At 33.0% G+C, this 71,388-nt stretch overlaps 6 protein-coding genes and 3 pseudogenes across 8 annotated transcripts; 3 read left to right on the top strand and 6 right to left on the bottom strand.

Moving 5' to 3' along the window:
• The first annotated feature begins 3,031 nt into the window (after window positions 1–3,031).
• On the top strand, window positions 3,032–15,869 carry LOC146950724 (V-type proton ATPase subunit a1-like). Its single transcript, XM_085746693.1, has 18 exons — window positions 3,032–3,333; window positions 4,690–4,734; window positions 7,153–7,275; window positions 7,477–7,584; window positions 7,912–8,025; window positions 8,149–8,322; window positions 8,487–8,624; window positions 9,094–9,201; window positions 9,354–9,461; window positions 9,549–9,697; window positions 10,967–11,120; window positions 11,507–11,667; window positions 13,057–13,263; window positions 13,352–13,535; window positions 13,631–13,714; window positions 14,086–14,279; window positions 14,368–14,427; window positions 15,075–15,869. Exons 1-18 carry the CDS (start codon window positions 3,190–3,192, stop codon window positions 15,277–15,279), a joined length of 2,460 nt encoding a protein of 819 aa, XP_085602819.1. The 5' UTR covers window positions 3,032–3,189; the 3' UTR covers window positions 15,280–15,869.
• Window positions 15,870–17,217: 1,348 nt separating this feature from the next.
• LOC146950723 (Transducin/WD40 repeat-like superfamily protein) lies at window positions 17,218–20,993 on the top strand. 2 transcript variants are annotated; one of them, XM_085746691.1, is made up of 5 exons: window positions 17,218–17,460; window positions 18,474–18,725; window positions 19,422–19,565; window positions 19,655–20,344; window positions 20,426–20,993. In XM_085746691.1, exons 1-5 carry the CDS (start codon window positions 17,356–17,358, stop codon window positions 20,669–20,671), a joined length of 1,437 nt encoding a protein of 478 aa, XP_085602817.1. In that variant the 5' UTR covers window positions 17,218–17,355; the 3' UTR covers window positions 20,672–20,993. The 2 variants fall into 2 exon arrangements, with proteins under 2 accessions (XP_085602817.1, XP_085602818.1); XM_085746692.1 differs by having other exon boundaries at window positions 17,298–17,460; window positions 18,574–18,725.
• Window positions 20,994–22,577: 1,584 nt separating this feature from the next.
• LOC146950722 (uncharacterized) lies at window positions 22,578–24,390 on the bottom strand. The gene is made up of 3 exons (XM_085748664.1): window positions 23,665–24,390; window positions 22,927–23,365; window positions 22,578–22,828 (listed from the first exon to the last, which is right to left on the bottom strand). Exons 1-3 carry the CDS (start codon window positions 24,388–24,390, stop codon window positions 22,578–22,580), a joined length of 1,416 nt encoding a protein of 471 aa, XP_085604790.1.
• Window positions 24,391–24,652: 262 nt separating this feature from the next.
• On the bottom strand, window positions 24,653–25,444 carry LOC146950721 (uncharacterized; annotated as a pseudogene).
• A 3,168-nt stretch (window positions 25,445–28,612) lies between these two features.
• On the top strand, window positions 28,613–30,519 carry LOC146950720 (uncharacterized). Its single transcript, XM_085748663.1, has 3 exons — window positions 28,613–29,003; window positions 29,769–30,201; window positions 30,304–30,519. The coding sequence occupies exons 2-3, from the start codon at window positions 29,893–29,895 to the stop codon at window positions 30,517–30,519; spliced, it is 525 nt and encodes a 174-aa protein (XP_085604789.1). The 5' UTR covers window positions 28,613–29,003; window positions 29,769–29,892.
• A 1,492-nt stretch (window positions 30,520–32,011) lies between these two features.
• On the bottom strand, window positions 32,012–32,695 carry LOC146950719 (agamous-like MADS-box protein AGL62 pseudogene; annotated as a pseudogene).
• A 1,371-nt stretch (window positions 32,696–34,066) lies between these two features.
• Window positions 34,067–41,332, bottom strand: LOC146950718 (protein NRT1/ PTR FAMILY 2.5-like; annotated as a pseudogene). The gene is made up of 4 exons (XR_015027680.1): window positions 41,218–41,332; window positions 40,526–40,743; window positions 35,770–36,319; window positions 34,067–34,925 (listed from the first exon to the last, which is right to left on the bottom strand). The product of XR_015027680.1 is annotated as a protein NRT1/ PTR FAMILY 2.5-like (transcript).
• Window positions 41,333–43,691: 2,359 nt separating this feature from the next.
• On the bottom strand, window positions 43,692–44,684 carry LOC146950717 (uncharacterized). The gene is made up of 2 exons (XM_085748662.1): window positions 44,281–44,684; window positions 43,692–44,181 (listed from the first exon to the last, which is right to left on the bottom strand). The coding sequence occupies exons 1-2, from the start codon at window positions 44,682–44,684 to the stop codon at window positions 43,692–43,694; spliced, it is 894 nt and encodes a 297-aa protein (XP_085604788.1).
• Window positions 44,685–53,061: 8,377 nt separating this feature from the next.
• LOC146950716 (protein NRT1/ PTR FAMILY 2.6-like) lies at window positions 53,062–60,361 on the bottom strand. The gene is made up of 4 exons (XM_085746690.1): window positions 60,242–60,361; window positions 59,710–59,927; window positions 57,265–57,815; window positions 53,062–53,923 (listed from the first exon to the last, which is right to left on the bottom strand). The coding sequence occupies exons 1-4, from the start codon at window positions 60,336–60,338 to the stop codon at window positions 53,143–53,145; spliced, it is 1,647 nt and encodes a 548-aa protein (XP_085602816.1). The 5' UTR covers window positions 60,339–60,361; the 3' UTR covers window positions 53,062–53,142.
• Between the last annotated feature and the right edge of the window lie 11,027 nt (window positions 60,362–71,388).

Genomic DNA, 71,388 nt, shown 5'->3' with positions numbered 1-71,388 from the left:
ACTAGATAAATACTAGTGGTACTACTCCCTCATGACTCTATTCTAAGTACAAAAAAGGTAGACGTCATATCTATTGGCATTATCGATTGAAAATATCTATATTTTTGTAGACAAATTCTAAACTTGACTTCTAGTTTGACTCGAATCATGCTAATGTAGCAACTCTATAGAGATAGATTTTAAAATGAGTATCCTTTCTTTGAAATCACATGTGAAGGTTGGCCTTTTAATCTTTTGACAAGTACCTACTATTTTTTACATTTGTTTTTTGAGTTGTGCTTAGATTAAGTTTTTGTTCTTTTTAGGTTGATTTATGTCACATAACACTTTTTATATGTATAAATATTGGTTCTTTCTAATGATTTTTTTTATTTGTTGAGAATGGTTGTTTACTGGAAATCCAAAAGGGCCAAAGATTGAAAATGAATCCTCCATACTCTACTACATGTAGCAATAATAGAGACATGTAAACCACAAGTTGGATCTAAAGAGTAAAAGTGAGAAGAAGAAAAATTGTATGCCCTAGTTGTAAAAAAAAAAACCTAGTTGTAAAAAAATGATAAAAATCTTCAATTCAACATCAACTCCATTGTCCCGGGCTCTCATCGGCGATTTTCTTTTAATATCGTAGTTGTAAAAAAATGATAAAACTATCCTACTTTAAACAACGTTGATGGAAATACCCTAGTTTTAGGTCAATGGCCGTTACATTATAGAGAATCAACACTTAAGTCTAACGAAATTAGCATCCTCACATTATAGATTTTGGATAGGTTTGTTAAGCCTTGCTTTGCTCGAGACTCAATAGGTTTACCTAATTTTCGTTATTCTTGTAATTAGTTGGGTTTAGACTTGGTCCTCCAATTGTTTTTACTATTCTTTTTTTTTTCAATCAATAAAATTCTGACTTTTATAAAAAAAATAACAAGGTCTGAAAAAAGGAAACAATTATCCACAAATACTTAGTGAAAGATGGCATGAAGCTTCATTGTACTCCCTGCTTGGTGAACCTCCATTGTACTCCTTGCTTGGTGAACCAATGTTATAGTAAGTCCCCTACAAAAATGATCAAGGGATACTCCCTCTAACCAAGACCGTTGATAATTTTTTTTTGTTTAGTGACTAAGATTTTCACCTTTATGTTGAATTTATAAATAGGGAATTCAGAGTTCGAAACCTAAATCTTTAGGGATGGCAATGGGTATCCTATGGGTAGGGTACTACAATGTCATTTCCCATACCCGCGTTTGTAAAAAATACTTGTACCCGATCCCGTACCCTCGTGGGCAACAACTTTAGTGTCATTCCCCATACCCTATGGACACCTTAGTGCCCATACCCGCACCCATTACCCGCACTTTAACTATGAAAATACCAAAAAAAAAATCACAATTGAAATAAAGTAGTTTTTAGGTTTAGGTTTAGGATTAAATAGTTAAATAAATTAATTAATTATACACAAAAAATAAATAAATAAATTATTTATCATATTATATAAATATGTATATGCGGGTTGTGGGGTTGGGCAGTATAGTACCCTTACCCGTACCCATACCCATTTAAATTTGAGAGAAATAGCCGGGCCCAAACCCAGATCCATGAAAGCGGGGTTTTACCCTACCCATTATGGATATTTTTTGTGGATATCCATCAGACTTGGGTCCAATTGTCATCCCTATAAATCTTTTATATATATATATATATATATATATATATATAATGTAATCTCTTTACAAAACTGATATTGAATTTTGACATCAATTTAAGTAATTAAATGTGGTTAATCTTATTCAATATATAATTCATGAATATTTAAGTACCACAACTTTAAATGTCATTAATCCCACTTTTAATGTGTTCAAAGAGTAAAAGATCAATCACCTATAACGTTGATTATAAAATACCATCCTATAAATTTCAATAGGGGAATTAGTCACTTTAGTCCTTGAATGGGAAATGAGTAGTCAATTTAGTCCCTGAATGCAAATAAATTGCAAAACAGTCCCTGAATGTAGACTCTGTTGGTCAATTTTAGGGATTAAAGTGACTAAATGAGTCTACATTCAGGGACTAAATTGACTAATAGAGTCTGCATTCAGGGACTAAATTGACTAACAGAGTCTCCATTCAGGGGTTGCAATTTATCTGTATTCAGGGACTAAAGTGACGACTCATTTTCTATTCAGGAACTAAAGTGACTAATCTCCCACTTTCAATATATAGACTCTTCTCAATTATAAATTTATGAAATTTACAAATTTATGTGCAAGTACCTCCCTCAAATTTAAAACTAAGTCAAACCTCCCTCAAATTTAAGAATTCCATTTCATTTAAAGTCTAATGTTTTACTTTGCCATTCTTGTGGAAAAGATACTCGGCTGAGTTCATATCATAAAGAAGACCAACACGAATGTTAAATTTGATGGAGGCATTTGCACATGGGTTTTAATGTTGAGAGAGATATTTGCACGCAAGTTTTAATTTTGGGGAGTTTTTTGAAGTTTCACAAAATTCATTAAGGTTTTTGACAAAAAATTACAATTTCGAAGTTGATTGATCATTTAGTGTGTGTTCAAACTTCACATATACATATATTTATTACTCATCTACATTGTGTTTAAATGTACATGATTTTCATCTAGTTGATAATATTCATTTTCTTTTATTTATAAAAGAAAAGTTTAAATGAGTTGAATTTTTGGATTCACAAGGTTCAAAATATGTCTCTAAGACTAAAAAGACACTTACACAGCGATTTACCAATCACCCCACTAAAAATGTTCTTACATTATACGCGGAATTGAACAACTATTTTACTTGATCAAATACTTACCAACTTGGCCAACATTTGATAATAAGTATTCATTAGTGCATCGAGGAGTTGACCCCAATAATAAAATTATAAAATTACGGTTGATTAGATTAGATTATGAAAGGAAAATATGACCGCACCGTCACCATAAGCATCATGTGTTGAAGAATTTTCACTCAAAAGCAAACAAGTAGAGCGTTAATTCTAAAATACCATCCTACACCTTTTTTCCTTCTCGATATAGACTTTTCTCAGCACCGAATATTATTATTTCCTATTCCATTTGAATACATTCAGAGTCTTGTTCATTTTCAACTTGTTTGGGACACGCTTTCAGATCTAAAAACAGATCCATTTTCTCGACGTTTCCCGGGAAAATGGAAAAGTTCATCGACAACTTACCGCCGATGGATCTGATGCGATCCGAGAAGATGACCTTCGTTCAACTCATCATCCCTGCCGAATCCGCTCATCGTGCAGTTTCCTATTTAGGTGAACTCGGTCTTCTTCAATTCCGTGATGTAAGTTCCATTTCAGATCCCAACTTTCTTAGCGTTTTCGATGTGTTCTTCGAGCTCATTCATTATGCACTTTTCGATGTTGCTGCTGTTGTGCATTGATAATAACTCTATAATTTGTTTTAGTTCTCTGTAGCACCGGCACTTCTGATCAAACATTCAATTAATTCATTTTTTTTTTCAAATTTTTTACCAGTCCTGTAAATTTTTGGCAGTGTCTGTGTCGTGTTCGGTGTCTGCGTTAGTGATTCATTTGTATTAAGTGCGGGAATTAATAAAAGAAGATTTGTATTAAGTGTGGTACTTAAGAAATGAAGGAAATGTAGTAGTGATTGATTCAATGCTGAATGCTAATTTGTAGGATTTTAGTGATGGTGTGTAGCTTTGTTGAGAATTTAATTGATTTGGATATTGGATCCTTTGTGCTGAATAGTTTATATTAACTGATCCAAAGTGTGAGCATAGTTTTGTGATAATTTTGTTGAATCTGGTTATGGTCTGAAATTTGTGAGGTATGGATTTTGTTGCATAATTGCATTATGAGTTCTGGAGCGCTATCGAAATCGAATGTTGAGTCATTAGTTTCATTATAGTTGAATGTGAACGTGGTTAACTTACAGCTTTTAGATCAATGTTTTTTGTTGAAAGTTATTGGTTTCCTTTTGAAGTTATACTGTATTACTGTGTATATTAAATAACAGTGATTTTCACTGCTAATTTAGGACATGATGGTTTTGCTTATGTTGACTATCTTCATCAGGCATGTGGTATCATGTTAGAGGACTATTTTGTGATTGATTAGGATTGTTATTTATTATTATTATTATTATTATATCTTGGTCGAAAAAAATACTCACGCTGGTCCTAAATATAAGAAACAGTTGGGTCAGCAAAAGTTGGTAACAGTTGCTTAAAAACTGGTAGAGATCCATCTACACTTCTACACGTGAGAAATGCTATAAGTCGTCGGAGTGGTAGTTGAGTCCAGGATCTAGGTTGTCCTTATCCGGACATGTTTGATTTACAAATAGGAAATATGTTAATTTTCTGATATTATGGGCTACTCTATCACACAATTGCATGTAAAGAGACTTTAACACGTTAATGCCTTTTAACTTTCATTGTTGTATCTTTGTAAACTGCACCTATTTGTGGAAGGTAATTTAGGTGGCAGTTTTGCTGGTGCATTATGAAATATTTAAATTTTGTTCAGACTATTCTGAGTATTTTCTTTCCCCCTATATGAAGGAGAAGTACTTTTTGGCCTTCTAAATTTTATAGATTGGATGTTGCTGGTATAGTAGTTTTCTATGATATTTAATCATTGCAATTCTTATGAGCACTGTTTTCTTGCTGCAGTTAAATGCTGACAAAAGTCCTTTCCAGAGAACATTTGTTAATCAGGTATTTATTCGTTGCACTAATGAGAAATCCTATTACATTCTGAATTCCCAACTGTAATGTTTGGATGAGTGGATTTTGGGAAGAAATAAATAGGGAAAACAGAGATTGGTGAGAAATATTTTATCTCTTTTGTCTGGGTACTGTACGGAAAATGGTGGAAGTTTTTATGTGTGGGGCATAGTAGTTAATAGCGGATAGCGGCGCGTAGCGGCCGACCCCAAAAATGCTATAGCGGGATAGCGCCTAGCGCTATGACCGCTATTTCATCACTTTTGTGGACAAATTATATAAATAATACTATAAATTATAAACAAACATATATCTAATATAAAATTAAATATAACATTCAAATCTCATGACACATTCATAAATCACAGTAAATCTTTTTCTTATCATTCAAATCCTTCCAGTGATTAAATTGCCAAGCAATGTCGAGATTATCACTGGTCCGCTTATGTCTTTGAGCACATGAGTCAACAGACATAGAGTTTGATTGAACACCAGAACCTGATGCTGCCATGACTGTGTTGTCCACAAAAACAACAAAAATAAGGAAACAGAGAGCAGAATAGAGGATGAACAAAACAGTAGAGGAAAACAACAGAGAAAGATTGAACTAAATGTGTCCTGCGTCTGAGAGTAGAGTTTATCATAGAGATCTCACAGATAACCGAAGTCATTTGTGTTTTTTTCAATCATTCATGAGAAAACAGAGAGGAAGAACAAAACAGAGGATATGTTTATGAACAGATTGTGATACGTTTATGAACAAAACAGAGGAAGAACAAAACAGAGAGGAAGAACAAAACATATTGTGATATGTTTATGAACAAAACAGAAAGGAAGATTTATAGAAGAGAGCAATCCTGAGGAACGGCGGCTGTAAGGAGAAGATGAACAGATCTGCCGTTTGATGCGGTTTTGAGAAGATGAACAGTGAGAAGATGAGATGCGTTTTTGAGATGAGAAGATGCGGCTGTAAAGAATGAAAGAATGAAGAGAGAAATTGAAGTTATTAGGGTTTGACGAAAATGACAAAAATACCCTTGTTTTTTTTTAAAAACCAAGGACAAACTTGTATTTTCAGGTAAAATGAAATAGCGGTACTAGACTGCAAAACCGCTATGCAGTGTTGCGGCCGCTATTGCGCCGCTATCTCATAACGCTACGCTATGGCTTATTGCATAGCGGTCCGGGACCGCACCGCACCGTGCGGCCGCTATTCGCCGCTATAGCGCCGCTATTGACTACTATGGTGTGGGGCCCAGCAAAAAGATCTCTACTCCAGTGGAAAGACTTTTGTACGGAGCGAAGGAAGAGTGCGTGTTTTCCACATATTATCCCGTATTAATCAATTACGATAATATTTTAGTCAATCGCCATAATATTTGTGTCGATAATAAAAATGTTTCTAATCGATTTGTAATGTCAACTTACTTTGTACCAACAAAGTAATGTCATCTTACCAAACTTGTGAAACGGTGAAAACATGTTTATGTTCAATCTCTCTATTGCTTCCTACTCACTATTCTACTCATCCTAATAATTGGAGAGAAATTTCCCCATTTCTACCAAACAAACAACACATATTTTTCACTTAACTTCTCTTCATTTTCCCTTCTCTCCAATTTTTTTGGCTAGCCATACCATGCGTAAATCTTGACACCTTTTTAAAGGAATCTCATTTGTATAACTTGTGAATTTTTGTCTACGTTTGAGATTTGAGACCTCTCTATACGGCCAGTGCTCATGGCTCTGTTTCCTTGTATGCTATCATTTACAACTTCATTTATTTGTGTAAAGAAACTTAAAAACAACTTCATTTACTTGTGTAAAGAAACTTAAAAAGGAATGAAGTAAGTTGGAATTAGACTATTGTTATCCTACTCCTCAAAATTTGATTTCAAAATGCTGAAGAAGAAGGTTCAACTTTGGCAAGAGTCTTATTTTCTGGCAGTCTCAAATATAAGTAAAAAAGTATTCATGTTTGGCAGTCCATCATATAAGCAGATATAAACTAAGTACACCATTTTTAATGATATCATCTGTATAATACCCTTCAGTTAATTTGCATTTTATTTTCAAAAACTGCCAATGGAATGAGTTCCCATGAGGGGAAGTTTGGAGGATGCAATTACTTTTATGATTATATAAATATAAATTATATTAATAAAATTAAAGAGATCAATTAATATTCTTAGTTAGCAACTTAGCATGAGTTTGAACTTATTTTTATATTTGAGACCAGAGGGAGTATATTTTCTAGAATTTGTTTCCATTGAGTTTGTTGTCTTTTTAGTTTATTTTTAGACTGAAAACAGTGTTATCATGGTTTATCCTCAGAAGTCATGATTGTGATAATGGTTTCTTTCTTTTTATTTCTTGTTACTGATATTAACTGCGTTTTGTTTTGGGCAGGTAAAGCGATGTGCGGAAATGTCAAGAAAGCTACGATTTTTCAAGGATCAAGTCAATAAAGCGGGTCTAATGTCCTCTTCTCGTACCCTATTGCAACCGGACATTGACTTAGAGGATTTAGAGGTCTCTTTCTGTTTTTTTTCTCCGTTATACATGATTGTTGCCTAAGGGTTAATATTCAAGTGACATGTTGTCTTGCTGTTAACAACTAGGTGATGCCATACCTTAAGTTGGCACTCATTACTCAGAAGTTTGTTAGTTTGTTTGGGCATTTTCAGTTTTGGATCTGACATTACATGTTCTGTTGGGTTTCTCTTATATCAGGTACATCTTGCTGAGCATGAACATGAGCTAATTGAAATGAACTCCAATAGTGACAAACTTCGGCAATCATATAATGAACTTCTGGAATTCAAGATTGTATTACAAAAGGTATTTTTTCCTTGGAAATCTATATGTTCCCTTTGATTTTGGTAGTTAGTACATTTTTTTCTTTCTTTCTGTTGTAAGTTCGTTTAACAATTAATGGTCCTTCTGATGACAATTTGGCATTAGTTATTGATTGTTTTATATTCTTTATATTTTTATTTTTTAACTTCATTACGTCACTCAAATATCAACATGGTATTCTTTTTGAGGGGACCAATATGGTATTTATCTGAACATGTAAATGCAATCCTGTTATTTTATTTAAGGAATAAAATGTTTCCTCTATGCTTTCTGCTGCTCATGTGGTATAATATTGTGGGTAAATTTCAGGCATGTGGTTTTCTTATTTCAAGTCATGGCCGTGCTGTTTCAGGCGAGATAGAACTACAGGATAATGTATACTCTAATGATGATTATATCGAGACAGCATCTTTACTTGAACAGGTTGATTGTAGCATCCCATCCTTGATATATTTTTCTTTAGTGTCAAAAGTCGGAATACTGTTATTGGTATTTTAAATTTATTTTATCTATTAAGTGGAATATACTAAATTGTTTATTTTACAGGAAATGAGACCCCAACCATCAAATACATCTGGTTTAAGATTTATCAGTGGGATAATTTGTAAATCCAAGGCTCTTAGGTTTGAAAGGATGTTATTTCGTGCTACAAGAGGCAATATGTTTTTCAATCAGGCACCAGCTGGAGAGCAAATCATGGATCCTGTTACAACCGAGATGGTTTTCTTCTTTCTTACAACTTTATGAAGATTGATAATTTGTCTCTTTTTCCATCCTGTCAATCTGTATTTATCATTTTGTCCTATTGCATTCACAGCTGGTGTATATTCCCATGCTGTACCCTGTCTACACAGTGATTCAGACTCCTGTAATTTTCTTTTCAGATTGAGAAAACAGTATTCGTCGTGTTTTTCTCTGGGGAACAGGCAAGAACAAAGATTCTGAAAATTTGTGAGGCATTTGGTGCAAATTGTTATCCTGTTCCTGAAGATATAAGTAAGCATGGGCAAATAACTAGGGAGGTAAGTGAGCTCAGCTTTGGAAGATTTTACTTTTCAACCTCTTCAATTGTATTATTATAACATAGGGGCAAAGTGAGCTCTAGATAAAGTTTGGATATTTGTTGCTAAAGTTTGAGTGCAATTTTTTTTTTTTTTTTAGTCTTTTAACCTAAATACTAGGGAACTTTACATACCTTACCAAGGTATTCAGGTTTTGCAATCCAATAGGTTGGTCAGATGCTCTTTAGTTTAGTAGGTATTGTCATGGTTTTTGTGGGGTCTTTCATAGAAATACCATTGACATTAATCAAGTAGTATGCATGGGGAAATTAGTTTCTCATTGAATTGAACTCAACTAGACAACTATAACTGATGCCTTTTCTTTTATGCCCTTGATGTTGATTTATATAGTTTATCTTTGGTGATTACAATTTTGCAAAGTTCCGTGGTTTATGTTAAATTTTGATGATTACTTCATATTTGGGTACAGGTTACGTCACGTCTTACTGACCTAGAGGCAACTTTGGATGCTGGGATCAGGCACCGGAACAAGGCGCTTTCTTCCATTGCAGACCATCTAACAAAATGGATGGACCTGGTAAGAGTTTGCTTCTGTATGTCTTGTTGTCTGAGATAATTTTGTTCTTTATATTTTAAATGCAAATTAATCCTAATATCTGATAAATGTTTGCAATAAATGAGTACCTACATCCTGAACCAATAGATTTCATCCTTGTCGCCTTGTCCTAGGTAAGAAGAGAGAAGGCTGTGTATGATACGTTGAACATGTTAAATTTTGATGTCACAAAAAAATGTCTCGTTGGAGAGGGATGGTGTCCTATGATTGCAAAAACACAGGTATTTTTATTTCCTAAATTTGAATAACTGAAAACATCATTGGTATATATTTTCTAAAAAAATAACTTGCATTCAATGATTTTCCAGATGCAGGAGGCACTGCAACGGGCAACTTTTGATAGCAATTCTCAAGTTGGCATAATCTTCCATCAAATGGATGCAGTGGAATCCCCACCTACATATTTTAAGACCAACACTTTCACAAATCCATATCAGGAAATTGTTGATGCATATGGGTGAGCTTAATTCCATTGACTATATTTAGTAGCCGCAACATGAATATTTTTTTTTGAACAAGAGCAACATGAATATTTTAATGCCATGAAGTTAGTTTTTGGAGTGTTATAAAGTGCATTTGTTTCACGAAGTTGGAACATTGGGTGGCAATATGCAATGCCTCTGCCAAAAGGCTGATGAACGTCTGACTAGTGTATGTAGAATTGGATAAATTGAATTTATGTTGGTACTTGCAAGTTGCACACACAACTTTCTGATTGTGTATATTCTACACCTTTAATGTGTAGACCTTATGTTTTTGAATAGATAAATTCTCAATGAAGTGAAACTGAATTTTTTAAGTTCTTGAAGAAATATTTTTGAATGAATGATGGAGGATAACAAACTCTGTATACTGGAGGTGAAGTGATAAGTTTTAAAAGTGGTTAGTACTTCACAAGTTCATCTATTCTATGAGCCTTTGCAAACAGAAAAAGTGGGAGAGTTGTCTCTGTTAGGACCCAAGGAATTGAATTAAAAGGAAGGAACTATTTATTGAAATCCTTAAAAAAAACTATTTTTTTGAAAGATTAAGAAATAATGAGAGAGAGAGAGAGAGAGAGAGAGAGAGAGTAATATCTCCTCCAAGGGTTTCCCCTTCACAATAGAGTCATTACTATATTCACAAATGATTGCAATATTCAATGATGATCAACCGTACATTGATTCTCCTATTCATACAAATAGCCCTATCTATAACAACCTCAAATAACTAACTTCTATAAAACTATAACAACTCTTAAACCATTTTAACTACTCTAATGTCTATTATTCTATATCCTAACAGTCTCGTTCCCACCGCTTTTCTATTTCTAAACTTGTTTGTTGATCTGAATGTATGTCCAAGAGGTTGTAAAACTTCCTTAGCAGTTAAACCACATGATAAAAGGGCAACCCGGTGCACTAGAGCTCCCGCATATGCAGGGTCCGGGAAGGGGTCCCACCATTTGGTGTATTGTACGCAGCCTTACCCTGTTTTACACAAGAGGCTGTTTCCAGGACATGAACCCGTGACCTTTCAGTCACATGACAACAACTTTACCAGTTGCGCCAAGGTTACCCCTCAGCAGTTAAACCACATGATATTTTACTAAAATATGACATGTTTGAGATTTGTCTTTTTGGATCGTGTTGAGGGATGTATTGTTGCAGATACAAATTGTCTGGCTTACTAGTTATTATGTTCCAGGTTTATATTGCACACTCTAATTATCCCTTTTTCTTGGCAGTGTTGCAAGATACCAAGAAGCAAATCCTGCAGTTTACACTACTGTTGTATTCCCCTTCCTATTTGCTATGATGTTTGGGGACTGGGGTCATGGAATTTGCCTGTTGCTGGGAGCATTAATTCTTATAGCACATGAAAACAAGCTCGGTACACAGGTAAAAAATCATCATAAAGTGACAATAGAAGGATCTGCCAAAATATGTATGGGTCATGTGACATATGTTATGCTCCATCCTGGATTAATTAAAACATCATTCGAGATTTGTCAAACTTGGAACATTCTTCCTTTTATTTTTAACTTTAAGTAGGGTCAACATGGTTGATGTTCAAAGATTCGTCAACTAAGCTCTTTATCGTTAGCTACCGAGCATTCAGTATTTAGCATGATTCAATGTTTATCTTTTTTGAGGCCTAAGTATCTTCAAAATTGGAATGTTAGTGAAATATATCTATTTATATTACGTCGAAGTGGTTCAGAGACTTAAAATACCCTTTACTTTTTTTCTGCTAATACCTAATAGTTCTTTTTGGTTTCTTCCAGAAGCTGGGAAGCTTCATGGAGATGCTATTTGGTGGGCGCTATGTGATTCTTTTGATGTCACTATTTTCAATCTATTGTGGGTTAATCTACAATGAGTTCTTTTCTGTTCCTTTTCACATATTTGGTCCATCGGCATTTCGATGTCGTGATACTTCATGCAGGTATGTTCTATTTCTCTCTTGGAGCCTCTAACTATGGTGCCAATAGTTTTGTTTTGTTATCTAGATGTATGATGCCTTTTTATTGGAGAATCCCACGATTCTCTCTCTTTTTTTATTAAGGAAGATTTTCTGTTTTTTATTTCATAAATATGTTGTTTCTATTTCCTAAGATTTCTCTTTGATTCAAGGATGAATATTTGTATTCTCTCTATATGAACCAGCCCTGGACTGAGGAATCTAAACCATCTCAACATTATTTAATGGCAACTCCAAAGTTAACTACTTTTTTGTCAGACCATTTCTAGACAAAATTAACCTTAGCAACCAACTTCTTTTTCAGATTTACATTTAAATCTAAATTTATGCCTGAATTATAGGAAATTTAAAAACTAACTATCTTTTAGCTAAACATTTTTTTTTGCCACAAATTTTCTCACAGCAATCTAATATATTTTTCAAATTTAAATTTAAAATAACAAAATATAATCAGAATGAATTACTACATGAAAATGTGGGTATACGTGCCCGTCTTTCCGCTAGTAAACATAATAGCATTCACCCTATTTCTTTCAACACCTTTCGGGGCAAAGTGTATGTTTCCCTTTTGTATTTTTTTTAACTAGTTTCCCTGTACAGTTAATTATTCAAAGTTTTACACATATTGGTCCACAATTTTCTTTTTTAAAAAGGTTAGATTTGACTGCTCTTGTGCCTTTGTGGGAACATAACCTTTGTATCTCCCCTTACAGCCTTGCATTTCAACCAACAGCAGGGTTAGGGCAACAAATTAATTTATTTGCTAAAAGGCCATCTAGGCTATAAATCTTGTGGTTGAAGTAGGTGGGTTTTGGGAGTAGAGATCATAGGTTCATGTTGTAAGAATCCTTATTGACCAAAGAAGCTAGTTTCCAAAAGACTGATATTAGTTCAAATAATTGTGCTTCTCTTACAGTAAGCTATGAACTACCATAATGAGATGAATGCATACTTGGAAACCATCAATTGAACTTGGTGATAGTTCTGGGAATGTTTTCTTAATTTCTTTGTTGTATGATGGCTTTATAGATAGTGAATTCCCCATACGTATATGTTACTGACTGACTTGTGTTTTCCTTAGTCCCTTTCCTAGGACTAATGAGTAATGATTCACATTCGACTTGGATTTATTTAACTTCATATTTATGTCATCTGGAATTGTTTAGCCATAATCTCTTTCACGGTTACACTATTTGTTTTACTTTATGCATTTATATTTCTTGTTTTATTTGAATTGTTCTGATTTTGGCTGTTTGTATTGGCCAAGAATGCAATCAAGTTCCTTTTTGTTTCTAAAGCAGCAAGCTTTAACTTTGGTGCTTTTGATTTTTCATAACTCTCACCTTTTATCAGGGATGCACATACTATTGGCCTAGTCAAATACCGTGATCCATACCCATTTGGTGTGGATCCTAGCTGGCGTGGAAGTCGTTCAGAATTGGCTTTTCTGAACTCTATGAAGATGAAGATGTCCATTCTGTTTGGTGTGGCACATATGAACTTGGGAATTATATTAAGTTATTTCAATGCTCGTTTCTTTGGAAGCTCACTGGATATAAGGTGTGTCTCTCTTCTGCCTGGCATGTGCAATTACTTCTGTGTTATCCTTTCGATAGAATGTTTTAACTTACTCTAATGTTGCTCCCAGGTACCAATTTGTGCCACAGATGATCTTCCTTAACAGTCTGTTTGGATATCTTTCCCTTCTCATTATTGTTAAGTGGTGTACTGGCTCTCAAGCAGACCTTTATCATGTGATGATATATATGTTTTTAAGCCCTACAGACGAACTTGGTGAGAATCAGTTGTTCTGGGGCCAAAGACCACTTCAAGTATGAGTCTGGTTCTTTTCTTCACTTTTGGTTGAAAAAATTCTGTTATGTTTGCTGGCTTTTCATCTGTCTAAATTACTGCTTTTGATGTGCAGATTGTGTTATTGCTTTTGGCTATTATTGCAGTTCCATGGATGCTCTTTCCAAAGCCTTTTATACTAAAGAAGCTTCATACTGAGGTGCCACTTTCACTAGCCTTTTGTATGATTTTCTTGCTAGGAAGTTTAGAATTTTATTTGACCAAGCCTTTATTTTACATTTACATATATGTGTACATATGCTTGTGGTTTGAGTTTCCTCTTTTTGACTGTGGGTTTCTGCAAGAGTTGATGAATGTCAATTCTCCTTTAGAACCATTACAAGATCAACTTTCTTTCCAATGAATATGCTTAAGTGTTAAACTACTTATAGTTCCTGTTGGCAAAAACAAACAGATTTTCAGGCTGTAGTTGCTTTGTTCAATACTATTGTTGCATCTTGTAATTACAAAGATGATACAAAGGGTCCTGGCAAGATTATTAATTTTTTTTATCCTTCTGACATTGCACAGCGATTTCAAGGTCGTAGTTATGGTATTTTGAATACTTCTGAAATGGATCTTGAGGTCGAGCCAGATTCTGCCAGGGAACATCATGAAGACTTCAATTTTAGCGAGATCTTTGTTCACCAAATGATTCACTCCATCGAGTTTGTTTTAGGTTCAGTTTCAAATACGGCATCATATCTTCGACTTTGGGCATTAAGGTTTGCTCAGCCATGATCCTCTTCCATCTTCACGAGTCTTTAGTTTATACATTCTTGCTCATTGGTTAATTTTTCTGAACATTTGCAGTTTGGCTCACTCAGAACTTTCTACTGTTTTCTATGAGAAAGTGCTGCTTCTTGCTTGGGGGTGAGTTTGATTTATAACCTGACTTTTATGCTTCAAACCATTGAATCATTCGATGTGCTTCCCTTGGTAGACGAAATGAAATTGCTATTCATATTTAAACTTGGATTTAAAGGGATTGCATCCAAGATGACGATGATGATGACGATAATAATAATAATAGTAGTAGTAGGAATAATAATAATAATAATAATAATATGTGTTGCATGAAATCACACAATGCTAAAGAATTGTTTTCATATTCCATAAACAAAAGGCTAGATTGGGTTGGAGAATGATATAGGTTTCTGGATCTAGTTAATTACAAGAAGGGGACTGATAAAGCCCAGCCAACCATCCACTATTTTGGGCTTATTCTCCATTTGTTGATTACCATCATCCATCCCAGATCACAGAAGGATGTTTTTGTCCTCTGAATATAACTTATAATGTAATATCTAGTCCGCACAAACATAGGATGGGATCTCCTAAAATAAAAAACATAGGATGGGATAAAATCATAGTGTATGGTGAATCGCCTGGTGTGCATCTCTAGATAGGATAAGATTATAACGGGCTCATCGTATTCTGTATTCCTTTGTTGCATTTTTATACATTTTCTTTTCTAACTCTTCAATTATTAATGTTATTTCTGGTTGCAATTAAAACAGGTATGACAATCTCATCATTCGGTTGGTGGGGCTAACTGTTTTTGCCTTTGCAACTGCCTTTATATTACTTATGATGGAGAGTCTCAGTGCTTTTCTTCATGCCCTACGGCTTCACTGGGTAGAATTTCAAAATAAATTCTACCACGGCGATGGCTACAAGTTCAAGCCTTTTTCATTTGCTTCTTTAACAGAGGACGACGATTGATCCATCGTATCTAACTTGCTTTTTCGGCAACTAATACGGAAATTATATTTGCACAAGTGAAAGAAGCACAAGATGAGAATTTGTAGAAATCTAATTTAATGGCTACAGTTGTTAGGTTTGCCTAATGATATGATGCTTGATATGGACCTAGCAACAACAAAAAATCTTGCATATTTTTCTGTGGCTTCAACTGTATAACAGATCACACACTGGCAATGGTCGTGGAAGACATCTGCATCTGTAACAGAATATCTACTTTGTAGTTATTTTTTTTCAAAATTTAGAATAGGAAACAGGAAGAGATAAGGAAGGGAATTTTCTGACTAATTTTTTGTAATTAGGAGCTGAGATTCATCATAGAATGTAGCTATTGGATTTTTGGGGTTGCATACATACATGATGTAGCACAGGTTTTGCTGAGAAACAACCAATTTCTCTGAAATTTTCTTGTATTGATAAATAATAAGTTAGAGCCCCATTGCTTTTGTACGGATTTGTTATCATAGTAAAATATAGAAATCTGAAGCTGAATAATGCCATATATTCTGGAACTTGTTACTTGTGTAATGATATTTGTTTGGGCGTGTGAACTTTTTATTTGTTTCAAGTATTATTAAACTGTCAAAAAAAGTATTATTAAACTTATTTTGTTTGTAAGTTCTTAAGGGAATGAAACACGACAATCCTGAGCGGTCGGGTGGTAAGTAGAGTTTCGCTGAAGATTGTTTCAGTCAAAATTTAAATAATTTATCCTAAATGATTTGTCCTTAATTGAAACCACTGGAATCCAACCATTTGGTTTGAATCAAACATTGAATTTGATTAATTTACTCGTTGAATTGATTTATATATTTTATTCAAAAGACTTGACTTTGTTAATAATTGAAATAAGGGTCATGTGCACAAGTTAAGAATCTAAAAAAGGAATTAAAACATAAATTTTGTATTGAAAAAATAAGTTTTTAAACTTTTAAGACATTGAATGCACGATTTCCAAAATTAAATTTCTACATTTGTCTTCTAAACTTGTGCCTTGAGGGCACAAGTTAACATTTCCCTTGAAATAAGGGTTAAATATGTTTTTGGTCCCTATAAATGTCAACTTTTCGTTTTAGTCCCTCTAAAATTTCCCTTCAACTTTTAGCCCCTATAAAATTTTCAATCACTACTTTTGGTCCCTATTTTTAATTTAATTTTTGTATTTTTTAATGAAATTGTTCAGAAATGTGTAAAATATTCTTAAAAAAACTTCTATAATATTTTTTTGTTAACCGTAAAAAATATAAAAATTCATATTAAATTCATGTTTTGTTAAAAAATTCTAAATTTTTTTGAGAGTGATTCTTATAATATTTTGAATTTTTCTGGAAAATTTTATTAAAAAATATGAATTCTACATATGAATTTACTTTAAAAGAGGGACCAAAAATGAAGATTGAAAATTTTATAGGGACTAAAAGTTGAAGGAAAAATTTAGAGGGACTAAAACGAAAAGTTGATATATTTATAGGGACCAAAAACATATTTAACCCTTGAAATAAAGCAAGCATATAATAAATTTCTGTAAAATTTACAAACATATTTTTTACTCTGGAGAATTATCAAATTTCATTTCCCATCGTAAATTTTTTTTGCACTTTTTAGTCTTTACAAAATTAATCAGCTTGCAAGCTCCTAGTCTTTCTTCTAAAATATTATAAACAATTTTTCAAAATATATGAAAATATATTACAAACAATATCACAGAAGCGACAAACAAAGACCGCTTCAAGTTTATGTAGGGACATTTATGACATTCAATTCAATGAATACATATCGTTCTTTCCTCTCACTTTCTCCTTTCTTTCTCTCCTACCAAACAATCAAAAAATCATTTTATTTTCTACTCACTTTCATTCTTTCAAACAAAGCAGAAGTGAGAGTGGGGGTGGTGCAGATAGCAAACGACAGACTCTTTTACGCAACCCCACATGTCGTTAGAACAAAACATAAACATCAAATGTAGCGTAGAATCTTTCAGTTTTCAGTTCTAACTTTTAACTTGAAGTAGACACAGACTCTGAAAATTCATCAAAAATGGAAAATAATTTCCGTAAACATTGTTTTTCAGATATTATTATGAACAGAGAGTTGGGTTTCTCTCATCCCACTTCTTTTACTCATCACTTTTATGCTTCTCAGGTTTTCCCAATTCTCTCTCTAAAATTTTGCATTCATTGAATGTCTATCATAATGTTATTACCTATGGTTTGTGTGATTTCTTGTTCTTAATGTCTAAAACGGCATTGTTTGAATTTATCTAAATTTAGTTCTAGGCTCTGTTGAGTAAACAATAACACATAACCGATAAACTAACTTATAGCTTATATGAATTGATAGCGAATGATTGATAGTGGACATGTAACTAGCCGATGAATATGAAATAACATAAAAAAGATATGTTTTAACTATTTTATTTTTTTTCAATTAAGATAACATGGTAAATGGAGAAAGAAAAAACGATAAGCTATAAGCTACTTGAAGGAGCCTTTATCAAAAAAATGCTATAAGCTAGTAAACAAAATTACAAAAGTCATAAGCTCGTGAAGAAAATGGTTACCAAACACATCTATTTTGGTCATACGAGCTTATAAGCTATAAGCTAACTTATAATTATTTTTATCTAAATTTAGTCTTAACTGTTTGGTAAAAAATAGCGGGTAACTGACAAACTAGCTTATGATTGTATTTATACCATTTGATAAAATTAGTTGTTGAACTAGCTGATAAATATGAAATGACTTAAAAAAGATATGTTTGATCAATAGTTTTTTTTTTAATTAAGATAACAACGGTAAAATGGAGAAAAAATTATAAGCTATAAGCTACTTGAAGTAGCTTATTAAAAAAAGTCATAAGCTAGTAAACAAAAGTCATAAGCTTGTGAGAAAAAATGGTTACCAAACAGATCTATTTTGGTCATACGAGCTATTAAGCTATCTGCTATAAGCTCAAAATTGTCTTCTCAAACAGACACTTAATATCCAATGTTGTATGTTTTTAGATTTCAATTTTGAAAAGAACTGTGTTGTTAAGTATAAGTTTTTAAGTTAAAAAGATCTGGCCAAAATTGGCAGTTACTTTTGGAATTTACTACTTTATATTGTTGTATGAATGTAGAACTGAATAGGCTTATTTATATTTTATACATGCAGGCCCTTGTAAAGAACTTGAGTTTGTATGCAAAATTAGAGGGTCATGAAGGATGTGTAAATGCAGTGGAATTTAACTCAACGGGTGACATTCTTGTCTCAGGTTCTGATGACAGACAAGTTATGTTTTGGAATTGGGAATCAAAAACTAAACTATTTGAGTATCCTTCTGGCCACGAAGACAACATTTTCCAGACGAAAATCATGCCGTTTACTGATGACAGTCGAATAGTAACTTCTGCTGGTGATGGCCAGGTGAATCAAAAGTATAATGATTCGATCGTTAAACATGTTTGACATTAATTAGAATTATTTTAAAATTCACATATATGATTGATTGTGATTTCTTGACAATAAAAAAGTTTTACAATGACAATGTATCAATATTAAACTCTTGAAAATAAGCCATTTGCTCTGTTTGATTTTATTCGTCTGCTATGATGCTTTTTGACTTAACGTATTTCCAGTCTTTAGAACTAGAAAGTAAAATGGAAGAATGGTTTCTTTCGTTTTGAATTAAATTTATCTGGTAGAAGAAGAATCTGTTATCAATCTCCACCTTGTAGCCAAAAATGCTTCAAGTTACAAAATGCTGTCAAATTATGCGTGGATAGAAAGAAAGTTGTTGTTGTAATTAAGCATAACAAGTCAAAATTGTTTGTATGAATTATGTTTTTCTGTTGATTAATTTTATCAATACATGGTGCATCTGACCTTGTGTTGGATCCAAATATGGTTTATGATTGAACACTATGGCGTAATTTGATCCATGGAGCCGACCCCACTTTGTGGGATAAGGCTTGGTTGTTGTTGTTGTTGTTGTTGTACGGTGCATCTGGCCTATCATCCAAGAAATGACATGCTGGATGGCCCAATCTAAGGTCCAAAGAATAATTTATTTAAGGTGTCTGCTTGAGTACCCTCCATTAGAAACTAACATTTCTCTTGCAGGTAAGGCTTGGCCTAGTCCAGGAGGATGGTAGAGTTAACACTGCAATGTTGGGGAAGCACCATGGTTCTGTATACAAGCTTGCTGTGGAGCCAGGAAGTCCCCACATATTTTATAGCTGTGGTGAAGATGGATTTATTCAACATGTTAGTCCAGTATTCTAGTACGTTGCGTGTTGAAGCTCCCGATTTATGCTACTACACCCCAACAGTTATAAGTTTTGTTTCTTTTGCAGTTTGATTTGCGAAGTAATTCTGCTACAAAACTTTTCTGTTGCTCCTCAACAAAAGGGAACAAAAAACAGCCTCCAGGAAAAATAGGGTTGAACTCCATTGTGATTGACTCTAGAATTCCATATTACTTTGCAGTAGGTGGATCCGACGAATATGCACGCGTTTATGACATAAGAAAATGTCACTGGCCTGCTTCAAAAGATTCAGACCAACCTGTTAATACATTTTGCCCTAATCACCTAATTGGGTCAAAAAATGTCCATATCACAGGATTGGCCTACTCAAAGTCAAGTGAACTCCTTGTCTCTTATAATGATGATCTCATCTATCTGTTTGAGAAGAATTCAAGCTTCGATTCTTTGCCTTCATCTGCTGCATGTGAAGATCCGAAGAATCTTAAAGAGACACGAGTTTACTCGGGCCATAGAAATGCAAAGACGGTTAAAGGGGTGAATTTTTTCGGCCCTAATGATGAATATGTGTTGAGTGGCTCAGATTGTGGCCATATATTCATCTGGAGTAAGAAAGAGGCTAAGCTGGTGAGATTAATGGCAGGTGATCGACATGTTGTAAATCAACTCGAGGCACATCCTCACATACCCTTTTTAGCTACTTGTGGCATAGAAAAAAATGTGAAAATATGGTCCCCTTTAGGGAGTGACACTCCTCCACTTCCTTCAAATGTGAAAGAGGTACTATATGCTATATATATATTTGTAAAACCTGGCTTACATTATTTACTGCAACATTCTGTTGTTAATTCACGTGAACAGATAATTGAGGCAAACAGACAGGGAAGGGAAGATCGATCACGGGTCACACTTGCTCCTGATGTTATAATGCATGTCCTTCGGCTGCAGAGGCGGCAGACATTGGCGTACACTGAAAGAAGACATAATAGTGCGGATATTGTGAATGATGACGAAGATGCAGAGGATTATTTTTTAGGATTGTTAGACGGTGATGTCTCTTCTGAAGAAGATTCTTCGGGCAATTCCAGGGATTGCAACATTAGCTAAAGCTTAAAGAAACATATTTCGTTGCTTTTGGCTGACTAATTCCTTAGAAAATGCCTATAATCTCCTTGTTTTTCACTGAGGATTTCGACATGCGTTCATCTTTAAATCATGTTCTAACAAACGTCATTAGGTAATAAATTGGTATGCAATATTAAGTCTAGATTGTTCCAGATGAAGTTTGAAGTTCTGGTCAATTGTAGGCAAATTCTGATACTATGTATACATGTATAAAAGATAAATAAAACAAATGTATATTTGGTATGAAAAATAGTCTCAATGTTGAGTAGTGATTAGTTATGGAATGATAATTGCCTTTTAAAAAGTGTATTATCCTAGTGCTTCAATGTTGAATATTTGAGAAGGTCAATAGGAATGCACGTTTTTTTATAAGACGATAATTGCCTTTTAAAAAGTGTATTATCCTAGTGCTTCAATGTTGAATATTTGAGAAGGTCAATAGGAATGCACGTTTTTTTATAAGACAAAATTGTCGAGCCAGTGAAATATTTGTTAAACATTTGGCCAGTGAATACTTGTAAAAAGCTACTCAACATTTGGCCAGTTTGGTATTTTACTTTGGGAGTGAGCAAACCTGTTTGGGTAAAGAGCAGGATTCTATAGCAAATGAGTATTTATTTTTCAATTATGGAGGCCCAAATGTTTAATGGCGGCTTTCTGATGATTTTTATCTCAACAAGAAGGTTTTTCCTTCTTATAAGCTTGGACGCAACAGTCCTCGTGAGCTTAGCTCAGTTGGTAGGGACAATACATAATATATACAAGGTCCGGAGTTCGAACCCTGAACACCACTAGAAAAGCTTGGACGCAACAATTTACGTGATATGGCAAAATTTACGTGATGTAGAGGTGTTTGATTTAATAAATATAATAATAGATAATGATAATATGATCTTCTCTCCTACATTTTACTATGAAAAATCTTATTCATGACATATATTGCATCTGCAGAAGCACTAGGATTAGTCATATTTGTGGAATAATTTCGGGTGACAATAGCTTTTTACAAGTATTCACTGGCTCGATGTTGAGTAGTGATTAGTTATGGAATGATAATTGCCTTTTGAAAAATAGTCTCAATGTTGAGTAGTGATTAGTTATGGAAGTGATAATTGCCCATTAAACATTTGGGCCTCCATAATTGAAAAATAAATACTCATTTGCTATAGAATCCTGCTCTTTACCCAAACAGGTTTGCTCACTCCCAAAGTAAAATACCAAACTGCCCCTACGCATGTTAAGTTACGCTAGTACAATTATTAACGTATGTTAAGTTACGTTACGTATGTTAACATGCGTTAGTGTTATTTGTTGAAAGACATTGCGCATGTTAACATGCGTTTGAGTTATTTGTAAAAAAAAAAACATGCATGTTAACATGCGTTAGTGTAATGTAGTGCGTGAGTTAACTCACGTTGCCATTTGCACTGGCGTGAGTTAACTCACGTTCATAGCAGAAACAGAAACTGCATTAAATGCATGCAGTAACAGAACAGACTTGTGATAAGTCTAGAAAGATCCGTAATCACGCCACATTCATAACTTAACCAAATTATGCTAGTTTAAGAAGTTTATTGGATAATACGACATAATTAATCAAAATTACTTAAAAACATCGTTTTTATCACAATCACGTAATCACATATAAACGATCCAAACGGTCCAAATTTCATAAATTCGCCGGTAATGACCCGTAATAATTTAAACACACTTAATGACACGTAAACGATCCAAAATAATTCATTTCATATATTTATATAATATTAGTTACATATTGGCCATAAATATCAAAATTACACAATAGGCCACCAAAAAATATGTCGGGGTGTAATACCACCAAAAAATAGGACGAACACCCACCGACCCAAAAGTGTCATAACCTATCTTACTAGACTAGTGATAGTGCATAATCTCCATCTTCATCCATGACTTCGTTCTCTTGCTTTGGCTTTTCCGGGGTGTCCAAAGTAATAGGATTGTGCTCATTTGTTGGTTTCTTTGGCGGCTTTGGCTCCTTAGACATGAGCTCATCGAAGGCGGCGTTTCTATCCAAAAACTGAAAAAGCCATTGCTCCGCATCACCAATCTTGTGAGTCATCCACTCCTTAGGAGGAGGTGGTAGCGGACAATTTCTTTCAACTTCACATGAAGAAAGTGGTAGGGAATCAAGCAAATGCACATTATGTTGGAATGTGCATTAAGTGGTGGAGCACTCCGGATTGGAAAATATGTCTCACATGAACCACCCAATTCGGGCAAAGTCAATAGAACAACCGCTCTATTGTAGCAACTAGCAACAATGTGACCCATATCCGGAGTGGTCAACCACTTCTCTGGAGGTGCAATACCACTTTTACTTGTTGGAGGGTGTAAACCATCCAAGATAAGTTTGTAACGGCTCTCGGTAGCATATATTGGCAAGTAGTCACTATTGTGAGTTTTCAACTCATTAATAAGTGCATGACGAACCAAAACATGATCATCCTCATGAAATCCCATGTGCCTAGCTACAACCCGGAAACCACAATTACCATCCCCTCTAACATTCACAATGTCTTCAACGTATGGTCTCATGAGATTTGGAATTTGTGACATGTATGGTATTTGTAAATAAGGTTGTTTTTTTTGAAGTTGAAGTTGAAGTTTGTGAGCGGGAGCAAGTGCCAAGACGAGAACCTTTAGTCTTATGAGACTTACTCTTGCCATGTGTGCATTGACTATCGGGATTTTGAGCATCAATAGTCTCCCACCTAGAGGGGATTCGACCGGTGGACCTCGTTTTCGGTGTAGACTTCACCCTTTTAGGTGCCCCCTTGGTGGCCAATTTTTGCTTTCTCTTCTCGGCAAGAATACAAGCACAAGGCAACCCGAACGTTGCCATTTGCACACAACCACAATCTTTTTTAGCAAAGCCGAATCTCCTAGAGCGTTCATATTCTTCATCGATGAAACCCAAAGCGGCCTTAGAGACATACCCCTCCAACTCGGAGAATAACTTGTTTTTTTTTGTATTTGTGCACCATGACGGTTTTGCTCCTCCCAAAACTCCCATGTATCTCACCGAATTGGTTTTTCAACATTTTGTCTATTTCATCCCAACATGTTGCCAAATCTCCCACACTACTCCTCAAGTATCTTTTCAATTGTGCATGAGCCGATTCAACAATGTTGGTGTTCCTACACCCTAGATGCAAGTATGTATTCGTCCATGCCCTCACAAAATGCTTCTTAAAAGGCAAAACAGTTTCCTCAACATATTTAACATACAATGGAAACGGTCCGCATACCTCATCTTTGAATGTCAACCATGCAATTGTAAATGAATCCTCCGTAGGAGAGTTAACCACATCTCTCCAAGCACTCACTATTTTCTTAACAAGCTCACATTGCTTGGCATCATCCGCTTCCTTTGCTTCTTTGGCAACAACTTTTCCTTTTCCTTTCGAAGGGTTGGCATTGACTTTACAATCCGTGATGCACCTAGATCTTACATTCTTCTCAATATGAAAATAGCAAAGTACATGGTCCGTTTTAGGGAGAACTTTGGCAACGGCTTTGATCAAAGCGGGGTCCCTATCGGTTACAATCACCTTAGGCATGTTGTGTTTTGAGGTCAAAAGACCAACCAACATCTCAAATGTCCATATGAAGTTATTCTCTCTTTCAAAGGAAAGAAAGGCAAACGCAACCGAATAGGTCATTTTGGTAGAGGTGACACCAATAATCTCAAATAATGGCATTCAGTATGTATTGGTTTTGTAGGTGGAGTCCATGACCAAAACGGTGGGAAAAGTGTTGAGCATATCAATTGAATCCGGATGAGCAAAGAATAAATCTTCAAGAGTGGTTTCCTCGCTATTTGCTCTTGTGAAATAGACATACTGATGCTTCTCCAACTTTGTAATCAAGTATTGCAACTCGGTCTTGTCCTCTTTTTGCCCCTTGCGCCATCTAGTTCGTGCATTATACACTTGCTTGATGACTGTCAAACTTTCTTTGTTTCTTTCCTTCAAATCCGTGAGAATATTCCTAGGCTTTGCCAAGCTCTTTGTCATGTCGATAACTCTTTGCTTCTCCTCCCCTTTTAGTCGACCCACAAGAAGGTGGCCGGATAACTTTGGCACCAACTCATGGTTGTGAACTCCACAAAGCATTGCAATCCACCATTCTTGTGTTTTTTTTTCAAAGAAGCATTTCAACCTAAACGGACAATTGCACTTCCTTGATCCCGTGCCTTCAAGCTTCGGTTTCTTCCTCGTCTTAGGTGGCTTGTATTCACCACTCCTCTCACATTGCATCGTCATGTATGAGGCTATTGTACTAGATTTATCTATAGAAATAGTAAATCCCGCCCTAGCCGCTTGTCGACGAACCCAACCAAGCAATTCTTCTCGATCTTTCCATCTCTTGTTTGTTGTAAAAAATGAACCGGTGTTTACTTGAATAACACGAATACCGGTAGGTACCGGTTTAGGCTTCTCTTCAAAGTTACCGGTAGGTACCGGTGTTGCTTGATTGTGAAGTATGTGAGCTTCAACTTGAAAAGGAATTTTCACTTTAAACTTCACTTCATTGGTTGGTTTGCCTACGCCGGAACCTTCACCAGAAGCTTTCTTTTTGCCCGGTTTTGGCTCAACGCCATCCTCCGCCACATTTTCAACCATGCCACTCAATGTCTACTCAATAAAAAAAAACAAAGAAAAAATAAATAAATGACTTGTGCGGCAAGCAAAGCAAGAAAAATTAAGAGGTGAAAAATTTCAAAATCTGGGCAACACACTAGCGTGACTTAACTCACGCTGAGCCCTACCCCGTGCTGAAAAACATGACGTGACATGCACAAAAACCAGGAAAATAGGACGAGTTTTGGGGATACATTACCTGTTCTTTGATGCTTGATGAGCGTAGAAACTTGTTTCCTGACGATTTGCAATGATTTGGAGTTGAGATTATGACCCAAAAATTCGCACTTTTAGGGTTTTTGGAGGTTGAGGGAAAGAAAAATGGTGTTTTGGGCTTGCATGCTGAGTTTCGAACTAAAAACGGCACTTTGCGTGACTTAACTCACGCTACGTGACTTAACTCACGCTGCGCATGTTAAGTCACGTAGCACATGTTAAGTTGCGTAGAGGTAATTTGGTCTTTTACTTTGGGAATGAGTGAAATCATTTGGGTAAAGAGCAGGATTCTTTGCTATAATATGAGTCGTGAGAAAAGGAACAAAAGCACACAACCAAGGAACTTCTTACTCCCAATTTTTTCTCTGCCCATCATGTCTTCGTTCAAAAAGTGATTTGATCCTTTCTCGAGCTTCAAAAAATTCGTTATCTGTGTATTTAGGGGTGAGTGTAAGCTAGCCCAACATGAATATATCATCTAGCCTATAAAATTTAACTTATTTATCTTTTATATCTAATCCTAGCAGTCATCCTAACCCTAATCCCACTTACTTAACCTAATTTTTTGGCTCCAAATCATTCCAGCCGTTAGATTAATCTCTGTTGCTTAATTAAATTGTTTCCTAAATTTGAAATTTGAATTCCACATTTTCATTATGAGGTAAATCATGACAATTACTGTGCACTGCTCAATACTTAAAAAACGTGTGCCTCTTTCTTTTTCCTTCTAACGTGTTTTTTCCAAGGCTTTCTCTCTCCCTCTCCCCTCTGTATTCAGCACCGCTTTCTCTCTTTCTGAAGCTCCACCACCGCCTAAAATATCTATCCCCTTACCAATGACACAAAACATTGCATTTTTCCAATACACACATATTCACATCCATCTCCATTCCCATTTCCTTTCCTTTTTTCTCTCACACCTATCCGCCACCACCATCGATTCCCGCCGCCATAACCTTAGCGGAGCTCTGCAGTATCCCCCTATCCCTAAAATTTGAATTTCAAATTCATTCTTGAAACCCTGATGGTCTCTATCAATCCACGCGTTTTCATTTTCCAAGAAACTCCTCTTTTCTGCCTACCTTCATTTCATTACACCTCTCTCTCTCTCTCTCTCTCTCTCTCTCTCTCTCTCTCTCTCTCTCTCTCTCTCTCTCTCTCTCTCTCTCTCCATGCCAATGCCACCATCGACCCCTCCCACCAGAATCCATCAGGCTCCGCTGTACCACCACCATCATCTTGGCGGCACCAACAATGGCCGATCCGCAGCCGGTGTTGATTCCGACCCAACCCTTTCTTCTTGCTCAAATCGGAACCTCTACTCTTCTCTCTCATTTTTGCTCTTCTCTAAATCAGAACCTCTGCTTTTCTTCATCCTCATCGCCTCCACTTCCGGCCACTTTGATGTTGTGTTTTGGAGAGGAGAGTGAGGCTGACAGAACAAATATGAATGCGAGAGAGGGTGAGTACAGCGGCGGCGACGGTGGTGGTGACGGTGAGATGAGATGGTGATAGATGACGTTAATGGTGTTCAGATTTGAGGTGAGGATGGTAATGACGGCGGTGAGGTCTGAGGACGGCCAGCCATGATGTCCTCTGAATCGTCTTCCTCTCCATAAGTGGGTTACAACTTCCTCACACCACTCAAAGCAGCGGCCACTGAAGATAGTTGTAGCATCTTCGCTTAAGATGGATTTTCTACTCCTATTCAATGTCTCGACAGCTGCTGGGCTGTTTTGAGGTTAGTTTTGAAGTTTGATTTCATTTTCATGTTGCAAATGGAAATTCAATACTCTTCAATTTATTTCATGAACATTTGATGTGGATTTGATAGTGATAGCTTGCGTTGAAGCTTTCTGCTTCTTGATTTAATCGTTATTTGATTGTTTTTGTCTTCTCAACACTAGATTGATTACACTAGATTCTTTTATTTTTATTTTGTGTTTTAGTAGAATTTTTTATGCAAACTTGCAAAACTTATTTGGAGTTTACATATTACAATCATAATTCCATAACTCAAATGTGTTTTCTTCTCCATAGAAGTAATTGGTTTGCGATGTGTAAATATGTAGGAGACTTTTAAGGACCCATTGAACCTTTTGTTTATTGGAAGGAAAGAATTCTAGCAAAACTTTAGCAAATATATGTTTTTTTGAGAGAAAGATCTAATAAGAAATATTTCTGGTATTGGCCCATTTGACCTTGAGGTATCCCAAATTTGAGATTACAAGTTTATGGAGTATTGTATTTAAATAAACAAGTTTACACTTCTTTTTGGTTTGTATCCCTTTCCAAATTTGACTCTTTTTGATTGTGTGGTGTTGTCTTTCTTTCTTTTCTGTAGGTTTGATTTGTGATGTCTTGAATCCCTCAATGCAAGTGTGATAAGAATTGAGTATTGGAGATCTTTAATTTTAAGACCCCCTGTTTCATTTCAGAAATGATTTTGTATTTATACAAATTGGATGGATGTTTCCTTTCTAAATTTATATGTTTCTGATTTTTTGCTTTGGTTTTAAATAGGATTAAAGTTCAATAGGTTGTGTGATATCTATATATAGTGTATTTTCCTTCATGTGTTTAGCTACCATGTAAGTGTTGCTGACACATTCCTCCAATGAATGAAAGTGCTTGAAGTAAATTCAAGTTTCAATTTTGACTATATTGTGTTTTGGATTTTTTTATTTTCAAATGAATAGTAGGATTTTAGTTGTGGCTTATGTTGGCTTTGTTTCAATGTCGTTCCCTCTTATCTGAGTTGGTTATCAATGTTTTATTTACTCATGTTTTTCTTCACGTGCTATATATGCGATGCATTTTCTTGGCGACATTGAGTTTTCTGTTGCAAATAGTTTTAATTACAAGGACACCGTATATTATTAAAATTTCATCATGAGTTCATGACATATTCTTTCCTAAATTGACGAGAAATAGTCATGAAATATAATTTGCATTTGGTTCTGAACATCATTTTGATGTTCAGCTTTGCTTAACACCAATTTTATATTTTACATTCCTGTAATGATTCATTTTGCTTTGAACTTTTATGTTAGTTAACCGATGTGTTTCAGATGTATTAAGTTGAATTATGGATGAGTTCTTTTTTCTTCATCATAAGCTGACACAATGGTTGAAAATAACACGATCATAAGTAGTATGTGTCCGTTTCTTAGATATCATATCCCTGAACCTATGATTCTTTTTTTGGATGGAAATCTGAACCTTTAGGATTGCTTCAAAGAGTTCTAACTAAAATGTGATTTCAGGTGTTCATTTGATAAAAGATTAATAACAATTAAGTTAGAGCTTCTTCATTCAGTTAAGTTGATTGTTTAAACTCTCTTGAAGATGACAGCCTCCTTGAAGTTGCTCGACTTAAATTTCGTACCTTCACCGTTGAGTTTAACCCGAGACAGGTATTCAAATAGTTTGGAGTTCAGAGTAAATTGATGATGCTACTTTTGATGTAGTCCAGTGTTAGGTGTATTTATATGTTGCCATGTCAATTTATTTTCGTTTACTATCAATTTTTCTGTAAGTGCATCCATTTTTATGGTTAAGTATATTAGTTGAGGTTGAGACAGAGCCTCCATGTATCAAATGCATTTCAACTTTAGGGATGTATCAAGTCTGATGAATTATTTGTGATGAAATGCAGAATTTCTAATTTCTGCTTTGTTGGCAAAATGGAATCAATTTCATGTTTTCTCTTACGTGGGCATAGTTAAAAATATGATACTGACCTGTTTATGGAGATGTTACTTTGCTGATGTTTACAACTGTTCTGATTAGATGAACTTTTTTATAACGTGAAATAGTGAGACTTATTGCTTATAACATCTTTTTGATCATGACAGGTTTTATATACAATGCATATGACTTAATTATGTGATGAAATGCATAAATTCTAATGTATGATGTGTTGGAAAAATTGAATCAATCTCCTGTTTTCTCTGATGTAGGCATAGGTTAAAGCATGATACTAACCTGTTTATGGAGATGTTACTTTACTGATGTTTATAATTGCTCAGATCAGATGAACTATTTTATAACATGAAATAGTGAACCGTATTGCTTTTAAGTTTTAACATCTTCTTGATCATGACAGTTTTTATATACAATTCATATAACTTAATTTGTTACTAATCATGATTGTGATTTTTTTTTCTTTGTCCGCTTAGAATGCTGTGATTCTTCCTACTCTTTTGGTAAGACACATTAGGGACTGAGTTATGAAGGTTTGCTATACTGAATGATCCTGCTCACAATCAATTCGAGGTGTTGATTGAGAAAAAAAGCGATTACATGTGCTTCTCTCATGGATGGCCTGAGTTGAATACTGCATACAATTTGACGCATGGCGCCTCTGTTACAATGGTTAACATTCAACCATTCAGATGGGTTATTCAGGTTAAGGACCGTTATTGTGACGAAATTAAGTATCCAAGAAACGCACCGCCATTGTTCTTGCGGCTGAACCGAGACATCTTTCCACCTCAAATGGGTTCCGAATTGATGCTCATATGCTTGATTCCTCATAGGCATGATGAAGGAAACTTCAGGTTACGTGCAATCAAGTGGTTGGACTTTGACGATGTTAACAGTGGGGTTCTGGTAATGAGTTGTAATCAGAATACATATTTTACGTGGAATAAAAGATAGTCTATCAGACTTATAACTTATTGATATTTTTTGTGTATTTGCTTTATGTTTCAGACCTTTTCATATGATCACTTCATGGTGGCCATGCTCCCAAGAAACTGCACTGAGTTTTATCTGACAGATGATACAGGCCATCTTTGGAAGTGTGCCAATACCTTTGTGGATGGACCAGACATGCAGTACAAGATCGGCGGTAGATGGCAACAGTACACACTTGCTAGGGGTGGTCTCATAACAGTTACAATGTCGTATGATTGTTCAAGGTTATAGTCATAATGTTGTTTTATAGTCTTTAGACAGTGTGAATTGTAAGGGATGTTTTGCTTGGTTGTTCCGTTTTAAATCCTTTGCATTGTTTAAGTTGTTGTTTTGATATCTTTATGCAATTGCCTATGCATTTTTCTAATTCAACGGATCAGCACTCATCAAATCAAGTAGCTATAGTCAATTACAATTCTTTGATAAATATATACATGCATACCTACTTATTCAATAATTGTTTTTCTCTTTGGGGTAGCCATAGCCACCCCTTAGTAATGAAAGCATCCGCCATGCTCCTACTAGCATGATACCCTATTTCTTACATTTCATTATATTTGATTATCTTCTTATTAACATAATGTACGGTAATTGTAGTATGTTAATATGTTAATAACAAATTAACTATGAGTTGTTAGAGAATATTAAAGAATTAGATTGATAATCAAAAAAATATGTTAATAACAAATTAACTGAGTTGTTAAGGAATATTAATGAAACTAGGTTGATAATCACAAAAATGTGCAGATATGTACTTGAAGGAAATGTGATAACATGAAGCAAGATTGGGGATAAGGTATATATACCTCGACTATCATTGACACCATTACATATAAGAATTTCCTTTAAGTTTCAAAGTAGACAATTTCCTATAACTATATGTTTTGCAATGATTATTAACAAAAGTCAAAGACAATCACTTAAACATGTTGACATATATCTTCCACAACCAATTTTCTCGCATGATCAACTTTACGTAGCAATATCAAGGTCTGAAAATTTTGCTAATTGATGAAGATGGTTTTTGCATTGATAGTACTTCGAATGTAGTGTTTAAACATGTTGATGAAGATGGTTTTTGCATTGCATTTGTTTAATACATTTACAATGTATATGACCCGTGCGGCAGCACGGGTGAAAAGTCTAGTTTAGTATATGTTTAAACTTTTAAATTCATTTAAATAGTCGGACATAGCCAACGAATACTTTCTCTAGGCTTAATTATAGACAAAAGTAGATAAAAAAAGATGGATGTTTTTCGTTCAAATTTTAGATCAAATATGTCAAAAAATTTGACCTATTTTTGCTTATAATTAAGACGGAGAGATAACACATTATAAAAGTGTTATATATCACACCAATTGTTAATGTGGTAGATAGATTTGATTGTGGGCCTGAAATCAGCATGTAAATTCAATGGATAAAGTTCCAACAGTAAACCATTCATTGTGTTCGATTTTAAATTACTGATTACTAATTATTTTGCCGCCTTATACTGATAATAATTCTAGATTAAAGGAAAAACCAAACATTGGTTGTTATTCTTGATTAAATTAGATCAAAATTATCATTACGCAGGGTAAGTATCAAATTAACAAAAAAAAAAAAAAGTAGACAAAAACAAGTATATAAGAGGGACCAACAAAGTAAATTAGCCACAAACTTAAAGATAAATTTTTATTTATTCCTTAGCACCTGACAATATATTCTACAGAACATATTATTACACCATATTATTGAAGCCATGGTGAGGCATCATCGATCCATCAAACAAATGAGGCTGCAATTGCAACATAGGGTTTTGAAAAATTTGTGGTGGAAACATTTGAGTTTGTTGAGGATTTGGCTGATTATGGAGATAAATGTTCGAGGATGAAGCATTGCCAACAAAAAATGGAAGAGTTCGGGTAGCAGCATGCTGAATTACAAGTTTCTTAAGCTCCTCCAAAGCCTTCTTGAATAATTCAAGCTGATCCCTATTCATCCCATCAACTGGACAAGCCCACCAAAACTTAGCCTCCGTTTCATTGCTCAAATTGCTCAGCTCATCACCAATCTTCTTCTCGGCATCCAGCGTGTTGTTGATTTGAGTTAGTTGAGCATTGAGTTCACGCACGTTGGCATTGCGGTGAGCCTCAATGAATTGCATGGTGTCGTTTTGGGGTGGGACGAGAGAAAGATAGTGGTTTATGACCGTATCAAGATTGGGATGACCAAAGGAAAATACCTTTCCACTAGGTGAGAATACAACGAGAGCAGCATCTGCACCACAAAGGGTGCAAAGCTCACTGGCTTTCTTGAAGAGCCCGCTACGACGCTTTGAGAAAGTCACTTGCAGGTGGCTCTCGTTGCTCATCTTTTTCATCTCGATCTTTTGGCGACCTCGGCATTTCTTTGCGCTCGACATGGCTGAAGCACAAACAAAGAGAACAAAGAAAAGCAAAGGGTATGTGTGTGTGTTTGTGATTTTAGAGGAAGAAATGGCACATTGAAGTTGGATGTGAAGGGGTCATTTTATAGCCAATTTTTGTGTCTACATATTTTCACTCTCTTTTTGTGATTTGGCTTAGAAAACCAACGGGTGGCTATCTTTTTCGAACGTCTCAATTGATAACTTACTGGATTGAGAGATTCTCATCAAATCTGATTTTGCAGTCTTATATGGCAAGAAATTCAATGTAAAAAAAAATGGCGCTCTTTTGCCAATTTGTATATCTTACCTTATTCGGCACACACCGGTTGATAAGCTGTAGCGGGATATTTTCAGGAATTTGCAATAACTAATTTTGATGCTGTTTTGAAGAAATTCTCATTTAGCCTTTTTCCCTTGCTTGCAGGAGTTATAAGGTATAATATGTTAAACAGTACAATTATTTTTTGGGCTTTTTTCACCAAATCAATCCTGCTGTTGCTAATCACTAACCATAGGCTTGGGACTTTTCCATTTTTTCAAAATTTATTCAATATTCTGTAATTCTGAATTTTAGATATTATATGTTATTTTTGGAATGGCATGGTGATGCACTTTATTTGCAGGTCATGTAGATTGGATGTTGAAACTCACCAACATGAGTGCACCTTTCTCATGTTGCAGGATATAACATGCAACAACACTTGCTTTCTCAATGATAAAATTGTTGTGGTGATTGGAAATTTGTATATTAGCCTTCCTAAGCTTTGTTGTACGAACAGTTTGGATCGTCCAAAACTTGTTGGTGTCTGCCACGTACCGAGACTCATGATTACTATTAATTCATTCATTTCCTTAAATTTCTTTCGGTAGTGTCATGTCTGATATCCATGTATGTGTCATTGCTTCACAATACCAAGAGATATTAGTTTCTTTTTTAATGGAAAAGTATATATAGACAAAAACACCTGAAAGGTTACATGACCTATTGGTTTGTTATATATGCGTGTATGTTTAGAGCCATATTAAATAAATATATGAAGATGGATGTGAACAAAATAGATATGCAGAACAATGGCTAAAGCTTAAAGAAACAGATCTCGTTACTTTTGGCTGACTAATTCCTTAGAAAATGCCTATAGTCTCCTTGTTTTTCACTAAGTTCCGCATGCATTCATCTTTAAAGCATGTTCTAACAAACGTCATTAGGTAATAAATCGATAAGAAAAAGTTGTCGAGTCAGTGAAATATTGTTAAATTTTACATGTAAAAAGCTATTGTCACCTGAAATTATTCCACAAATATGACTGATACTAGTGCTGCTGTAGATGCAATATATGTCATGAATAATATTTTCATAGTAAAATGTAGGAGAGAAGAACTTATCATCATTATTACTTATTCCAACCATAAAAGCGATAACATTTATCGTATCAAATCCTCTTAAACATTTTCATACTTATAAGAAATAGAACATAGCAAGTAATACACAAAGTTGATACCTCCAAACACTACTAACATCCAATACACGTTATCTACCTTCCCATGATTTATGTCATCAGGTAACCAATCAGTACTCCTACGAACTTGGTCGATTAAAGCAGCGCTCAAGTAAAAAGAAATCCCTATAATCATTGAAATCATTGCAGTTGATGTGCTCCTAAGTGATTGTGGAAATTGTTGATAATAGAATGTAACTTGTCCAGGAAAATGAAAAGCTTCTCCAATACCAACCAACACTAATTGTGGAAACAACCATAACACAGACATTGAAACGTCATGCACATGTGCTAATTTGAGTCTCTCTGATTCAACAAGAGCAGACACAACCATGCCAAGAACAGTCAACACATGTCCTACTCCTATTCGTTGGAGCGGCATAGGCGATTTTCCGGTTATCTTATGCCAACCTGGCAATAGCACTCTGTCAAGAAATGTGAGGAAAATGGATGTTGATATTAAGACTATAACAAGAACAGAACCAGCTGGGATTTTGAAATGGGGTCCTAATGAACGGTCCATGACTAAAGCTTGAAGTACTGTCATACTACTTTGGATTGCTATTGGAGTTGCTAAGAATATACTTGAACTCCATAATGGTAGGATTCCAAATATTTTTATGAAATCTTCCACTTGTTGAACTGTGCATAGCTTCCATGATGATTTCTTAATTGAGCCATCTGATGTTAGGTCTGCATCAGTTATCAGAGCTGCACGGTTGAAGAACCTGCATTTGCATATAGATTAGCATAATGTTTATGCAGACTGAGAAAGATTCGTCTATGCAGACAACTATCTTTACTTTGACTTATCATTTACTCGGTTACCTAACATCTTCGACTAACAACTTAGATTATTTTAACGCATAAACAACCTACTTAGAATATTTTAACGAATAAACAACCAAAATTTGGCAGCCTGATACACTAAAGCTCCCACATATACAGAGTCCGAGAAAGGGTCCTACCATTTCTGCTAAAATAAGTAAATAAATAAAAAATAAAAAAAAAACTAATGCACCTTTACATGATTTGGGTCCACTAGCCTTTCTTAACAATGGACAATCGTGGCTATTACTAATAGTTGCTCACTCCACTATTCTATCTTAACTGCTACAACTAAAGAAAAAATTATGAGCACTATTAAATTTTGCCCACTACCACTACTATATAACACGTGATACTGATGATACGCTCTTGTGCTAATTTTAGCCTCGATTTAAAAAGCAATCATCACTGTAATGATTTCTACACCACCTCCACCAAGACTATAACAAAATGTGTCCACTGTTAGATAACAGCTCACTCACCTCATGCAATGTTCGTATGCTAACAAACATTGCAGCACTCCACTATCTGTGAGTAAAATCTACGACATTTTTGAAACATAAATGAAGGAAAATCATCATGATTTTAGACGTAATCAATCATGATTTTCAAGTGTTCAAATTTACGTATAAATAGAATACTTGAAAGCTTTAGAGATCAATCATGACGTAATCTATCTATTTGAACTTTATGATTTGAGAATTTAGACGTAATCAGTCATGATTTTCAAATTATGTTTAGTACCTTAATCTTTTTCCTAGTGTTGCCGGAGGCAGCATTTCAACCATACATCATCACCATTAGTAGTATAGTAATCCTCAACTCTAGATGACAGCTTGCACTTCCACTTACGAACAGATGCAACAAAAATGCGTCCCAAATCCAAAACTGCGCTTCCTTGAATCTTTTCAGCTCGATAAAATCGATAGCCCGACAAAAAAACAACCACACCAACAAAAGTAGCCACAGCACATATACCAAATCCTAAAGACCAACCAAAATTATCCTCAATGTAAATAACTCCAGTTAATGCAACTCCAGAAGCAACATAGAATGTGAAAAAGAACCAGTTGAAAAATGTTCCTTGATGTTCTGGTTTGTCAAACTGATTTGCTCCTAATGATGCTGCTGTGAAACGTGAACCACCAAAACCAATTGATATTAGGACTATGCTTATGTATAGAACTGTGTATTGGATTCCTGTTGGTGGTTTGCATGTGATGGATGAACCATTGTTGCATGGATGAGGCTTTAATGAATTGATTGTTGCTGTTAAAGTTAAAAGAATTGTGCCCTGCAAATTCAAATGTGAAAATTTAAATGAGTTATTATTCAGTACAAAAAAATGTATGTTTGATTACACTTTTTGAGGCGACAAAATTAATTATAAATGTATAGAATAAATTTTGACATGTTTGTATCTTCTCGAGTAGAATTGATTTTAAATTAAACTTAGAATTTAATCTTTAAATTGTTTTCAACTCACGTTTACATAATGTATCAAATAATATACCACTTTACATTTAACTTTATAGAATCAATCATTTAAAATTAAGTCAACTAAAGAATCGATATGAATGTCATGTAAGTACAACTCAGGTGATAAAAAGTAACAAAAACATTTGATATATTAAGAAGTTGAATCAAACTTGTAATTCTGCACTTCTCAAAGGTTAGATTGTATGAATTTCACTGCTAAACATTTTAAAATAGAAGGAAAAAAAATTGATATGAATATATTATGGATTTAATTTTCATACTATTTTGTGTTTGTATATTATAATAAAATAATACATTCAAAATACTTTTTAGGATAATTGTATAGGACCCGTGCATAGCACTAAATAGGGAACCGCAAGAGCAAATGGTCACTTTAGTTTCTAACTTTGCACCTCGTTGTCATAAAGGTCCCTGACTCAATATTAAATACAAAGAAGTCTCTGACTCTGCACTTCCATTATCACTTTAGTCCCTGACGTTAAATAATTCTGTTAAGTGATGATGTGACATATGTTTTACGATGACATGGCATATGATGTGTCACATGGACTAAAATGAAAGTAGAAAATAGTCACTTTGGTCCTGAACCAAAAATCAATATCGCTAAATTGAATTTCAAATCCCTAAATGTCATCTAATTCTCTCTTTTGTTCAAAATCAATCTTCCATTAAACACCAACTTACTGTTAGGTCCCTGACTGTACATACTTACTATCAGTTAGGTCCCTAACAGTAAACATGTACTCTCACTAAGGTCCCTAGCAAGTTGTTAGTTTAACAGAATGCTACCTACTGGCAGCAAACTTGAGTTGTTAGTTTAACATGTACTCTCACTTAACAGATCTAACAGATCAGCAATGATAAATATTGGTTTACTTGTAATTCATCTTAACAGATCGAGTTTTATGTTAAACTAACAACTTGCCAGGGACCATAGTGAGAGTATATGTTAATTGTTAGGGACCTAATTGATAGTTAGTATTCACAGTCAGGGACGTAACAATAAGTTTGTGTTTAATGGAAGATTGATTTTGAACAAAATAGAGAATTAGATGACATTTAGGGATTTGCGATTTACGAATTTAGGGATTTGAGATTTAATTTGGGGATTTTGATTTTTTGTTCATGGAGCAAAGTGATCATTTTCTACTTTCACTTTAGTTCCTGTGACACCTCATATGTCATGTCATCGTAAAACATGTGTCACATCATCACTTAACAGAATTATTTAACGTCAGGGAATAAAGTGAAAGCAGAAGTGCAGAGTCGGAGGCCTTTTTTTTTTATTAATCCTGAGTCAGGGACCTTTGTGACATCAAGGTGCAAAGTCAGGGACTAAAGTGACTGGTTGCTCTTGTATAAAACATCGTTTTGATTTAAGTAGTTTTTAAACAAATTTCTATTCTCATTTCTAAAAATAATTAAAAAAACTATAATAAAAAATATTCTAAAAAAATTTGTTACAAATGTTTATGATAGATTGACATTTTGAAATCACATGTTAGGTTTTATTTTCTTATTACATTTATGTTTGTTTTATATTTTTATTTGGGTCAATGTCAATGCGTATTTGTTTTAGTATCTCCTAATTTCAATCCGATCTTGATGGAAATTACTCTCTTCATTTCAAAATGAATTTTGTTTCAGATTTTTACACATATATTATGAAATGCAGCGATTAAAAAAAAAGAATTATCCTTTGTTGTCTTTTTTTTACAAGCTGCTTTGTTGTATTTTCTAGTATCATAAATGTGAAGTAGAAGTAATATTTTAAAAATTAAAAGAAAATAATTATTTTACCAAACTATTCTTTGTTGTATTTTCTAATATCATAAATGTAAAGTAGAACTAATAGAAATTAAGGTTGGATTCTTCGAATGATTTGTAATTTGATGGAGTTGTATTAATTAACGTTTTACTTTTCATAATGTGCCATTATCGACCCTGAGAAAGGAGATACAAAATCATGGTTAATAATTGGAAAATACTTGGGTGACATAATGTCACCGTGACATTAAATCTGGGCCACACAAAGGTGTTGTGTTGTGTGGCCCATATGTGTTGTATGTGTTGTGTGACCCAGATGTTGTGTGGCAATGTATGTTGTGTGGCCCAGACATAATGTCACGGTGACATTATGTCACCCAAGTGCTTCCCATTAATAATTGATGTTTGTCGATTTAGTACTACAATTATTTGATCATGATTGAATTTTCGTCCCTGAGCTTACTAATCCTCCCATTTCGTCCCTGTAAAAGTTAATCACTTGAAATTTCGTCCCTCGCCCCTTTTAATCACTGCCACGTCAGCAAATTACCAAAATGGCATGGGAAATGACGAAAATACCCCTGGCTTATTTTTTTTTGTTTTTTTTCCTTCAAAATTTTTTTCCCAGCTTTTTCCCGAATTTTTTTTTACGATTTTTTCTCCGAAAAATTTCAGTTTTTTCAGTTTTAATTTTAACATTTTTTTTCCGAAATTTTTTATGATTTTTAATTATTTTTTCAGATTTTTTAATTAAAAAAAGAATTTTCACAAAAAAAATTTTCCCAGCTTTTTCCCGAATTTTTTTTTACTATTTTTTCTCCGAAAAATTTCAGTTTTTTCAGTTTTAATTTTAACATTTTTTTTCCGAAATTTTTTATGATTTTTAATTATTTTTTTAATTTAAAAAAATAATTTTCAAAATTTTGAAATATTTTTTAAGGAAAAAAAATAAGTCAGCGGTATTTTCGTCATTTTCCATGCCATTTTGGTAATTTGCTGACGTGGCAGTGATTAAAAGGGGCGAGGGACGAAATTTCAAGTGATTAACTTTTACAGGGACGAAATGGGAGGATTAGTAAGCTCAGGGACGAAAATTCAAATGACCTATAATTACAGGGACGAAAAGCATATTTTACCCTTCTTTTAATCATTGCATTTCTTAATATGTGTGTAAACATCTAAAACGACACTCATTTTAAAACAGAGGGAGTACATTTTCTCGTTTGTTGAAACTTAAATGAGTTGAGTGCTAAAAGCATAAACATATTTTTAATACATTTTCTCGTTTATTGAAACTTAAATGAGTTTCATGAAATTAAATGTAAAGTCTTATACTCCCTCCATTTCAAAATGAATGTCGCTTTAGACAAAATAATTTGTTTCAAAATGAATGTTTCCAATACAACTTTAATTTTTTTCTTCCAACTTTATCCTCTCCAACTTTTCTCTCACACAATTTTCAATGCAACTTTAAGTTTGTCTTTTTCTTATAAAGTAAGGGTAGTTTAGTAAAAGTGTTATGTCTAATGATTATTTCATTACATTCCTTAATCTGTGTGCAATTTGCTAAAGCGACACTCATTTTGAAACGGATGAAGTATTTTTTTGGTGTACAAATGTGTAAGTCTTATACTCCCTCCGTCCCTTAATGTAACCCCCCCTTTGTTTTTTTTCACATTTCTTAACAAAAGTTGTCAGAGTAATTAATGTGTCTATTTTGTGTATTAATATTACCAAATTGTTTTTTGTTTGTATGTGTAATAAATTTGATTATTCATATTTCAAGACAAATTAGTAGTATTAATTAGGGGTATGTTTAGGAAAAAAGTTATAAATGCATATAGTAATTTGAAAATGAGTTTACATTTAGGGACAAAAATAAAATTAAATAGGTGTTTAGATATAGGGACGGAGGGAGTATAATTTCAAATCAATATAAAAGTGTGTGTGATCAGGAAGAATATACTGTTAAATTTTTATTTTTATTTTATAATGGATATATTGTTAGTATTTGTTTTCAAAGTACTTGATAAATTTGATTAAAATTTCTCATTTATTCAGCAAAGGCTTCCCAAAAAAAACCCAAAGGAAACACTTCATCTGAAAATCTAGCAAATCTAACAAATAAATAGACTAAGCAGAAAACAAAAGAAAATGCTTGCATAATTTTTTTTGGTGAATGGAAAATGCTTGCATATATATGGATATAGAGATATAGATTGATGTAGTTTACCAGCAAAGCAACACAAGAAGTTGTAAAGGCAACAGAGAAAGAGCCAAAGAAAGAATCAGCAAGGATTGCAGCAAGGATTGGTAATAGATTGGAGCTTCCAACAACAACGTTTACAATCTGAGCAGCATTGATGCTCTTTATATTGAATTCTTTTATAAGATATACAATCAAATTTCCCCCAATTCCTGCACTTGCCAGTGACAACCCCGCTACCATGCCTATAAATAATCAATATCATAAAAAAATATTTATATAATATGATCATGCTTTTAACATATATACCAAGTGGAAGAACTCAAGTGGTTAATTATGAACACAAATAAATCTCATAAATAAACAAATGATTGTTTGTTTCTTAACTTCATCTCATATGGTCAAAGATTGCAAGAAAATTTGATACGTTGCGACGTGCATTTAGTGTATATGAGTTTCGACGATACCCTTTTAAAACAAACAAATATAGACTAATTGTTCATGAAAATGTGAGTATGAAGCTTAACTGAAAGAATCATTATCAATCGTGTTTTATGTACCTTTCAATCAAATTTCAGATTATTATGATCTCCTTCACGTAAAAATCAGATCAAAGTTAAAACGAAAAAAAAAAAAAAAAAAAACTTTTGATGTGTAAAAGTGAGTGCATAATGTTGATCAGTTGATGAGAGTTAAAAGATCAAAGGAAGAAGAGATACCAATGAAGAAAGGGAAACTTATCCAACCACCACGTTTGCTCTCATGTGCTTCTTTTGAGGATGCTTCTAGCTTACCATCCATTGTTGCACTTCACCTCACTTCTTGTCTTGTGCTGTTTTACAATCAAATTGGTGTTCTTTTTATAGAAAAAAAGTTTATTTCTACTTTCTAGTTAATTATTATGTTTTTTCCCTTGAGCCTTTGTCCAAAAAAACGTGGAGAATCAATAAACTTTTGTTGTTGGAAAGAATATATAATTTGTCAATTCAAAACTACAGACGTGACCAAAGTGCGGTTGGTTGGATGAGGTTGTTTGGGAACAATTGGTCTTTTAATTTGAAATACGATCTTAGAAATGTTACAATTATAAGAGAAGTGTTAGCAATACACTTTATAACACATTTTTCAAAGGACTTGTTTTTATTGATTAAAATTTGAAAAATGTTATTTCTCTAGAAAAATAGCATCAAGAATTTTTCAAGACACAGTTGGCAAGTTTTAATTGCATGATTTATTTGTTCACTACCTATTTTTCAGCCACACCTCCTTGAATTGTGGCAAATAATGCATTGTGATTGACCGCTCTTTATTCTTGAAAAATTTTTGATGTTATTTTTCTAAAGATATAACATTGCTCTTAAAATTTATGTGTTCCATCATATTATATGGTTCACACATAGATTTGGTGAGGCTCATAAATTTTAATCAATAAAAGAGAATATGTATTAAAAAAAATGTATTATTAGCCTTACTTTTATGTAATAATGATCGTACCTAATTTAACGAAAAAAATTGTAATTTAATAGTCTCAAATTTTAAATTATAACTTTTGGGCTTAAGCAAACTATGTTACTAATTCATTGATTTTCATGAGATTTGTGTATTTAGTCATTATATCATCTTAAAAGAGCACATGAATTTTAATTGTAGGATAATTTATATTTGCATAAATAGTCATTTTCGTTTCTGGACGTATAACGAGTAATTACAATAGTCTCTCAACGTAGTGAAATTACATAGTAGTCTATGATTGTGTATTTTATTAATCAAAATAGTATTCAATTTTTTAGAATAGTCTCTGATTATGCACTCTTTTAATCAAAATAGTCTTGTCAAAGATTTATTTTGACGCATAACCAGGGACTGCTTTGTAATAAATAAATGACTAATATGTTTTTGAAAGTTATTAGTATTATACTATATTTTTTTTAAAGAAATTTGTATTGTACTATATGTTAACAAAGTTAAATAATTTTGAAAAACTCTTTCAATACAAACTTCTATAAATTTATACTTGCATTAATTTCTCTTTCAATATAGACTCGAAATTAATACTTACAACTAGAGTTGCTAAATACACCCTCCGATCACTATTACAAGCAAAAATTTATATTTTGCATTCATTCAATTAAAGATGTATATAGTCTTTATTATAGATTATATACGTCATTTAATGAATGAATCTAAAAATCAAATTTTTGCTTATATTAGTGACCGGAGGATGTAGTAGAATGAATTATCCCGAGAATATCTCAAATTTGAATCCAGCCAAAGTGAAATGTGGAAGTCAAAGTGAATGGTGGAAGTCAAAGAAAAGGTTATTGAGTGGAATAGAGGTCACGATGGACTCATGAGAATGCCATTCACTTTATATAGCATTTTTCGTACAATTATTTCTATTTCAATATAAATTGTCGTGCTACCGGCTAGAAATCCAAATTTCATCCGGTTTCTCAAAGTATGTGGCAAAACTATATTAATCTTGGAAAGTTGATGCTCGAAATTATGATTTCTTCATCCCTTTCAAATATCAGCCGCCTTCTTTTTTTTAGGTAAACTTGATAAGTGCAAAGCCCTTATCTAATATTATAATAATAAGAAAATAAAAAGAAATACAAAGGAAGAGTTGAGGGGATTAGACAAAGGGGGCTTCTATGGTGAAGTTACTTTTGTGACTTTTTTGGAAAAGTCGCTTATGTGGCTTAATGGGAGAGTGCCACGTGGATGTCTTTTTTAAATCGGTTATTTGGAAAAACGATTTTAAAAAGCTTTTGTTTTAAGAAAAAAGATATTTTTAATTTCTTTTTTATTTTTGTTTTCATTTTTATCCTTTAGGATTTTGTTCCTGGCTCTGATACCAGATTTGGAGTGGGGCTTTCAGCGGAATTTTCTCGAGCTTCTTTTAGAAGTTTCTCGATATTATCTAAACCTTGAAAAGGTTGTAGAAGTATTTTTGCTCTTTTTCTTTGGAATTCTATTTTTTGGATAGAATTATTGACGGAATTTTCTTCAATTTCATTTTCTAGATCTTCAATTAGATCTATATGTGTTCTCATTAAAGATTGAGCTTTATACATTATTTGTTTGAATGTTATTAAATCATAATACCATTCTATATCACTAACTAAGTGTTGTAACCTAGTTTTAAATAACCTTAGTTCTTCTTTTAATGTTAAACCAGGCATTTTAACTTTTATAGCTTTTGATTAATTTTATTAACCTGTATTGATAAGGTTTTTATAGAATCTTGTAGTCTTTTCAGCTCACTTTCTTCTTTAATTTTGAAATCCTTTCTAGGTGGTTCGAATGAGGATGAAGCATCATCTTCAAATATAGTTCGAGAACTTAATGATTTGCTAAAATCTTTTTGATCTTTGTTTGGTGATGTTATTCGAAGACTTTGGCTTCTAAACAACGGTTTTTCTGTTTCTTCAAACATATTCTTTTCTGCTTCTATCAAAGAAAAACTATTTCTTGTGATATTTTTAAATATTGGTGTTTCCAAAGTAATTAATGGTGTAAATAATTCATCAATATGAATTGTATCTTTTCCTATGAATTCTATGCTATGATGTGAATTACTCAAAGCATAATTAATTCTGTAGTAAATTGTAAAAGGATGATTACCTTCTTTCATAAATGTTGAGTCTTCTAATTTATAATGAAAAACTATAGATTTATTTAGATCTATATCTTTCAGGGATAATCCTATTTGTAAATTTATATCAAATTTTATCTTTCCATATTTTAGATTACATTTTCCTTTTGCAATTACAGCTTGTTTCTTATTTCTAATTCTAGAATCTTCTAGAGCTATTTTTAAAGGTGAATCAATACCTTTCATGAAGGTACTTTTGATTAGAATTTGAATGGTTGAAATATGAATATAACCAATCTTTCTTCTTTCATTTTCAGAAAATTTTTCAAGTCTTCTATCGATTTGTTGTTTATCTATAGTTGATATAACTATTTTCCCATTAGTTGTTTCAATTGGAATTGCTTCCTCTCCTACCATTATTCCAAATTTTAGAATATTTTTTCTTGATAAAAATTCTTTAAGTTTACTAAACTTTCTTTTAAAATTTTCTTCAGCAGTTAAAGATAAATCTGCTTCTTCAATTTTATTATCTATTATGCTATCAGCATAATAACTAGATGTTCCTTCAAAATATGAAACTTCAGACATATTTTATAATAATTCGTAATAAATTCATACCTGATTTTTTCTTCAGAAATATGGGTTGGTTTTGCTTCAGCAATCTGATTTTCTTCAGCAGTTTTTTCTGCTTTTGTTGAGTTTATCCCAACTCAGGGCGAATTCCTCCAGAGTATTACCTCAAGAATTCTCAGCTATAGTGTTTTACCACTATAGGACCACTAGTTCTTAAAACTAAGAGGCAAGCTCATATCAAACTGATATAACTTATATTGCTTCAATTCATGGTGTCTACAAATGAGCTTCGAGGCCCTTATTTATAGGATGAGAGACTTACAAGTTGGCCTTCATAGTTGGCACAACGTCTCTTTCCTTTACAGCACACAGAAACGAAATGAAATGACAGAAAGAAGAAAACGACAAAGAAAATTATATTACATAATTGCCTTAGAGATAAGGCTTATCTCTAAATGGGTCCCATGCCCACTAATTTTCTACATTTTCTTCGTTGTTTGGTGAAACGTCACTGTCATACAACGATTCTTTGTCTGCCACGTTATTTATGTCTTTTGCACACCACTTGCACTGGTGTCCTTTGTATTTTTGAAAGTGTCGGCAGCACTCCTGTTGGATTGGGTCGGGTAGACGGCCCAAGTCTGCTTCAAGCCCACTAAAGTTTTCTTCAAACTTTAGAATTTGCTGAAGGTGTTCTTCTCTTGCTTGTTTTCTTGAGTCACTGTAAACTAGAAAACTTTCTTTTGCAGTAATTACCCTGAAGTTAGGTAATTTTGATCCAAATCTAATGAGAGTATCATAAAATTTTTCCATTTGATGCAGAAAACATTCTGGTCTTGGATCTACATCTCTTCCATCATTTGTTGGATATGAATGATTTGAAATACCAATCTTGATTAAGTGTCTGGCTTTAATAACTTCATCGTCTTCAAACCATGGATAAGTTGAAGTAAAAGATAAAAAGAACTCTTTACCTTTTGCAAAGTTATTGTTGAATTTATAAGCGATATCGCCTATATCTTTTGGAAGAAACTCTAATTCATGGATCTTCTTTCCTGTGTTTTCTTGAAGATACATTGTTTTAATCATTCCACAATCATAGAATGATCTTACCAATTCTTTGCCTATGCCTGGAACTGTTACAGCTTTGACTTCTATCCCATTGTTGCTAGGATAAAAACATTCTGCTTTTAATTCTTCTGAATAGTTGGTTAGCCATCTCCAGTTTTTGTAGTAGTCTCCAATGGTGACTTCTTTGACGAACTGTCTTTCTCCATAGATAATTTTATCTACAGATATCTTCTTTTTTGTCTCCATTTTTGATGGTTGGACTATGTTATTGGCTGTTGTAACTTCTTTGTAAACAGCGTTGTAGGCTGCTTTTGCTTTCTCAAGAGTTTCATAACCCTCGTATCTGACATTTTTGCCTTGTGTGTGAAGTTTTGTGGTTTCCCAGTTTTGGTAGATTCCTTTCATGGGTCCATCAAAAACTACATAAGCCATTTTCTTGCCTCCAAGTTGACTATCAATTTTTTGGCTTATTTGCTGATTAATGGATTCTTCTTCTTTTCCATTTTTTCTTTCATCTTCTTCGACTTTGTCAGCCCAAGATGTCTTTGGTAATTCTGCCAGGACAGTTGTTGGGTTTGTTGAGGATTCTTTTGTTGGATTCCATCCATTTGGTTCTATTGATTCAATTGGGATTTTTGACTCTTTTGGAGCTGAGTATTTTACATAGTAGTTGAATTTTCCAGAATCTTGACCTAGCAGATCCCAGTTTTCACTATTTTTAGATTCTGAAACTATTGATGTTTCTTTTTTACAAAGTTTTTCAAGGTTTTGAATTGTTAATATCATCTCCCCCTCTTCAGAAAGAAGAGTTTCCAGACGATTTTTTGCAGAGGCAATTTGCTCCTGTTTTTGTCTGAGAGAATTCTGTAGCGTCTTTATAGCTGCTTCCATTCTCTTGTCAATGCATCTGCAAAGCAATTCTTTTCAGATTTTATATATTCAATATATGGGTGAAACGGTTGGAGTTTCATCTGCCATCTTACAAGTCTTCCATATTTGTAATTGACACGAAGGTCATATTTCCAAAATCCGGTTACATATTTGGAATCTGTTCTTAAAAAATATGGTTGGAATTAATTCCATTTGCCATTTTGTTAAAACTTTAACACAACTTAATGTTTCTAATTCATGAATTGGATACCTTGTTTCGGTATCTGTAAATGATCCTGAAACATATTTACAAAGTAGAAGATCTTCATCTTTTATCTTATTTTTAATATTTTCATAAGAATAATCAATCTTAGTATCTTTTGATACTAATTTTTCTGATAAATCAGATAGTTTGTCCAATTTCTCTTTCGAGCTACTAGACTTAGCGTACTGGGTTGCTCCGTTATCTTTCATTCCTTGTTGATGGGTTACATCACCAACATAGTTTCCCGAATCATCAAGATTCAGTATCGCTTTACCATTAGGTAGAGCTCTCATACAACCTGCCCAGGTTGTTTTATCAGCATCAATCTCAACAATTAAAAAATCATTTTCTGTTGGATTGTATAAGCTGGGTAAAACTTTAATTTTTCTTTTAATAGTTTTTACAGTTAGAGTATCTTGTTCAGTCCATGACCATGGAACCTTTTCAGATATCTTTTTCTGTAAAATCTTTCTTTCAGTTGCCAAATTTTTGAAAAATCCTTCATTGGCAATATAATTCAAACATCCTAAAAATCTTTGAATTTGTTTTCGATCTTTTAATTCATCAGGGAAAGCTTGAATCTTTTCCTGAACATGTGGAGATAAATCGAGAGTGCCATTTTCTTTAAAAATAAGGCCTAAATACTCGATTTCTTTTTTGGCTAATTGTGATTTCTTTTTTGAAATAACAATTCCCTTTTCTGAAATTCTGTTTAAAACAATTTCTACATCTTTAAGATGTTGTTCTTTAGTTCCTTTTGTAAAAACTAAAATATCATCAATATATGCCAAACATATATGTTCTAATCCTCTAAGAGCATTATCCATAAATCTTTGGTATATAGATGGTGCTTGTTTTAGTCCAAATGGAAGGACATTCCATTGGTAATGACCTTGTGGACATGAAAAAGCTGTTAAAGGCTTAGTTCCTTCTGAAAGTCTAATTTGATAGTATCCTGATTTTGCATCAAAAGATGAAAACCAATCACATCCTTTTATTTTTTGCAAAATATAATCCTTTCGTGGTAATTTATAAGAATCTCCGATTGTAGCATCATTGAGTTTCTTATAATTTATCACCATTCTAGCTTTTCCTCTTTTTATTTCATTGTGATTTGTCACATAAAAAGCGGGTGCTGAATGTGGACTTGCAGATGGAGTAATTAACTTCTTTTCTTGAAGTTCTTTTATATCTTTTTGAAATTCTAATTTATCTTGTATCGAATAAGGCATTTTATATCTTACATTAATCTCCTTATTGGGATCTCGTAATTTAATTGTAACAAGTTCATGATTTGTATTTTTCAGATTATCCAAAGGATCTTCTGAACATACAGTATCAAGTTTTTGTTCTATTTCTTCAAGATTTAAAAAGAATTTTCCTTCCTCCCAAATACTCTTTAGGTTTATAAGATTTTCAGAAATTAATTGAATAATCTCATTTCTAGTTATAATTTTTGTAGTTATAACTTTTGTCTTTTCCTTGGGGTTTGCTAAATTTTTCCAAAGTAAAGAAATAGTTTTTACATTTTGCACAAATGGTGCATATAACTTTAAAAAGTTATTTCCAATGATTAGATCTAATCCTGAATCATGGAGATAGATAGTTGGTATGAAGAACTCATGACCTTCTATAGTAATTGAGATGTTTCTCAAAACAAACCATATTTGATGTTTTGACTTATCTGCAACAATTATTTCTTTGGGTTTTTGTAGCTCTTCCCATTTTCTTGATATATTTCGTTTTCCAAAACATAACGTTGCGCCTGTATCTAAATAGGCTAAAATTTCCTTCTTGCGAAGTTTTATTTTGATAAAGGTAGCACTAGGGTTTCCTTTACTCAAAATTTTGGTTTTGCTCATCTTCGGAATCTGTACAAAGTTCATAGAAACTTTGTTGCTCCCAATCAGAATCTGAATCTGATTCTACTGGTTCATAACCTATTCTATAGATCATGTTTAAAACTTGTTTCTTTTCTTTAGAAACTTTCTTTGGACATTCATTAGCATAATGTCCTGTTTCATGGCATAGCCAACATGTGCATGATTTTTTTACCTTTAGGACAGGTTTTATTTTTTCTAGGGTACTCCCTTTTTCTTCTATAGAATCTTTTCTTCCTATGTTTCTTTTTATCATAGGAAAATCTTTTAAATTTCTTTCTTCTAGGATATTTTCTTTTTCTCCTATTTTTGTTACAACCATATTCTCCAATTCTTCCTTGGATTCTGTCACAGCACAATCCTATTCGTGCATCTCGTTTTGATTGTTTCTTTAGGCACTGTTCTTGTATCCAATTTCTAAGGATAGAAATTCTAGCTCCTAAAGTATTTTTAACCGTTCCTGAGGATACTGCACTGTTAAATTCAGTTTGAATTATTTGGGACATTGACATAGGTAATTTTTGGTAGAATAATTCGACAACCTTTTGGTTTTCTCTAGTGTCCTTATTAAGATCATAATATAATTGTGAAAATTCACAAATATAATTTTCTATGTAACAAGGATTACATATGGATAAATTCATTATTCTCCATAATTTTTCAGTGTTAAAGGCGGTATTTGAATCTACCGTATCTTGCCATCCTTTGAATTCATTTAAAAGCCATTCAAAGATTTTATTGATCATTCCCATATTGTTTTCTGCAGTTTGTTCTTCTTCAGGTTTTTCAGCCAGAAATTTATATGCATTACCTTCTGTTCTACACAAAAGATAATTAAAAATTTGTTTTGGGCTTAGACCTTTTAAATCACTATCTAACTGTATTTGGATAGTATTTTTATTATACCAATTTCTTATGGCTTGAACAAGATTGTCAACACAATCAATATTTAAAATTCCACTTCCATCATTTACACTATGTTTGGGAATATAATTCATAGGAATTCTTTGGTATTTAGCTTGGGAAAATTCTCTATGGAACTCTGTATTCCAATTATAAGAGGGTCCTCTTTTTGTTCCTGAGCTTTCGCCCATTTCTAATTGTTCTATTTTAACGAAATTTCCATCGTCTTTTGAATCATCATCAGAACTAAAGTCGTAGACAAAATCTTCTAGATCTTTAGGTTCAGGTTCTTCTTTAATGGAATCTTTTTCACTTATGTCTAAAGTAGCCATAAGTTGATCTAATTTTTCGAGTTGATACTCTATGTTTTCTTCTATACTCATCTTTTATAGTTAGCAAATAAGGTTTTTTCTTTGATTTCGATTTTTTCCTTATTCTTCCCCCCTTCTTGAAAAGAAAGACGTTGTTTACAACAATTTTTTATTAGATAATTAATCATATCAGTGATATTGTTTAACTGAGGATTAAAAGAATGATATATATGAGGATATTTATGGTTCTCATTTTTATTGTAACACGGAAAATCTTTTTCCATATTTACCCAAGTTTCATGGGGTCTTTCTAATCCTTGCTCATAATCTTTCGTAAACAAATTATTTTGTTTATAAATTTGAGGTAAGGTTTCAAGAAAAGAAATTTGTCTTTCAAATCTCTCATTTAATTTCTTGGTTTTGTCAAGCAAAGCTTTAACTCTGGTTGTGAGTGTATTATTTTCTTCACTCATCTAGCTAATTCTTTAAGTTTATTCCTTAAATCTTGAGCTAATCCTTTATATTCATTATATAAAAAATGATCTTCATTTTCATGGCTTTCATATAAATATTTGTCTAAAAAATATTCAGCCGTTGTATCACACCATCTAATTTGTGCTTTAACTAGTGTAATATCTTGATAGTTTGGACATAAAATAAAGGGTTGTAAAATACACTTCCCTGTTGGTCCTTTAATAAATTCCATATTTTATTTAGACTTTTAAAGCCAGTTTTTGAACAAACTGATTTAAAAGATTTGACTTTATTGGAAAAGTCATTTGGGTGACTGCACCGTAGAATTTCCTTTAGACAAGACAAAACTCAACCAAAAGCAAAAGGAAAGAAAAAAGAAAAGAATAAACAAGCTAAAACAATAGTTTGGTAAAACAAACTATCTTTAAAGATACAATCCTAATCCTAATAAGAGGACAATTAGAACACCAATCCATATCATGAAATGAAAGGTTATGATCATCTTCAAATGCTAGCTAGACCAAGGCCACTTTGAAGATCATAGGCTAACCATAAATTCTGCACGATAAGCAATGTCATCAAAAGTTCATGCTCAGCTTGCCTCATAAGAACACTTTTATCATGGCCATGCTTCCTATGTGACAAGCCTGAAATCCTAGTAACTTTTGTCCGGGCTCAAAAATTAATATGAAATTCTACATAGTTCTCACCTTTGGACGAGAAAACCCCCCTTACAATCTTGAATCCATACCTAATACCTTGAACTCATTTAACTCAGTCTTAAATCCATAAAACTATTGATCTTTCTTCTAGTGAAGACACATTTTAATACAATCCAACATACATGTATACACGAAAGTGTACTCTATTTAATTGAACACACACGATTTGCCTTTATATTGTGGTCTATGGTTAACCATGTTTGTCCTCAATGCATAACAGTCCTTGTATTCGTCTACGTCCTTAATTGTGGGATATTTAAGAAATTGGTATACCGACATTAATGGTGTCATGAAGACCATGACGACGCACGGGTATGAAATGAAAAAATGTCGGCTTAATTGCATGTTTGGTCCCTTATGTTTATTTTAGTTTTCAAGTTGGTCCCTTACGTTTTGAAAGTTTCAAGTTGGTCCCTTACGTTTTAAAAGTTTCAAGTTGGTCCAAAACGTTGTTCATGTTGGAATAAGTTAGTCCCTTATGTTTATTTTAGTTTTCAAGCTGGTCCCTTATGTTTATTTTAGTTTTCAAGTTGGTCCCTTATATTTTGGACTGACTTGAAAACTAAAATAAACATAAGGGACTAACTTGAAACTTTCAAAACGTAAGGGACCAACTTGAAAACTTTTAAAACGTAAGGGACCAACTTGAAACTTTCAAAACGTAAGGGACCAACTTGAAAACTAAAATAAACATAAGGGACCAAACATGCAATTAAGCCAAAAATGTTAAAATAGTTGGATCGAATAGACAAAAAAAAATGTGCATTAAGTAACACACTCGCAGATAATGTTAGAATTAATTAATTAAATTTAATATTTTTGGGTAATAATTAACTATCATAGGTCTATTTTTCGAGATTTTATACAATTTTGTGTCGGATTTAGGTTCCGGCTGATCCAAATTCCCGCAAAGTGGTGTAGTGGCTCATCCAAAAAAAATTAAATAATTCAATTACAGGTCTATTTTGCGAGACTTTAAACAATTTTTTAATAGTTATAGTTTTCTACGGTTTCAAAAGTGGCATACGTGGATTTTGTGATGCTTATACTTGGCATGTTAGCGGAGGCTTATAGACCTTCGAATTTGCATGAGTTTTAAATCTCTTGCATATTTTCCTGTCAACTGAAAACTCTCTCAGTTAACAGTTGCACTGTACACAAAAAGTTTCATAATTTATAGTAGTTATTAAATACTCCGTCATTTCAACTTCATACTTAATGCTTATTACAACAGTTATTTGTGTTTATGTATTATAATTAATTTTAGTGGCTCATCCAAACTTCTTTTTTTGGCTCCGCCACCAATCTCTCCAATGTAAGACTTTCACTTTTTTCCATTCACACTACACTAATTCTAAGCCACAAGACTTGGCGTATAATCTTCCAACTTCCAATATTCCTACCAATGTTCCAACAGTTATTCCCTTCTGCATTTTTTTATTCATCACCAATAGTATACATTTTCCATCATTTATGTTGTTATTTTCCTATTTGCATGCACTCTGTGAATCACTATGCAATGCAATAGTATATTATTGTCAAAACATTGTCATATTTTTTTTAAGAAGTTAAATTAGACCACCTAAATTAGCATCGAAGGGAATCTAACTTAAGACTTTGAGGAGGAGCACACTCTCAAGTCTCAAGCCAACCACCAGACTAACCCAAGTGGGTTCAAAACATGGTCATATTATATGGATCATCATGCACACTAAATTTGAGTCAGTGAAATATTTAATTTTACTTGTTAGAAGATATTGTCACATGAAATTGTTCTTATACGAGTAATTATTCCACAAATATGACTAATACCAGTGCAGATGCAATGTCATAAATAATATTTCCCATGGTAAAATGCAGGAGAGAAGAAGAAAATATTATCATCACTTCAACCAATAAAAAAGAAAAAGGAACATATTATCATTATTACTCATTATTCCAACCATAGCACCACATTTATCATAACATCACATCCTCTTAAACATATTCATACTTATAAGAAATAGAGCAAAGTAAGTAATACACAAAGTCGATACCTCCAAACACTACTAACATCCAGTACACATTATCAACCTTGCCATGATTTATTTCATCAGGTAACCAATCAGTACTCCTACGAACTTGGTCAATTAAAGCGGTGCTCAAATAAAAAGCAATTCCTATAAGCATTGAAATCATTGCTGTTGATGTGCTCTTAAGTGATTGTGGAAATTGTTGATAATAGAATGTAACTTGTCCTGGAAAATGAAAAGCTTCTCCAATACCAACCAACACTAATTGTGGAAACAACCATAGCACAGACATTTCCACATGCATTTGTACCAATTTGAGCCTCTTAGATTCAACAAGAGCAGAAGCAACCATCCCAAGAATATTCAACACATGTCCTACTCCTATTCGTTGGAGTGGCATAGGCGTTTTCCCGGTAATCTTATGCCAACTTGGCAATAGCACTCTGTCAAGGAATGTAAGGAAAATGGGTGCAGATATGAAGACTATAACAGAAACAGAACTAGCTGGGATTTTGAAATGGGGTCCTAATGAACGATCCATGACTAAAGCTTGAAGTACAACCAAGCTACTTTGGATTGCTATTGGAGTTGATAGGAATATACTTGAAGACCACAGTGGTAGGATTCCAATTATTTTTTTGAAATCTTCGACTTGTTGAACTGTGCATAACCTCCATGATGATTTCTTAACTGAGCCATCTGATTTTAGGTCTCCATCAGTTATCAGAGCTGCACGATTGAAGAACCTGCATTTACATATAGATCAGCACATTGTTAATATATAGCAGATAGTTTCAAGTACATTCTCCTTTCATTGCTAAGTATCTTGGAACTTCTAGTTTTTATGATGTAGGAGGGTTTCCTTCGTATTTTATTATTTTAGTTCAATTTTAGTAATTTTCAATTTTTGTTTCGGTTTGTTATTTTCAGCCCATTAGAGTTTTGTTATTTCTCTATTTAAGTTTAACAGTTGTAGTCTAGGAGACAACTTTTATTCATTCAATAATATTTTAGAGAGTTTTCTCAATTTCTGATCGATTCTGAAACTCTATTTTCACAAGTTTTGCTTACAAACTTGTTTCTTTTCAATGTAGGTTAAGTGTTTGCTAGCCTCAGTTTCCGACTGCGTCATTCTATTAGAAAAAGCATGACTAAGAAATGAAACAAACAAGCCAATAAAAGTTGGCTGGTCTAGATGGTTGGATCTTCGGCTCCTACCGACTCTAACTTGGATTTAAATTCGATTTTTTTTCAGTTACCTTATACATCTAATGTTAAGACTTGTCAAGGTTGGTAGTTCTGGCATTGTGTCTCTCCTGATCCTAATTTGTTTAAATAAAAATGGTACGGCCATGTTTGGATAAACAGTTTAATTGAACGATGTATAGCGTAAATGCTTGGTGTTTGTTTCATGGATCGCAAATTTATTCTTAGGAATGTGACATTGGGAATCCTTGGTTCTCATGTTTGTTTCAAGTTATCATAAATTATACCTAGGTATATTTTATTCCTAGGAATAAAATTTACACATGACTTTTCCATTTGTTATTCTCATGTTAAAGTAGAGGAATCTTTTATTCCCATGGGAACAAGAGGTAACCACCCATAACTTCCCACTATCACACTATTTTAACTCTTTTATTTTTTATTTTAAATTATAAATTAAATATATTTAAAAACATTCTTGGGAAACTAAAATAATTAACAAACACTTTAATAGGATTAAGATTCCTAGGAATAATGTTCCAGGAAATGTTATTCCCGGGATTGTAAATTTAATCCTTGAAACAAACACACATGTGTAAGCTATTTGTATAACAATAGATAAATTTAATTAAACGCTTTATGGCTGTCTTACGTACCGTCTCACAAATTCTTATGTTAGTGGATAAATTTAAATAATTCACCCTAAATAGACTCTTTTTTTTTGGTGGCCAGGATTTAAACATCGAATCTTACAATATATTATCTATTATCCCTATCAGCTGAGTTAAGCTCACGAGGACCTCTAGAATCAAAGAAGAAGAAAAAAGGTCATGCACTTTTACACGACTTGGGTCCATTAATTTATCATCTTTAACTACTACAACTATGGACAATTGTGGTCATGACTAAAAGTTGCCCACTCCACCGTTATCTGTTTGCCGCTACAACTATAGACAAAACTATGACCACGACCACCACCACATGATACTCATGCTATTAGCACATGCTCGTGGAGCACGATGTAAGATGGTGCTGAAATCTCAAGCCATATTCATTATTTTAGCCTCAATTTAAGAGCAACAATTACTGTAATGATTTTCTTTCAAAAATAAATAAATCCCTGTAATGATTTCTCCACCACCAAAACTATCACAAGATGCATCCCCCTGTTAGAAAACAGTTAGGCAATGTTCGTTTGATAGGGTTTGTTGAGTCATGAGTGGAGTTCAGAGGATCATCCACACTAGGTTAAGAGCAACCATAAGTGAGTTGGACACCATATTTTAACCCAAAATCTTAAGACATTGAGTTTATGCATCCTCTCACTTATAAATAACGCGAGATTTTTAACTCGCACTTGCTACGCAATAGGTCTAACATCAAAAAGTAGCACTCCACTATCTCCGACTAAAATCTACGACATTGATTCTTCATCATTTCTATTGAAACAGAAAAGGAAAATCATCACAACAATGGACTCCAACACCAAAAGCAATTTCTCCACTCATTAATCATCTATTGAACTTTATCAACCATGCATTTAGAGAGAATTAACCATGATTTTCAAGTGTTCATATATGTGGTGTCATTGTAAACTTCTTGTAAAGTTGATCAATCACAAATCAACATCAGTTGTAAGCTTCATAACATAACCAAACTAAAGTACACCTTTCTTTTTACCAAAGTACACCTAGTGCTTTGTTCTAGGCTTTTTTATTAGTATAATTTTGTTTTTTTTTTAATCCTCAATCTTTATATATTTATATCTTAATCTTAATATATATAAATGTTAGACAGTCTGACCTAACCCTAATCCCGCCCTTTTTGGTGGGTCTGAATAATTTTAATTAAAAAAAAGGTTTTCCAAGGATTCGAATCAGGCACCGTATGGCTGCACTTTAAGGGTTTCACCACTAAGCCACCTCCTTTTTGAATGAAATATTATTGCTTTTAAAATTGATATACCGTACTAAAACATTTTTTTTAAAGCCACAAATACCCTAGAAGTTCCTTTTCTAATAGCAATTTCATTTCATTATTAACGGTTCTTTTATTGATGATCGTTCTTTATTATTATTATTATTATTATTTTCCTTTTTCTTCTCATTTTTATAGATTTAACAGTCATTTCGGTTAGGATCCGTTTCTTGGTGTATGCTTACTACGTGTAATGATATTAAAGTTGCATTTTTAAAATTGTTGATAATTTGACTGATTCATATGATAATTTTATCACTAGAAACTCCACTTTTTAGTGTAATTTTGTTGGCCTCTTTGTTTCTCATATATTATATTACTTGCAGTTATTTATTCTGACTTTTTATTTGCAAAAATCACTGCACTTGATTATAACATTACTTTGTTTTCTCCCTTTGACTTTTCAAACATGTTTACTATTTTTAATTTGCTTATTTTAGTTGTTCTTTTTACATGAATGTAATTGAATATAAAGGTTGAGAAAGAACAAATTCAGGAACACAACCTGGTAATATTTTTTGATAAGAAAATAAAGTTAATATAGCTTAAATTGGGATAATTTTTGCATTTTTTGTTGCTTTTTGCAGTTATTTAATAGCATATTATTGAATGCATAATCAGTATGATATTTATATACGAAATTCTACAAAACCGTGCATCGCACGGGTTAGAGTCTAGTTTATTAAAAACTCGTTAAACTTAGTATTGTAAAGTAACAAATATAACCAACTATATACTAATCATAACTAACTTGTAACTATCTTAATTTTCTTTTTTTGAAAGATTGTAACTATCTTAAATAACATTCAATTAACTCTAACAAATCTCAAAATATCTATAACTTAGTATTGACTCTATTGATATAACATTTATTTTAATTAAGTGAAACAAATCCAAAAAGTACCTTAATCTTTTTCCTGGTGTAACTGGAGGTAACACTTGAACCATAACATCATCACCGTTAGTAGTATAGTAATCCTCAACTCTAGATGAGAGCTTACACTTCCACTTACGAACAGATGCAACAAAAACACGTCCCAAATCCAAAACCGCACTTCCTTGAAGCTTTTCAGCTCGATAAAATCGATAACCCGATAAGAAAACAACCACACCAACAAAAGCAGCCACAACACAAATACCAAATCCTATAGCCCAACCCAAATTATCTTCAATGTAAATAATTCCAGTTAATGCAGCTCCTGAAGCAACATAGAAAGCGAAAAAGTACCAGTTGAAAAATGTTCCTTGATGTTCTGGCTTGTCAAACTGATTTGCACCTAGTGATGCTGCTGTGTAACGTGAACCACCAAAACCAATTGATATTAACACTATGCTTATGTATAAAACTGTGTATTGGATTCCTGTTGGTGGTTTGCATGTGATGGATGAATCCTTGCTGCATGGATGAGGCTTTAGTGAATTAATAGTTGCCGTCAAGAATAATAGAATTGTGCCCTGCAAGTGCAAAGGTGAAAGTTTAAAAGAGAGATGCTATTTACCACAAATAAGTGTATGTTTGGTTATGAAAATGCAAATCATATGGTAAAATAGGACATTTGGTACACTGGAACACAAGTTCAAACATACAATTCTCCGCGTTTTGTGTGTGTAAGTTTCGTTGTTATACTCTTTAAAACAAAAAAGAAAGTGAACTTTTCGAGATGACGAAATTAATTAGAATTATAAATTTTGATGTGTTCGAATTTTTTTTTACTTGAATTGGTTCTAACAAAATAAAAATTTAGAGCTTTTATTTTTATATTAATTTTTATGTCTCTGGTTCAAAAAAAATTGACTCAACGTCAATGTTTAGTTGTTTTAGTGTATTTTTTTTTTTGAAAGAAAGTTGTTTTAGTGTATGTCCTATCTTTTAAAAAAATCTGAACTTGATGGAAATAATTAAAATGAAAATGATTGAAATATTATTATTTTTATAATGTGTCTTTATGACAGAAAAAAGGATACAAAAAGACATGGTTAATCATTGATGTTGTTGATCTAGGATTAAATTATTCAATCATGATTGAACTTATATAAAAATTAAAAGATATTCCATATGTTCAACTATTTTGTTACATAAAAAATAATTAAAAATTCAAGTAGGTGTACTTTGAGATTATATATATAATTGATTGGAATCAACTACCATGATTCTAAAACTAGTTTTACTTTGAGATAAAAAAAATTGATTGGAATCAACTACCATGATTCTAAAACTAGTTTTACTTTGAGATAAAAAAAAAAATTAATTGGAATCAACTACCATGATTCTAAAACTAGTTTTACTTTGAGATAAAAAAAAATATTAATTTATCTTCGTAAACTTAACTCGGTTGATAGGAACATTGCATAACATGTGTTGAGTTCGGATTTTAAATTCCGGCACTCCATTTATTCACCTTTAACATATGAATTTTTAACTCTAAGAGCACAAATATCGGAAGTGTCTTAACTTGTTTTTGTCAACATGTCCCACACCTTGTCAATTTGGATACCACTATTTAATGTGATGGGAGTGGCAAAAAATTGATATGTACCCAATCTTGGCAACGTAGCAATCCTCTATCTTTCACCTCTAAACAATATTTTATTAATTAATATCATAAAAACATAATTTGAAAGAGTGATATGAATCAATAATTGGAAGTATATTGTAAGATTAGTATGAGTGTATGACACATTTTAGAGTTTTGGAAGAGTGGTATGGATGTTTAAAAAATGTAGTTGAAATGTTTAAATAATTAGAAAATATGAAGTAATATAAAGTATTATAAGAGACTCATTTATAACACTCATATGGATGGCATGGACGTGACATGAGTGCTTTAATTTAAACTACTTAAAAAAAATATATACTACCTTTCTTTACCTAAAAAAATTATTAGCTCGTAAAAGAATCACAAAAATTGCAATTTAATTATAGCGCTAATGTCAGCAAAAATTACTATGAAATTATAAGCAAAAAGAAATAAGATTACTACAAAATTAAGAAACTTTTTATAAATATTCTTTCTTTTAAGGTAAAGACATGCCGCATGTTTCAATACACTCTTTTACTTGTTGAAAATTAAATGAGTACTTCCACTAATGTGATTGCATATAAGTTTGATTGGACTCATCATTTCTTCAAAGCTAATCAACATGATAAAATATGAAATTTGATTAAAATTTCTTCAAAAACATCCAATTAAAGCAAGAGGAAAACATTTGATCTCAAAGTACTAAAAAAGAAACAAAGGAAATGGAGCATATAGCAGTGACAGAAGCAGGACAAAACAACAAAATGCTTGCATATGCAACCTAACATAATTATAATATAGATATATAGATTTAGATAAATATAGTTTACCAGCAATGATACACAAGAAGAAGCAAAGGCAACAGAGAATGAGCCAAAGAAGGAGTCAGCAAGGATTGCTGCAACAAGTGGAATGAGACTTGTGCTTCCAACAACAATGTTTACAATCTGAGCTGCAGTGATGCTCTTGATATTGAATTCACTTATAAGATATACAATCAAGTTTCCCACTATTCCAGTGCTTGCAAGTGACAACCCCGTTACCATACCTATAATTAATCAACAAAATAAACAAAAAAATATATTTATATAACCATTTAAATAATATGGACATGCTTTTGACATGTATATGAAGTGATTGAGCTCAAGAATGAGCTCATTGAGTGACAAATAGGTGATGAGATCGATCTGAATTCATATTCTGACCGAAACAATCATCGACTAAATGTTACTTACCTTTTGGCCAAACTCTCGATCAGTATATGGTTAAGACACAAAAGAAAAAAAATACTCTTTAGATGTGTAAAAGTGAGTGAATTAATAATGTTTAATGACTTAAAAGATGAAAGGAAAAGAGAGAGACCAATGAAGAAGGGAAAACTTATCCAACCGCCACGTTTGCTCCCAATACTTAAACACTCATCTGCTTCTTTTGAGGATGCTTCTAGCTTACCATCCATTGTTGCACTTCACTTTGTGTGCTGTTTTAAAAACCGGGTGGTGTTCTTTTTATAGGAGATGTTGATTTACACTTTATAGTTAACTAAGATGCTTTTTCCTTAAGCCTTTGTCGAAAACGTGGAGAATTAGTAACTTTTTGTTGAAAAGAATATAAAATTTGTCTATGCAAAACTTAGAAGTGACTAAAGTGCTGTTGATTGGATGAGATTGTTTGGGAACATTTGGTCTTTTTAATTTGAAACTCAATTATTTATAGAAATGCAATAATGCCATTTTTAATAGGAGTGTTAACAAGACGCTCTTTAACGTATATTTTTTTTTTTTTGAAGGATAATTTTAGACTCTTGTCAATTTTTTTAATGTACTCTTTTTTTTTTTCAAAGTTCATATAAGTTCCACCAAATTATATGAGTGTCACATAAATTTGATGAGATTTATATTAATTTTAACCAATAAGAAAAGTAATGTGTTAAAATTTGTGTTGCTAACATTATTTTTTATGTAATAATAATCTTTCCTAATATGATGAAAAGTCTCTTGTAACATCCTCAAATCTAGTCTAGATACATTGAGTTTTGTTGATAGTCTTAAAGATGAAAGAGCACTCAAAAATATATTTACCTATCTCCAAGGATACTAACAGAGCTCGAAACTCTGAATCTCGAAATTCAAAGTTTGTCCTTCTACTGCTAGGTTAAACCCTTAAGTTGGAAAATTGCCGTGAACTTGAAAATATTATTGTTTCACATCCATTTTTTAAAAAGGAATATTTCATGTACTTAAAAATATTTTCTCTAAATGAAGAAAAAAAATCATTAAATTTCGAATCTTCAATTTGAATAATTTAATATTTTTATTTTTATTTTTGTGATTTTTTTCATGTTATTAAGTATAATCATGATAAAATAAATCAAGATTCATTAATGTGGCCATTTAAATTAAAATGATTCTAATAAATGTCTCATTTATTGGGTCATATGAAAAAAAATGTTATTTAAATGATACCGTTTATGATATCATGTTTTGAATCACTATTTTTGATATTAATACTAATAATAACATTCCTAATCAAGGTTGGCTCGGCTAATAATGAGCTGACTCAACCTCAAGGGTGTGGATTCAATCCCCACTATTAGTGTGAGGATCTCTTTGATAGGGAGTAACTTTGTGAGTGCTCATTGAGTCATGAGACATATCTTGATCTTGATGTGTCCTCTAGAGTCTAGCTCACCAAAAAAAATTGTAATAAAAAAACAATTTTTTTTTAAATTGTAAATTGTAGATTATGATAGTAGTCTTTGAAAAGCCTCAATTTATTTTATGAAAAATTAAGGGTGTGTTTGTTTCAAGTCAAGAAATTACATTACTTGAAAGGACATTCCTACCCATTTGTTTGGTAAAAATTTAGATTTCTTGGAATATTTTAGAAATTAATTAATTAAAAAAATAAAAATGAAATTAAATGTTAATGGTAGTGAGAATTTATAGCAAGTTGAGTTTTATTACCATGGAAATTTTAGATTCCCATCCTTTAACCTTGAGAATAACAATAGAATAAAACATGTGTAAATAACATTCCTGAGAATATAACATTCATGGGAATAAATTTTCAAAACTTAAAACAAACATGGGAAAGTTGCATTTCTAATCTCACATTCCTAGGAATCATATTACAAACCTTGAAATAAACACACCCTAAAGTCTCTTTGACATATTCTAAAGGAACTTTTTTTAAAAGAAATATTAATAACAAACACAACTTAAAAGGAGAATTGAATGATATTCAAAATTAAATTTTAGCAATAACTCGGTGACTTTGTAAATTTCAATTTTACGAATTTTCAACCATTTTTTTTATACAATTTAATTAGGGGTCCCTCACAAAAGTGAAGAGAGATAGGGTGCTTCTATAACCACCATTCTCTATGAGCACCTTATTTATTTGCTCCACAATGGGGGGTGCTTATTTATTATGGTGCTAAATAGGTGAAACACCCACCATTGTGGATAGTCTTAGTGATAAAAGAGCACTCAGAAATATATTTATGTTTATTTATCTCCAAGGATACTAGCTGAGTTCGAAACTCAGAATCTCGAAATTCAAAATTTGTCCTTCTACTACTAGATTAAACCCTTGAGTTGGAAAATCGCAGTGAACAAGAAAATAATTTTTATTTCAAATTAATAATGACAAATGAAATATCCCTTATACCCAAACCATCTCTCATCTTGATTTTTTTACTAAAAGAGTTTGTTGGTTTAATTGTTCATGCTAATTGGGATTGCTCGGTCACATATTGTCCAAAAAAGGTGGGTTGATGGTGGCTTTGTACAAAGAGTTTTTATCCCTTTCTTTCATGATAAATAAAGGATTAAGCAAATGAAATCCAAAATCGAAGAAAACTGTTCTTCATAATGTTAGGACTTTCGCGAGAGTTAGCGTAAACTGGGTTGGATAATCACATTAGACTAAGAGCAACTACTCAAGTGAGATTAACATCACATCTTCATCCAAATCTTAAAGGCATTGAATTTATGGGTCATCTCACTTATATGTTTGTCACTGTATTCTCTTGCATCCAATCTGAAACTTTAACTCATATAAGACATGTTAACATCTCTCCCTTTAAGAGTGAGACTCTCCGCATTTGTGATTTGGTAAAAAAGCCAAATAAAATTAGATGAAGACATATCATGGTAAAAATGGTGAGTTGATGGTGATTTAAATGGAGGGAGGTTTATGTTCCTTTCTTTCATGAGAAGTTATGACATAAATTAGAAAAAAAATAAAAAAAAATTAAATATGAGAGAAATGATAAGAAAAAAAAAGTGTGCGCTTTTATGGGAGCGTATAAGTAATAGAGTGAATTGTCGATAATTTTACTGGTTCGATTAAGGAGTTGGACATTTTTTAGTAATTATTTAACCAAAATATTAGACTAACTAAAAAAACGCCCCGTTACTTTAAAATTTCTAATAAGTATTTATTTTGTCAAATCAACAATACACATGCTTTTTTCCATTGTCAAATTTCACCAAAGAATAAAAGTGAAGGAGTTTGAAGTAGTTGAGGTTGAATAAAATATAACATGAAAGAGAATGACATCAAATAACTAAAGTTTAAGATAAAAAAATAAACAGTTGACAACTGAAAACTAACAAAATATATTATCATAATGTTGGGATTTTCATGCGAGTCTTTACCGGGTTGGATGATCGTATCACGTCAGTAACAACCATACAAGTGAGATTGACACCACATCTCTTCATAAAAGCTTAAGACATTATGTATTTCGGTCATCTCACTTATTGCTGTTCAAAAATTACTCTTCTCCAATGTATAATGTTAACTCACATTTGACACATTAACATATCCTAATCAATTGTGTGACTATTTGCGTCCATAATTATGTAACATAGTCAAATAAGGTCAAAATTAGGTACAACATATTCAAAAAGGTTGATTGGTGGTGATTTCATGAAGGGAATTTTATATTCATTTCATCCATGATAATAGAGAAAGGAAACTAGATAGAAAAATAAAACAAATATGAAGAAGAAGAAAATTGAACATGGAAAAAACATTAAGGTGAAAAATATGTAGTGTGTGTTTTGTCCGTGAGAGTATAAAATATAAATTGAATTATCGGTAATTATGTGGTTTTGTTGAAGGAGTTGAAGATTTTTGGGTAAATTACCAAAAAAAAAAGACTTAATTAAAAAAACGTTGTATCATTTTAAAATGTCTAATAAACATGTATTTTGTCAATTCATCATAACACATGTACATTTTCCATTGTCACACCCCATCATATATCATATGCGAAGAAGTTTGAAAAAATAGAGTTTGAATACAAAAATAGAATGAAAGTGAATGACATCCAAAAATAAAGTTTTACGGTAAAAAATGGCTAATTAAGTAAATATTCCCTATAAATATTAAGGTTTTTTTTTGTATATATGGAGTTTTTGCAAAACATGAAGATCTTGGATTTTTTCCAAGAGCAGGGGATACTTTCTCCCACACTGGATGCAGTTGAGCACGTAAACGAATTCCTTCTGTCATTTGTTCCAGGAGACGAAAAGGAATATATCAGTTATGATTCGGTTTGCAAATCAGACGAGAATAGTGAGGTACAAAGTGTCGAATTGTGGATTTGATAAAGAGAGCGACAAAACTGCTATGTTCGAAATACAGACAAACCATTTGGGGGTCTTTCTGTGGTTTTGGGCGGTGATTTCAGAGAAATTTTGCTAGTGATAAGAAAAGGATGCTGCAAGACATACTTGCTTCATCCATCAACTTATCAAAGTTGTGGAGTCACTGTAAGGTTCTCACACTTACAATAAATATGCGTTTACGTGCTTCAACCGTTCGTGCCGAGCAAGAAGAGATAAGAAAGTTTATCGATTGGATGATTTCAATTGGAGATGGAATAGGATCCGCCAACAATAGTGGATAAATTAATGTACCCATTCATAATGAGTTGCTGATAAAAGATTTCTCTGATCCGTTGCGTTCTCTGGTTGATTTTGTATATCCGGATTTTGTGCAAAACATGAAGATCTCAAAATTTTTCCAAAAGCGGGGGATACTTGCTCCCACACTGGACACAATTGAGCATGTAAACAAATTCCTTCTATCATTGGTTCCAGAAGACGAAAAGGAATATACCAGTTCTGATTCGGTTTGCAAATCAGATGAGAATAGTGAGGTACAAAGCGAATGGTTTACCATCAAATTCTTAAACAATATCAAGTTTTCCGGTATTCCAAACCACAAGTTGAGATTTAAAGTTGGATGTCCAGTTATGTTGATGAGGAACATTGACCAAGCTACTGAATTGTGCAATGGGACTAGGTTGATGTAGACAATCTTGTGAAGAACTTTATCGGTGCAACTGTTATTACCAAAAAAACGCTGGTGAAAAAGTAATTATTCCAAGAATGAACTTAGTTCCGAGTGATCATGAACTGCCTTTCAAATTTACTACGAGATAGTTCCCGTTGGCTTTGTGTTTTGCAATGACAATAAATAAAAGTCAGGGTCAATCGTTGTCTCATGTTGGAATCTATCTTTCCAAACCGGTTTTTACTCATGGACAGTTGTACGTCGCTGTGTCGAGAGTCGCTTCCAAAAAGGGATTGAAAATGCTTATACTGGATGAAAAAAATCGCGTGTGTACTAAGACCACTAATGTTGTGTACCGCGATGTCTTTCAGAATGTTTAACCGGTCGTTCCTGATAACGCAGGTGGGTATGAGTTTTTTTTCTCTTTTAAAATTCATTGTAATATATATTTTTTATTTGGATATGAATTGGTTGTTGCTACTTGCAACCATTCTAATAGTTGTGTAAAGAAAGAGTAATGGATTGGTCATGTAGATAAATTACAATTCTGCAACTAACAATTGAGATCACACTTCTTATTTCATTGTATAAAATCCAATGACATTTATTGTTGTGCAAAGAACAGGCTGAGTGATCAATTTGTTATAGGGACTAATATGTTATATGGAGTAATATTTTTTTTATCCCTTTTTTACAATATTTTTGGTCTCATGTACCTTCAGGTGCTGGTTTTGTGCTTCAGGTGATGTGATATCATTCAGATGTACACAGGCTGACGTTAATGGAATTTCTATGGCAATGAAATATCATTGACCAATTGCAATAGGTGCAATGCCTACTCTCCGGCTTCGAAATTTACATTAAGGTGTTTATCTACTGAAACTTCGATTTTTCTATTATCTAATAGAGCAACTCCAATATTCTCATACTCAGTTTAATTTTATTTTATTTATAATGTCGGTATCCTTCTGATCTTCCTAATTTTTCCTAATGTAAGTCGTACTCTTTTAGTGACCATATTATCAACTATATGTTCTGCTTCATTTTTTATACAATCTGCTATATATCTGTCTTATTTTTCTTTGATCTTTGGAGTGCCTATGTCTATGTGCATGCACATGACAATTTTGTAGTCCCTTTTTCAAGCCTTTTCTGTTGTGTTTTTGTTGATGGGTTATTTTATAATATGATTAGTTAAAAAATGCGATAGATAGTTGGTGTCTTTATCGTTGTTTGTTATACTTATTTGTTACACGATTGAATAATTACAAATTCGTGCTGGATGTTAAGATGAATCAAGTGTATGCACGATATTAACTTTGTATATATAAGGGTATCCTCTATAGAAATCATGGAATTTGAAAGAAACTATATATAAGGGTATCTGGTAGAGACGATTCGTTGGGTAAGGACAATTAATTGTATATGCAGTGGTAGGCCTCGAGACTCCAGCACCCCTACTTATATGCAGAACATAAAAAATAAAAAATAAAAAACTCATGTCTCCGTGATTAATTTTAGTCGTTCATGTAAAATATTCTAGCATTAAATATTACATCCGTTAAAGCATTCCTGTTTAACGACACGAAAATCCAAATAACTATATACATGTTGATATTTGTATATAATATGCAATCAAAAATACGATAACGATGCGTTCTATTTATATATTGTGTATAAAATAATGAATTTGCTGTTTAATTAGATTTTATAAAATTAAAAAATAGTCGTAATTCTAGCCCGTGCTTGGCACGGGTTTCCAAACTAGTGTGTTAAAATTTGTGTTGCTAACATTATTTTTTATGTAATAATAATCTTTCCTAACATGATGAAAAGTCTCTTGTAACATCCTCAAATCTAGTCTAGATACATTGAGTTTTGTTGACCTAAGTTTCTCTTATAAATAGGACCGGAGGAAGTAACTTTTGGGGCTTAAGCAAATTAGGTTAATAATTCACTCCGTCCATAATTATAAGATCGTTTAAAAAAATGTCCCTCAATATAAGACCATTTACAAATTTCTAAATGCATTTATTACTCTTTTTTCAAATATACTCCCTCCGGTCTCAAATGTAAGAAACTTTTCACTTTTTTGGTTCATTCAATAAATGATGTATGTGGTCTATAATAAAGACCACATACATTATTTATTGAATGAATCTAAAAAGTGAAAAGTTTCTTACATTTGAGATTGGAGGGAGTAACTCTTATTACTAGTACCAATTTGTCTTGATATGCATGAAAAGTTATACATTGAATGTATTCTTAATAAAAGGTAATTTAGTAATAATCACACACATTCAAGACAATTTTATTATTCATACTTTTCTCAATATAGTCCTATCAAAAGGGACAATATTGATTTTCATGAGATTTGTCTATGTACCCTCTCCGGTCTTGAATATAAGCAGCAACAACAAAAATCACACCCTTTAAGAAAATTAGTTGGTGTCATTTATTTCTCTCAAAGTTATAAAAAAAAAAAAAAAAACAATTGCAATTTCTAAATTACCCATCATGGGAACTTGTTCCATGAAAAGAAAAAAAATAAAATCACATTAATCGAAGGGTAATTTAGAATAGTAACATTAAATATGATAGAAGTAGTTGACATTTACTTATATTTAAGACCAACAATTTTTTTGTTTTGTTGCTTATATTCAAGACCGGAGGGAATAGTCATTATTATCTTAAAAGAGCACAAACGACAGTCGAAGAATAATTTATATTTATTTATTATAAATTAATTAAATAAGTGTATGGGCAGTAGCGGAGCTAGGAATTGCATGTAGTGGGGGCAATATTCTACGTATGTAATATGAAAAATTTCCTTCAAAAAAAAATGTAATATGAAAAATATCATAGTTAAGGGTATACATATACATCATAATATTCTCTACAACTATCTAAATTATGAAAATAAATGAATTTCGCTTCGCTAACACTTTTGAGAAATAAAATATAGTTATTATAATTGTAAATGATAGAAAAATATTTTATTTTCTAAGAAAAATAACTCATTAAACTATTAAATTAAATATAAGTGTACCGGTACACTCAAATTCTTTCTAACATGAGTGTACCATAGAAATTGCCTTTATAAAAATGAAGAATAACAATTATTTCTAACACTTTCATGTTATATATTGATTGTTGAAATAAATTAAAATTGCCATTATAAATGTATTATGATACAAAATATGCAATATAAATTTAAGTATATTTGTGTTCTTAAATAATAAATTGAATTAAACCTGCCATCAAGTTATAGTGAGCTGTGACAAAAATTAATGAGGTGAAATTTTTTTTCTCATGTGTTGAACTGCCTGTAAGGAAACCGATTAAAATTTCAACTAATCAAAACTACCCCCAAAGTTCCCTTAAAAATAAAGCACCCTAAAGTAACTAGTATATATTATGGATTTCAAATAATTGTGCAGGTCAAAAAAGATGGAGGTATGGGATTCAAGAGCTTAGGGACCTTTAATCTTGCTATGCTAGGTAAGCAAGGATGGAGAATTTTGAATAATCCTCATACGCTTGTTGCAAGAATGTTTAAAGCAAGATACTTACCAAATAGTAATTTTTTTGAAGCTAATTTGGGGCACAAGCCAAGTTATGTTTGGAGGAGTATTTGCAACGCTAAGTTCATCCTTAAGGCGGGGAGTAGGTGGAAAATTGGTGACGGGTCACTTATTCCGATATGGAACAATAACTGGATTGCTGGCAATGGTTACCTTACTCCACAAAATCAAGGTCCAACTCCTATTGATAATCTCAAAGTTTCGGATTGTATTCTTCCGGAGGAAAAAGCTTGGAATGTTCCTTTCTTACTTTCAATTTTTGACGAGTATATTGTGAATCAGGTCGTCAACACACCTCTGTATCCCTCGGTTCATGATGATAGGCTAGTTTGGACCAAGGAAAATAATGGGGAGTATTCTGTTCGTAGTGCATATCGTATGTGTATGCAAGAATTATTTGATGTTGATCATTTTAAGGCACAAGGTTCCTGGGATTTGATTTGGAAGCTTAAAATTCCACCAAAGGTCAAGAATCTCATCTGGCGTCTTTGCCGAAACACTCTACCAACGCGTGTGCGTCTTGGGGATAAAGGGGTTAATTGTGCAAAGATATGTGCTTTGTGTAATCTGACGGAAGAAGACAGCCTTCATCTTTTCTTTCGATGTCCAGGCAGCTGCAACATCTGGAGTATGTGTGAGTCATTTGTTACCATTAACAATGTGATAACTCAGGGCCATAATAGTGCTGGTATTATTTTCCAGCTGCTGCACCTGTTAAATGGCGATGATGCAACACTGTTCTGCTGTATTATTTGGAGTATTTGGAAGCAACGGAATAACAAGATATGGAATGATGTGGCTGATGCGCAAATGTTTGTTATGGAACGTGCAAAAACTCTGTTACAAGATTGGAGAGCAGCTAAATCATACCAGCAACAACCTTTAAGAATGCCAAACATTATTGATAACTCAAAGTGGAAGAAGCCAGCTGAAGGTAGATATAAATGCAATATTGACGCTTCCTTTTCCAGGCATTTGAACAAGGTAGGAATAGGTATATGTTTAAGAGATGACTCAGGAGCTTTTGTCTTAGCTAAAACTGATTGGATTAGTCCGTTATGTGAAGTTCATATAGGAGAAGCACTCGGTTTACTTTCGGCTTTAGAATGGGTTCATGAACTTAATCTTGGTCCAATAGATTTTGAGTTGGATGCGAAGAAGGTTGTTGATAATTTCTTATCGACAAAACATGATGGGACTGAATTCGGAGATATCATTCAAAGTTGTCGATCTCTTTTTAGGAATTTTTATGAAAACTCTAAGGTGGAGTTTGTACGGAGACAAGCAAATGAGGCAGCCCACGCTTTAGCTAAGGAGGCCACATTATCAGCTAGTTCCCAAGTTTTGTATGAAATACCATATTGTATTGAACACATTTCGATTAATGATATGCTTTAAGCTTTATTTCCCTCAAAAAAAAAAATTGTGCAGGCAGGAGCCCCCACAGTGATGTGAGTGGCTCCGCCCCTGTGTATGGGGAATGACACGAATGTCCCGTAACTATAGTTCACATGATAATGCAATTGTAAGAACATTTGTTAAAATGTGGCGTGCGTGGGTTCGAGATCCTAATTCTCCACCTTCCATGCATGATTCTATCTGGTCTATTTGAAAATACCTTCAATAACTCTTGGTATACCCTACCCTACCCAACCCATTCATGCCTTCCAGTTTCAAACCAGTTGTGCAAATTGCAATTAAATCTCCTTTCTATTTCTTTCTCTTCCTTGTTTTTAAAAATTTGTAAAAGTAAAGTATATTAGTACTTCCACCTACTATCGTGCGTATAGGAGCGGTTGTATTGCAAACATTTATGAGGGGAATTGGGGAAGGTTTTGGTGAGAGTAAAAGGAACTATGGATCTAATATGGTAGTAAAAAAGTAGAATAGTCAATCATGGACAAGTTAAAGTATGGTCTAGGCAAAATGACACCCTTTTAGTTAGGACCGTTAAAACCATAGGTATTGGTGGTAAAATGGCAAAAAATATGTGCCGTGGGTATGAGTTTTACCTAAAAAAGGTATTGGTCCCCCCACACACATTTCACTTTCAAAGGTTAACTTGTTGAAATACATATATTGGTATCACTCTAGTATTCTGGTTGCTTCAAGTCCATAAATTTTTACACTGGTGAAGAAGGTATCATTGTGCAACAATTAATCAAAGATAAGAATGTAACTTTGTTGTTATGATTGCATGGAATATAAAACTAGATCTTGTTCCATCAACTGTGACTTTGTTGTGAGCTCCTAGGACGCTAGAACACAATACAACCTAAAAAAGCTTCATCATTTTCACAAGTTACGTAAATCTTAACACTTTTTCATTGCGACGTTGATCAGATAATATTTAACAAAATTTGTTAATTTTGTTCATTTGAGCAGCTTATGTTTCTTATGTCCTCGTGAGCATAGCTCAGTTGGTATGGACAATGCATAATATATGCAAGGTCCGGGGTTCAAACCCCAGCCACCACAAAAAAAAAAAAAAAAACTTATGTTTCTTATTCTTATGAGATTGCAGCTAGGTACCTAGAATCTTCTTGCACTTATTAACTTAATTAGTTATTATTCTTACGAGATTGCAGCTAGGTACCTAGAATCTTCTTGCAC

This window comes from Medicago sativa, chromosome 2, assembly GCF_051527215.1.
Source record: "Medicago sativa cultivar Bolivia chromosome 2, Bolivia_mono, whole genome shotgun sequence".
In the NCBI taxonomy this organism is placed as follows: Eukaryota; Viridiplantae; Streptophyta; class Magnoliopsida; order Fabales; family Fabaceae; genus Medicago; species Medicago sativa.
The sequence above is the reverse complement of the archived record's forward strand: the minus strand, read 5'-3'. Positions and strand labels throughout refer to the sequence as shown.

Bases quoted from the DNA above. Each gene is read 5' to 3' on its own strand.
- LOC146950723 (XM_085746691.1), top strand. From the start codon at position 17,356: ATGGAAAATAATTTCCGTAAACATTGTTTTTCAGATATTATTATGAAC. The intron at 19,566-19,654 runs GTTAGTCCAGTA...TTTCTTTTGCAG, and splicing joins AAGATGGATTTATTCAACAT to TTTGATTTGCGAAGTAATTC. The intron at 20,345-20,425 runs GTACTATATGCT...TCACGTGAACAG, and splicing joins TTCCTTCAAATGTGAAAGAG to ATAATTGAGGCAAACAGACA.
- LOC146950717 (XM_085748662.1), bottom strand. From the start codon at position 44,684: ATGTCTGAAGTTTCATATTTTGAAGGAACATCTAGTTATTATGCTGAT. The intron at 44,182-44,280 runs ACAAGCTGTAAT...AGATATAGATCT, and splicing joins TCTAGAATTAGAAATAAGAA to AAATAAATCTATAGTTTTTC.
- LOC146950724 (XM_085746693.1), top strand. From the start codon at position 3,190: ATGGAAAAGTTCATCGACAACTTACCGCCGATGGATCTGATGCGATCC. The intron at 7,585-7,911 runs GTATTTTTTCCT...GGTAAATTTCAG, and splicing joins TCAAGATTGTATTACAAAAG to GCATGTGGTTTTCTTATTTC. The intron at 9,202-9,353 runs GTAAGAGTTTGC...GCCTTGTCCTAG, and splicing joins TAACAAAATGGATGGACCTG to GTAAGAAGAGAGAAGGCTGT.
- LOC146950716 (XM_085746690.1), bottom strand. From the start codon at position 60,338: ATGGATGGTAAGCTAGAAGCATCCTCAAAAGAAGCAGATGAGTGTTTA. The intron at 57,816-59,709 runs GTAAACTATATT...TTGCACTTGCAG, and splicing joins CTTCTTGTGTATCATTGCTG to GGCACAATTCTATTATTCTT. The intron at 53,924-57,264 runs GTACTTTTTGGA...ATGTAAATGCAG, and splicing joins ACACCAGGAAAAAGATTAAG to GTTCTTCAATCGTGCAGCTC.
- LOC146950720 (XM_085748663.1), top strand. From the start codon at position 29,893: ATGTGCTTCTCTCATGGATGGCCTGAGTTGAATACTGCATACAATTTG. The intron at 30,202-30,303 runs GTAATGAGTTGT...TTTATGTTTCAG, and splicing joins ATGTTAACAGTGGGGTTCTG to ACCTTTTCATATGATCACTT.
- LOC146950722 (XM_085748664.1), bottom strand. From the start codon at position 24,390: ATGACCTATTCGGTTGCGTTTGCCTTTCTTTCCTTTGAAAGAGAGAAT. The intron at 23,366-23,664 runs GTATGTCTCTAA...ATAAGACTAAAG, and splicing joins TTATTCTCCGAGTTGGAGGG to GTTCTCGTCTTGGCACTTGC. The intron at 22,829-22,926 runs GTGAGACATATT...CTTCATGTGAAG, and splicing joins GCCCGAATTGGGTGGTTCAT to TTGAAAGAAATTGTCCGCTA.